The sequence below is a fragment of the Moschus berezovskii genome, chromosome 6 (genome assembly GCF_049115385.1).
Source record: "Moschus berezovskii isolate FMDL1 chromosome 6, NW_MosBer_1.0, whole genome shotgun sequence".
NCBI classification, from domain to species: domain Eukaryota; kingdom Metazoa; phylum Chordata; class Mammalia; order Artiodactyla; family Moschidae; genus Moschus; species Moschus berezovskii.
The window spans coordinates 64,143,570-64,215,658 of record NC_142465.1 but is presented as its reverse complement, the minus strand read 5'-3'; the positions used below and the strand labels follow the sequence as shown (position 1 = coordinate 64,215,658).

The 72,089-nt window shown below is 37.3% G+C and overlaps 4 protein-coding genes across 4 annotated transcripts; 2 read left to right on the top strand and 2 right to left on the bottom strand.

Annotated features, from left to right (window-relative positions):
- The first annotated feature begins 6,001 nt into the window (after positions 1–6,001).
- On the top strand, positions 6,002–6,976 carry LOC129536754 (olfactory receptor 9K2-like). Its single transcript, XM_055395840.2, has one exon. The coding sequence runs from the start codon at positions 6,035–6,037 to the stop codon at positions 6,974–6,976; it is 942 nt and encodes a 313-aa protein (XP_055251815.1). The 5' UTR covers positions 6,002–6,034.
- A 14,322-nt stretch (positions 6,977–21,298) lies between these two features.
- Positions 21,299–22,234, top strand: LOC129536504 (olfactory receptor 9S13-like). The gene has a single exon (XM_055395467.2). The coding sequence runs from the start codon at positions 21,299–21,301 to the stop codon at positions 22,232–22,234; it is 936 nt and encodes a 311-aa protein (XP_055251442.2).
- Positions 22,235–38,637: 16,403 nt separating this feature from the next.
- On the bottom strand, positions 38,638–39,594 carry LOC129536696 (olfactory receptor 9K2-like). Its single transcript, XM_055395748.2, has one exon. It carries the CDS (start codon positions 39,592–39,594, stop codon positions 38,638–38,640), a length of 957 nt encoding a protein of 318 aa, XP_055251723.1.
- A 28,516-nt stretch (positions 39,595–68,110) lies between these two features.
- On the bottom strand, positions 68,111–69,082 carry LOC129536077 (olfactory receptor 9K2-like). Its single transcript, XM_055394827.2, has one exon. It carries the CDS (start codon positions 69,080–69,082, stop codon positions 68,111–68,113), a length of 972 nt encoding a protein of 323 aa, XP_055250802.2.
- Between the last annotated feature and the right edge of the window lie 3,007 nt (positions 69,083–72,089).

The following is a 72,089-nucleotide window of genomic DNA, read 5'->3' as shown; positions in this document are numbered from 1 at the left end:
GCTGGAAACAGCTGTATAGCATAGGGAACCCAACTGGGTGCTGAGAAGGCTGGAATGGGGAGTTGGGAGGGAGGTTCCAGAAGGAGGGGATACACATATACTTATAGCTGATTCATGTTGTTGTACAGCAGAAACCAACACAACATTGTGAAGTAATCATCCTCCAATGAAAACTAAATTTTTTAAAAATGTAAGCTCTTTAAAGGCTTACATTTTCTCTGCTTCCATCACTGATTTCTTTGCATTTACAAACAACAGTGTGTGTTTCAAAAATAAATAAGTGAAATAAAATCATGAGTAAAGGATTTTAATATACATTTTTCCATAGAAGTCATACAGACGGCCAATCGGCACAAGAAAGCATGTTAAACATCACAAATTAGGGAAATGCAAATCAAAGCCACAATGAGATGCCACCTCAAGCCTGTTAGAACAGCTATTACCAAAAAGACAAAAAATAAGAAGTGATGGTGAGATGTGGAGAAAAGGAAACTCTTATACGTTCTTCATGAGAATATAAGTTGGCTCAGCCACGACAGAAAAAAGTATGGAGATTTCTCAAAATATTAAGAATAGAGCTACCATATGATTTAGCTATTCTGCTTCTGGGTATTTATCCAAAGGATATGAAAATACTAATTTGAAAAGATATATGCACCCCTGTGTTCATCACAGCATTATTTACACTAACCAAGACAGAGAAACAACTTAAGTGTCCACTGATGGATGGATAAAGAAGAAATGGCGTATATATAGAATAGAACCATTCTCAACTTAAAAAAAAGATGAAACCTTGCCATTAGTGATAACATAGGAGGACTTCAAGGGTATTATTCCAAGTGAAATAAGTTAAATAGAGAAAGACAAATACCATATGACTTACTCATATGTGGAATACGGAAAACAAACAAATGAAAGCCAAAATAAGTAAGCAGACCAAACCAATCAAAAGCAAACATGTAGATACAGAGAACAGAATAGTCACTATCAGAGAGAAAGAGGTGGGGGAGTGGAGGGTGAAATGGGTAAAGGAGATCAACTATATGGTGATGGAAACTAAATTTTCAGCGGTGATCACTGTGCAGCATATACAGAAGTAGAAATATAATGTACTCTTGAAACCTGTATAATATAAGCCAGTGTTACCTAAATAAACAGTATATTAACAAAATAATAAATCTTGAAATATCAGCTTTCACAAAAATAAAGCTTTTTGGTCCCCTTTGCAAGGATAGTCTTTAAGGCTATCCTTTGCAAGGATAGTTTTTTATGTTTGTTCCAACTCAAAGAGTGCGTTTCTTATTTGTCTCCTCAAGTTCTCTCTGGTGTACTTGTAGTTGGTCTACAGTTAACTTTTTGCTCTCATGGAGCTAATGGTCTCTTCTTCATTGGCTATCACCAAATTATTACTATGTTTCAGAGTTCACTTGTGTTTAGACTTTCCCACACTTTGTTCTAAATAGAGTCTGTTCACTTGGATCTCTCTGTTAAGGGTACACATTTCATTCTAGGCAAAGCCTGTTTGTGGTTCAGTACTCTCAGAGTGACCCCTGTGCTTTAGAAGCGGGTTTCTGGGTGAGGTCAGTAACCTAATGGTATTATCTCTCTTGGCATAGAACCTCCATCCTTTGAAGAGGGGCCACTGAAACTAGTTTCTTATGCCAGAGGTCAAGCTTCTACCCTATGAATGAAGGCTGGTAAAGAAAGATGTCTCCAAAATATTTTAGCCATTCTTGCTTTGAATAGAGCTTCTGCATCATTTATATCCCAGGGAAGAAGATATGTTTGCAACATACTACTCTCAAGGTGATGGGCTTCCTAGGTGGCACTAGTGGTTAAAAACCCACCAGTCAATGTAGCAGATTTTAATAAGAGATATGAGGTTCAATTCCTGGCTTGGAAAATCCCCTGGAGGAGGGCATAGCAACCCACTCCAATATCCTTGCCTGGAGAATCCCATGGACAGAGAAACCTGGCAGGTTACAGTCCATTGGGTTGCATAGTCGGATGTGATTGAAGCAACTTAGCATGCATGCATGCAGTCTCAAGTTGATATGGTAGCATTTGTTTGGTACTGAGGGGAAGAGGAATCTGTATATTTTTTCTTACACTTGTCTATAAGAAAGTCATGCTGTGCTGAGAGAGGAGAGGAAGGAAGTGGGCCCTGGATCAAATAAGTATGTGTGACTATTTATATTGGCTTTATTCACAATATCTGATAACTGAAAACACCTCAACTGCCCAACAATTTAAGAGTACCAAAATTTGGTACATATGTAAATGGAATACTCATCAATTAAAAGAATGAGTTACTTATAGATATTACAACATGAATAAACCTCAAAATAATTTTATTCAGTAAAAAAAAGCCTGAGATAAAAGGGTAAATACTGTATGCAAACATATTTATATCCAAAAGAAAATCACATCACTGGTTATTTGAAAATGGATTTGGAAGGAAACATGGTTAATAAAGGGTAAGATACATCTTTTGGAGGTGATGAAAATGATCTGTATCTTGATACAGTGATGGTTTCACTGATGTATAAAACTGGCTAAACTCACAGAAATGTATACTCAATGAATACAGTTCATTTCACACTAATTATTTCTCAATAAAGTATGTGAGAAAAAATCATAAGTAGAGCTTCATTTTTAGATGCAAGGAGTTGTGTTTTAGAGCACTGACTCACATATATCTTATTTTGGATTGAAGATTTTAAAAAGATCTTTTTGGTCCCTCCCAAAGGATTCTCACAAGATAACAGCTCTTGTATGTATGTTGACTCCTGTTAGACTCAGGTTGATTCCACCCCCCACCCCCATTTTCTTTCTTTTCCTTTTTAAGTCTGAAGTCCCTGTTCCTCAGGGACCTTGGTTCTGGAGTCTAGATATCTTAATAGCTAATTAATACTTCTTTCTTTCCCAGGAGGACTGTTTCCCAGAAGGTAAAGGAAGCCTCAATGCTGCAATTATTAGAAAAATTTATATTGTTATGCCAACAGCATAGCTGTTATGAATAATTGCTGCTGTTATTTTGGCAGGTTATCAGAGATTCCAGATGACTCAAGGCCTCTACTTGGATATCTTAGACAATCTATTTTCCTTCTTAAAAGCATTCAAGCACTAGAGAATGCAGGAGAGAGACTATCCTACTGATTGATTTCTCAGGTTTACTTTGCATAACTATAGATTATAGTTACTGGAAGTATATCAGAGTTATCCAAGCATCACTGGAAAATTCAATTCTTTCTCTTCTACAAAGGATATAACATTTTTTCAGTGTCAAATACTAAAGGAAATTTCCTCATAAAGGAAATTTATAAGCCAATAAATATCCTTATTACATAGTGTAATAAGGAAAATAAGCCTATTTTCTCTATAGGAAGAATATGAAACTGAGATATTGAACATGTATTTGGAAATTCTGAGAGGAAGAGAGTTCATTTTATTTTGGTCTAATGATTTTTTCAGTATTTGTCGTTGTAACATAGACATTAAATTTGTTTACTCTTTTTAGAATGAAAACAATAAAACGGCAAAAACATCAGAATTCTGAGGCTTCTTTTTACAGAATACGCAAATTATAAAACAATATAAGGTAAGAGTAAATTTTATTTTATTTAATTTTTTTATAAATTTTAATTAACTGAAATATACAATGTGTTTATATCACTCACTGAGTACATGGCATTTAAAAACAACATCATTACAGAAAAATAACAAAAATACAAAGACTTTGTATTTTAAGACTTTGTAGTTTTGTTATTTTTCTGTAAGATAACAAAAATACAAAGTAAATTTTAAAACATGTGAGTTTTGACAATAAATCACCAACTATTTGTCTATTTACTGCTCTTGGAAAAACACTCTCCTTTTGTCAGATATAAATGTCTTTAGCTGTAAACATTAATATTAGAATGAGTTTGTTAAGAATAATTTCAGTTCAGTTTAGCTGCTCAGTCCTGTCCAACTCTTTGTGACCCCACGGACTGCAGTATGCCAGGGCTGTCCGGTCCATCACCAACTCCTGGACCTTGCTCAAAAATTAAAATGATCTGGTCCTTTGCTCCCAGGCAGATTTAAAGAAATATGAATAAGATACATTCTTTTTAAAAAAACATTTCACAACTATTACTGTGTTTCCTTTCACTGTCTAAATAGTTTATAATTCCTCAGATCCTAAGAATGATCTATTTAAATCTTGCCCATTTATGATATAATTATATGCATATTTAATTTTTGATGGAGCTGGTGTATAACAAAAATATATCAAAATGACATCATACCATTTTACTGAAAGCCATATTTTTCTCATGCAAAATATTATACTTCTCTCAGATTTCTTTATTAAAGAAACAGGTTACAGATTAAGAGCATGGACTCAAGAGCCAGATTTCTGGGCTTCAGACTTCAATTCTGACCCTAGTATGTGGCTTTCAACATATTTTATTTTTTGGTACTTCATTTTCCTTACTGTAAACCAGAGAATACAATAACACTCACCTCATATTATTGTTGTATATATTAAATGAGCTACTATGAAAGCATTTAGAAAAGTGGTCTATAAAAGATTCCACATAATGTTTGCCATTATTATTGTCGTCTAGGCACAGTCATGCACATAAAGGCCTGAGGACAAGGAGTGATCTTATTTGAACTGTCTATAAATGAACTAATGATGACTGTGAAATTTATATTCAGGGTAAATAAGAATGCAATCAACAATTTCTTCATATGTATCTTTTGTTCAGTATCCATTTCTAAAGTAATTCTATGTAGACAGTATAAATCTCTTTCTTAAACACTATGAGCTGTTAGCTGAGGAAATGTGAGGAAATTTTATTTATGAAAAAGAATTTGAGGCTTATTTGAAATTTGAAGAATTTGAGACTCATGCATGAAATTCTAGTATGCAAGTGATAATAATTTTTGTGTTTGGTTGTTCACAACTTATTCTTTGTGAGTATATAACTTACATCAGAATCCAAAGTTTCCATTACCCACAAAAAGTAATTGCAACCTTTAAGTAGTCTTAAAATTCAGTCATTTTCTTTGTATCTGCTGGTAATCTAAGTTTGCCAAGCAAGTTTTACTAAACGAGACTACTGAAGCCCTTAATATCACCAAATTAAGATACCAGAATTGCTTCCAAAATGTCATTTATTGAAATGTCATTTATTGAAATGTTCACAATCAGTCTCATGACATTGCATTTATTGTATAAATCATGGAAGCAACCTAGATGTCCATCTGCAGATGAATGGATAAGAAAACTGTGGTACATATACACAATGGAGTATTACTCAGCAATTTAAAAGAATACATTTGAATCAGTTCTAATGAGGTGGATGAAACTGGAGCCTATTATACAGAGTGAAGTAAGCCAGAAAGAAAAACACCAATACAGTATATTAATGCATATATATGGAATTTAGAAAGACAATAATGATAACCCTCTATAGGAGACAGCAAAAGAGACACAGATGTATAGAACAGTCTTTTGGACTCTGTGGGAGAGGGCAAGGGTGGGATGATTTGGGAGAATGGCATTGAAACATGTATATTATCATATGTGAAACAAATCGCCAGTCCAGGTTCGATGCATGATAGAGGATGCTCGGGGCTGGTGTACTGGGATGACCAGAGAGGTGGGGTGGGGATGGAGGTGGGAGGGGGTTCAAGATGGGGAACACATGTACACCCGGGGCAGATTCATGTCAATGTATGGCAAAACCAATATAATAATGTAAAGTAATTAGCCTCCAAATAAAATAAATAATGAGTGGGAAATATATATAGAAGTGATACTTGCAAACATGAAAGGCATTTGTGTTTGAAGGCACTGTATAAGTTTCATAAGGAAAAGATCTAATTCCAGCAATTGTATGAATTAGTAATTTTTAAGGTTAAAATAAATAATGATTATAGAATAGCTTTGTGACTCCTATACTGAAAGAGATTATTTGTAGCTAGGATGACAGCCAAGAGTTCATTTGTTTATTTTGCTTGTACCTCTCAGCAGGTTTCTGCCATGAGTGACAAGGAAACATGCAACCACTCAGAAGTGACTGACTTCATTCTTGTAGGCTTCAGGGTCTGCCCAGAGCTCCACATTCTCCTTTTCCTCCTATTTCTGCTTGTCTATGCCATGATCCTTCTCGGGAACATTGGCATGATGGTCATTATAATGTTTGATTCCCGGCTGAACACACCAATGTATTTCTTCTTAGGCAACCTCTCCTTCATTGATCTCTTCTATTCTTCTGTTATTGCACCCAAGGCTATGATCAACTTCTGGTCTGAGAGCAAGTCCATCTCCTATGCAGGCTGTGTAACTCAGTTCTTTCTCTTTGCCCTCTTCATTGTGACTGAGGGGTTTCTCCTGGCAGTCATGGCTTATGACCGCTTTATTGCCATCTGCAACCCACTACTCTACACTGTCCAGATGTCAACACGTCTCTGTGTTCAGTTGGTGGCTGGTTCCTATTTTTGTGGCTGCATCACCTCAGTTCTTCATACCAGCATGACATTTGCTTTATCCTTTTGTGCTTCTCGGACCATTGACCATTTTTACTGTGATATTCGTCCCCTTCAGAGACTATCTTGTTCTGATCTCTTCACCCTTAAAATGGTTTCTTTCACCTTCTCTGGCCTCATTGTCTTCCCTACAATCATAGTTATTATTGTTTCTTATTTGTATATTGTGTCCACAGTTCTAAAGATACCCTCCACTGAGGGACGTAAGAAGGCCTTCTCCACTTGCAGCTCCCACCTGGGAGTCGTAAGTGTACTGTATGGTGCTGTCTTTTTTATGTATCTCACTCCTGACACATATCCTGAGCTCAGTAAGGTGGCCTCCTTGTGTTACACTCTAGTCACTCCCATGTTGAATCCTCTGATTTACTCTCTGAGAAACAAAGATGTCAATGAAGCACTATACAAACTTTTGGAGAAGAAAAGTACTATTCTGTGATTATTATTTCTCTTCCATTAATGATGTAGTGTCTGTTTATTTCGTACTCTCTGGTCATTAAAGAGTTATTCTCTTGAGTACCATAAAAATATTATCAAAAGCTTGTTAAAGGTAATGTATCCTTTCTAAATATTACTTTTTTTTTTTATGTGAGCATTGTCAAACCTAAATGTCCTGGATATTGGAGATTATCTGGACACTGCAGAAGCATTTTTCATGGTGAATCTTCAGACTAATCTCAAATAATATTTTATTTCACAAAATTGATTTCTATTTTTATGGCATAGTGCTGGACAATATTTTAATATATTATTACAGTGGTTAAGCAATTATTTTGCATGGTGTTAGTCTTTGGAATTGGTCCTTCCCTTACACACAGCCCCTGGTGACTCAGACCATAAAGAATCTGCCTACAATGCAAGAGATCCAGGTTTGATCTCTGGGTCGTGAAGATGTCAAGAGAATGAGTGAGTACCCACTCTAGTATTTTTGCCTGGAGAATTCCATGGACAGAGGAACCTGGCAGGCTATAGTCCATGGGGTTACAAAGAATCAGAGACAACTGAGTGACCAACAGATTTTACACACAATCAATCACTGAACATTGACAAGAATGTCCATCTTAGTTTTAAAGTAAATTATTTCTCAATTTAATCACTAGTTTCTCTGGCACATTAAATGGTGTTGAAACAAGCAGTCTGTCAATAATTTCTCTAGCAAAGATGGGTTTATTTGGGATCAGCAGAGAATTGCAATTTGTGGTATGTAATCATGGTGAGCCACATGCAACTCTCTGCATGCCAAGGGAAGAAGAACAGTTTTATAGAAGGAAGAGGAATTTGGGAACATTCCAGTGAACAGTCTATGACTTTTTAATGGCTCAGTCTTTGCCAGGTAAGGAGAGTAATCTTCTTGTAGCCCTTCCAAAGGAATAGATCGAAGCCTGAAAATCCCAGCATCATCTCAGAAAAAAAGCCCTGTTCCTGAAGGAACGGGTTGAAGGTTAGCCACTTAGGAGAAGCTGCCCCAGTTCTGCAGGGAACAGGCTGAAGGCTAGTCAGTTTCCATGAAACAGTCTGATCTCAAATCACACCAAAATGTCAAATGAGTACTAGCTTAAAGAACAACACCTTAACCAGAATGTCAGAAACTTTAAACAGACCTCAAATAAAGCCAGGAGTGTTTCAAAGGCAAAGAAGGTGCAAGCTCAGTTCCAGGAGAAAACATCTTGCAATATCCAGGGTTGGTGAGAAAAACCCTATGCAACAATGGGCTCAAATGAGGGTACCACACTTGTTTGTTCAACTGCCCTAGAGCTGTTGGGAGTCTTCTCTGGTCCCTGTGGGAACCACTGAAATGTTGACCTGAAACAAATAGACTGCCAGATATTTCCCCAGCAAACACGGAAGAGAAGCACAGAGTTGCAATTCAAGGTCTGCAGCCAAGGCCAGACACATGCAAGTTCCTGAATGACATGGGAAGGAAAACTCTTAAAGATGAGGAAAGAAAGACTGACCGTGTCAACTACAAATTGCCATCTACCTCTATAAGGATTAAATCATGCTGGTACAGCTGCTGATTCTCAACAACCTCTGAAAGGAGTTAGGGTAGAGTGCAGAAATGAGGCATTTTGTGCTCTGGGAAAAACTGGCAGGACAGATCTTCAGACTGACATTTTCAGGAGCCAATTTGATGAGCCCAATTTTTATATCTCTTAATATCTAGAAAAGCACTAAAATCCTTCATTATGATCAATGTTCCTTGTGACTAGCAGAAACCTTCTGCAAAAACTCTGTGCTTGATTGCATGTACTCCCCCTTCAACAAAATCACATACATATACTGACCATCTTTGGAGCAGTTACTCAGAGCTACCTGAGGTGCTGTTCTCCCAGACGATAATCTTCATTTTGTTCCAAATAATATTTGACTAATGAGTCTCATGTTGTGTACTTTTTTTTAAGTTTTGATAGGTGCTGTAGTGAAAAGAGTCCTTGGCTTTTCACTGGCTGAATCCTTGACAGGAAAGAAGCGGACTGTTTGTCCTTCTTATAGGGCTCTGCTCTGTTGTAGGTGTGAAAGCCTCCCACTTTGGCTTTCAGCTATTTAATTCAGGTTTCTGTTTACTAATTTTTTTACAATCATTGTTGAATTTTCACTTGAATCAACTATTTTATACCTGTTTTATCAAGAGGAAGTAATAACAAGAAGAAACCAACAATAAGTAATTTTCATCATATGCATGAACTTGAGAAATTGTATATTGAGTGTGTCAGGCATAGGGGAGTGCTCTAAGGACCGTCTTGCCCATGGATCCTAATATAAAAAAACAAAGTGGGAGATAGAGATATACAAATCTTTTTGAGCAATCATTTCCTTAAATGAACCTTCATAATTTTTCCTGTATTAATTATTTAAGGAATATTTAATAAAAGAATAGAAGTTAGGCAGTTGTCAAAATAGAGTATGATCCAAAATTTACTTACTATGGCTCTGTATCTTCATTTGAAACATTAATTTTATTTAATCTCTGCTTAACATGTTTGATCTTATAGTAGGCTTAGGTATGAATAAACTTATTATTTAGGGAATTCACAGTTTAATGTTGGAATCAGATCACTGGACAGGTAATTAAAATCTAGAGATTTTATTTTATTGTTTAATGTATGTAAACAGTAAACATGAAGGTTGTAAAGTGGGGTGCCTGAGAGTGAGTTTTGGTCATCAAGGAAAGTCTTCCTATGGTTGCGTGGAAAATATATTTGAAGGACGTAAGATTGGAGTTAGCAAAACTGCATTATCAGTTTATGTTTTTTATGGGGCTTTAAGTATGACAATGTATTTTTAAAAGGCTTATTTTAAAATTGTAAGTAAAATACGCAGAACATAGAAACTGATTAGTATGAGAGGGATGCAGCAAAGAAGGTGTGTCTCATCATTTTGAACCTGAATGATATGTGTGGTGATGGTACAAACACATAAGGCTAGGAATAGAGGAGAATTTCCTTAACTTGAAAAGTAACATCTACCAAAAATTTAGACCTATGATCATATTTATGGGGAGAGAGCGGAAGCTTTCTTGATAAAATTAGGAACAAGGCTAGGAAGTCCCCATTACAAAAACCTTTCAACATCCAACTGTAAGTGTTAGCTAATGCAATAGACAAGAAACAGAAAAGTGTTATGGGTTGAATTATGTTTTTCAAAACTCATAAGTTCAAGCCCTAACCCCATTATTATAGTGTATGACTATAGCGTGGACCCTTGAACACACTGGTTTGAAATATACAGGTTGTCTTATACACAAATTGTTTTCAATAAATGTATTAGAAGTTTTTGAATATTTGCAGCAATTTGAAAAAACTTGCAGATGAACCATGTAGCCTAGAAATATTTAAAATAATTATGAAAAAGTTACATGTGTCATGAATGCATAAACTGTATGTAAGTACTACTTTGTCATTTATTGTCATGAAACACACACAAATTTATTATAAAAAGTTAAAATTTACCAAAACAAAGGCACACAAATACTTACAGACCATACCTGGAATCATTTCCAACTGAGAGAAATGTAAAAACACAAGAATGCAATATTAAATAATAATTATAGGAAATTGACTGTAGTACATACTGTGCTACTGTCGTAATTTTGTAGCTACCTCCCTGTTGCTGTTGTCATGAGCTCAAGTCCTATGAGTATACACATAAGGCTCCACATGACACTCCATGTGAGCTGCTAGTCTCTCCAATAAACTGGATACCACAATAAAAAGTGATCTCTCCAACTTGTACATTTCTCATCCTGGTTAGTGCAATACCTTAAATAAACACTATAGGACTCCTATGAAATGCCACTAGTGATGCTGGAAGTTCTCCTAAGAAGCAGAGAATAGGCATGACCTTGAAAGGAAAAGTTGAACTGCTTGGTACATTCAACTGATTGATGTCTGTAGCTATGGTTGCCCATCAATTTAAGATGAATGAATCCGGTATAAGGACTTTTAATTAAAAAAAAATTTGAGAAGATGTAGCTTGCTGTAGTTATTCCAGCAGGCATGAAAACTTTGAACTTTTGTGAAATACTTTTACCTTGCATTAAAAATGCAGCTTTTATTGTGTGCAGGATTGCTATAAGACATATCTATAGATTCTAACACAATTTGAGAGAAAGTAAAGTTATTACATGACAATGTAAAGCAAAAGGACGGTGAAGGATCTAAAACTGGAAAATCTGATGACAGAAAAGGATGATTTCATAATTTTAGTTTTGGCTTTAAAAGTGTCAGTATAACACAGGAAGCACCTTCTGCTGATCAAGAGGTGGCAGATAAGTTCCCAAATGCCATTTAGAAAATCATTGAGGAGAGAGGATATCTGTCTGAACCAGGTTTTAATGCAATTAGAAGTGCCATTTTCTGGGGAAAAAACTGTCACAAAGGATATTTATTAGTGAGGAAAGGAAGTAAGCACCAGGATTTAAGCCAGGAATGGATAGGCTAACCCTATTGTTTTGTGCAAATGTGTTCAAAACTGTCCTTACCTATAAAACTACTAACCTCCAAGATTTAAAGGGAAACAATAAACAGCCGCTGCCAATCTTTTGGTTGTATAGCAAGAAGGACTAGACAAGTACTCTTTTCTTTTCTGGATTGGTTCCACTAAGGCTTTAACCCTAAATTAGGAAGTACCTTGCTGGAGCGGTATGTCTTAAATTTATTTATTTATTTTGATATTGAATAGTGTCCTTGGCCACCCCAATCTCCATGAGTTAAAAAACAAAGGTGTCTACTTTCCCCTTGAACACAACATTTCTAATTCAGCCTCTACATCAGGGGGCATATGGATCTTTAAATCTCATTACACATGATACTCTGGAAAATATTGTCAATGATATGGAAGAAAACCCCTGATAGAGAGAGAACAACCTGAAAGTCTGAAAGGATTATAGCATTGAAGATGCCATCATTGTTATAGAAAAAGCTGTGAAAGCTATTAAGTCTGAAACAGTAAATTCCTGCTGGAGAGACTGTATCCAGATGTTGTATGACTTCACATGATTTAGAATAAAGCCAATCAATAAAATCATGAAAGGCATTGAAGACAGGGCAAAAAAGCTGGTGAGGTGAGTAAGGTGTTTCAACATATGGATGTTGGAAAAATTCAAGAGCTGATTAAAACAAGTGAGTTAAAAAAAAGTTGATTTATTTTTACTTTTGTTACCCTTGTAAGAGGAGATTGATCCAAAAAAATACTGCTAAGAGTAATATCGAGTGTATTATTTATGCTTTCTTCTAAGAGTTTTATGATTTCAGATCTTACATTTGAGTTTTGAATCCATCTTGAGTTTATTTTTGTATATGGTATGAGAAAGTAAACCCTTTTGTATGATTTTTTTTGCATATGGTGGAAACAGTGGAAACAGTGTCAGACTCTATTTTTTGGGGCTCCAAAATCACTGCGGATGCTGATTGCAGCCATGAAATTAAAAGACGCTTACTCCTTGGGAGGAAGGTTATGACCAACCTGAATAGTGTGTTAAAAAGCAGAGACATTACTTTGCCAACAAAAGTCCGTCTAGTCAAGGGTATGGTTTTTCCCGTGGTCATGTATGGATGTGAGAGTTGGACTGTGAAGAAAGCTGAGCGCCGAAGAATTGATGCTTTTGAACTGTGGTGCTGGAGAAGACTCTTGAGAGTCCCTTGGACTGCAAGGAGATCCAACCAGTCCATTCTAAAGGAGATCAGTCCTAGGTGTTCATTGGAAGGACTGATGCTAAAGCTGAAACTCCAATACTTTGGCCACCTCATGCGACGAGTTGACTCACTGGAAAAGACTCTGATGCTGGGAGGGATTGGGGGCAGGAGGAGAAGGGGACGACAGAGGATGAGATGGCTGGATGGCATCACCAACTCGATGGACATGAGCTTGAGTGAACTCCGGGAGTTGGTGATAGACGGGGAGGCCTGGTGTGCTGTGATTCATGGGGTTGCAAAAAGTCGGACACGACTGAGTGACTGAACTGAAGTGATCCAGATTTATCAACCACATTTATTAAAGAGTCTGTTTTCTCTCTATTGTGTAATTTTTTCTCCGTTATTGTAGATTAATTGATGCGTAAACCTGGACTTACTTCTGGGCTTCCTATTCTGTTCCATTGATCTATATATTTGTTTTTGTGCCAGTACCATACTATTTTGATTACTTTGCTTTGTAGTATAGTATGAAATAAAGGATCATGATATTTCCAGTTTTGTCCTTCTTTCTCAAGATTGCTTCAGCTATCTGGGAGTTTTTGTTCCCACAAAAATTTTAGAATTACTTGCTGTCATTTTGTTTAAATATGTCATTGGTAATTTGATAGGGATCACACTAAATCTGTAGATTGCCTTGGGTAGTATGGCTATTTCTACAATATTAATTCTTACAATTCAGAAGCATGACAGATATTTGTTTGTTTTGTTGTCTTCAATTTCTTTCATCAGTGTCTTATAGTTTTCCAAGTCCAGATCTTTTATCTCATTAGTTAGATTAAAATTTAGGTACTTAGTTCTTTTTGAACCAATTATAAATTGAATTTTTCTTAGTTTCTCTTTCTGATAGTTTGTTAGTGTACAGAAGCACTATACATTTATGGATGTTAATTTTTATTCTGTAACTTTAATGAATTCACTTATTAGTTCTAATAGTATTTTTGGTGGCATCTTCTAGGATTTTCTTTAAATAGTATCATAACATTTAAAAATACTGATAGTTTTATTTTATTCTTTCTAATTTGAATTCTTTTTCTTGTCTGGTCATCCTTATTTTATTCCTAATTTAGAGGAAATGTTTTCAGCTTTTCACTCATTGTTGATTATTTAAATCATAAATGGATGTTGAATCCTGTTCAAAGTTTCTTGTGGATCTACTGAGATGATCATATAACTTTTATTTTCAATTAGTTAATGAGGTGAATACATGGACAGAATTGTTGATTTTGACCCACTCCTTCATCCCAGGGATAAATCTCATTTGAAGATGGTATATGATCCTATTCATGTATTGTTGATGTTTTTTTTTTCGCTAATAAGTTGTTGAAGATTTTTGCATCTATATTTAACAGTGATGTTGGCTTGTACTTTTCTTTTCTTTGTCTTACGTCTGGTTTTGTCATCAGGGTGTTGGCCTCCTAGAATGACTTTGGAAGTCATTCCTTCTTCTTCAGTTTTTTGTAATAGTTTCAGAAGGATAGGTGTTAAGTCTTCTTTAAATGTTTGGCAGTATTCTTGTGAAGCTGTCTGGTCTGGCTGTTTATTGGGTAGCTATTACTGATTCAATTTCATTACTGTTAATCAATCTGTTTATATTTTCTATTTCTTCTTAATTCTGTCTTGGGAGATTATACATTTTTAGTAATTTCTCCTTTTCTTTTACTTTTTGCATTTTATTAGCCTTTACTTTCTCTTAGTAATGTTTTATAATTATTTGTGTTTTGGTGGCATTGTTTGTAATTTCTCTTTCATTTCTGATTATACATACTTGGGTTCTCTCTCTCTTTTTTTCCTGACAATTCTGGCTAAACATTGATCAATTTTCTTTATCTTCTCAAAGAAACAGAACTTTGTTTCACTGATCTTTTCTATTGTTTGTTAATTGCTATTTTACTTATTTCTGCTCTGATCTTTATTATATCTTTCCTGCTACTCACATGTAGTAGTTGGTTTTTCTTTTCATTTAATCTTTCTTACCCCTAAATTTCCTTTAGAAATAAGATTAGAGTGTTTATTTGGGATTTTCTTCTTTCCTAAGGTAGGATTGTACCAGTATATACTTCCTTCTTGCGATCTCTTCTGTTGCTTCCCACAATTTGGATCATTGCTTTTCACTTTCATTAGTCTCCATTTAATTATGACTTCCTTGTTGATTTCTGCACTGACCCATTGGTTATTTAATAGTGTACTGTTTCATCTTCGCATGCTTATGTTTTTGTAGCTTTTTCTTATAATTGATTTCTAGTCATATACTATTGAAGTCAATAAAAATGCTTGATATGATTTCATTATTTTAAAATTTACTGAGACTTGCTTTGTAGCCTAGCATGTGATCTATCCTGAAGAATATTCTGTGTACACTTGAAAAAATGTGTTCTGCTGTTTGAGGATATATATATATATATATATCTCCTATATATATATATTCCATATATATACTTATGCATGTATAGAAACAGAGGAAAACAACAGAATGGGAATGAATAGAGATCTCAGAAAATTGGAGATATTAAGAAAAGAGTTCATGCAAGATGAGCACAATAAAGGATGCATAAGTATCTTTTTCAGCTAAAGGGAAATACTATTAGAAGAAACAAGAATCTTGAGGAACATTTTGAAATGCACAGAACATAACTGTGAAGTCTTAAAAATATTTTATGTAAGATTTCATCTTTCCCAACCTATTCATTGAGCAATCTTTATATATTATAGAGTCATTCAACTACAGCTTCTAGGCCAAATGTTTGCACTTGTTCATTTACCTACTGTCCAGGGCTGTTTTCACACTATAAGGCAGAACTGAGGATACAGGAATACAAGACATATGTTTCTCTTTCTATTGGATTGTTTCTCTTTTCCGGTTCTGTCACCTAGTGTTCAAACTCCACCATGGTTCTCAGTCTTGAAGAGATTTCCAGGTTTCTGAGATCCTTTAACACCTCCTCTTCTAGTGCCTTGAAATCATCAGTTCAGTTCAGTCGCTCAGTCGTGTCCGACTCTCCGCGACCCCATGAATCACAGCACGCCAGGCCTCCCTGTCCATCACCAACTCCCGGAGTACACTCAAACTCATGTCCACAGAGTCGGTGATGCCATCCAGCCATCTCATTCTCCGTCGTCCCCTTCTCCTCCCGCCCCCAGCCTTTCCCAGCATCAGAGTCTTTTCCAGTGAGTCAACTCGTCGCATGAGGTGGCCAAAGTATTGCAGTTTCAGCTTTAGCATCAGTCCCTCCAATGAACATCCAGGATTGATCTCCTCTAGAATGGACTGGTTGGATCTCCTTGCAGTATAAGGGACTCTCAAGAGTCTTCTACAACACCACAGTTCAAAAGCATCAATTCTTCGGCGGTCAGCCTTCTTCACAGTCCAACTCTCACATCCATACATGACCACGGGAAAAACCATTGCCTTGACTAGACGGACCTTGGTTGGCAAAGTAATGTCTCTGCTTTTTAATATACTATCAAGGTTGGTCATAACTTTCCTTCCAAGGAGCAAGCGTCTTTTAATTTCATGGCTGCAATCAGCATCTGCAGTGATTTTGGAGCCCCAAAAAAAGAAAGTCTGACACTGTTTCCACTGTTTCCCCATCTATTTCCCATGAAGTAATGGGACCAGAAATCATAGGTGGAGCTATAATCTCCTGATCTTGCTAATATAGAGTGCCTGATGAACTATGGATGGAGGTTCATGACATTGCACAGGAGACAGGGACCAAGACCATCCCCATGGAAACAAAATGCAAAAAAGCAAAATGGCTGTCTGAGGAGGCCTTACAAATAGCTGTGAAAAGAAGAGAAGCAAAAAGCAAAGGAGAAAAGGAAAGATATAAGCATCTGAATGCAGAGTTCCAAAGAATAGCAAGGAGAGATAAGAAAGCCTTCCTCAGCGATCAATGCAAAGAAATAGAGGAAAACAACAGATTAGGAAAAACAAGAGATCTCTTCAAGAAAATTAGAGGTTCCAAGGGAACATTTCATGCAAAGACTGGCTCGATAAAGGACAGAAATGGTATGGACCTAACAGAAGCAGAAGATATTAAGAAGAGGTGGCAGGAATACACAGAAGAACTGTACAAAAAAGATCTTCACGACCAAGATAGTCACGATAACGTGATCACTGACCTAGAGCCAGACATCTTGGAATGTGAAGTCAAGAGGGCCTTAGAAAGCATCACTATGAACAAAGCTAGTGGAGGTGATGGAATTCCAGTTGAGCTATTTCAAATCCTGAAAGATGATGCTGTGAAAGTGCTACACTCAATATGACAGCAAATTTGGAAAAATCAACAGTGGCCACAGGACTGGAAAAGGTCAGTCTTCATTCCAATCCCAAAGAAAAGCAATGCCAAAGAATGCGCAAACTACCGTACAATTGCACTCAACTCACAAGCTAGTAAAGTCATGCTCAAAATTCTCCAAGTCAGGCTTCAGCAATATGTGAACTGTGAACTTCCAGATGTTCAAGCAGGTTTTAGAAAAGTCAGAAGAACCAGAGATCAAATTGCCAACATCCGCTGGATCATGGAGAAAGCAAGAGGGTTCCAGAAAAACATTTATTTCTGCTTCATTGACTATGCCAAAGCCTTTGACTGTGTGGATCACAATAAACTGTGGAAAATTCTGAAAGAGATGGGAATACCAGACCACCTGACCTGCTTCTTGAGAAACCTGTATGCATGTCAGGAAACAACAGTTAGAACTGTACATGGAACAACAGGCTGGTTCCAAATAGGAAAAGGAGTTTATGTCAAGGTTGTATATTGTCACCCTGCTTATTTAACTTACATGCAGAGTACAACATGAGGAACACTGGGCTGGAAGAAGCACAGCTGGAATCAAGATTGCCAGGAGAAATATCAGTAGCCTCAGATATGCGGATGACATCACCCTTATGTCAGAAAGTGAAGAGGAACTCAAAGGCCTCTTGATGAAAGTGAAAGAGGAGAGTGAAAATGTTGGCTTGAAGCTCAACATTCAGGAAACAAAAGATCATGGCATCTGGTCCCATCACTTCATGGGAAATAGATGGGGAAACAGTGGAAACAGTGTCAGATTTTATTTTTTTGGACTCCAAAATCACTGCAGATGCTGATTGCAGCCATGAAATTAAAAGACGCTTACTCCTTGGAAAGAAGGTTATGACCAACCTGGATAGTGTATTAGAAAGTAGACATTACTTTGCCAACAAAGGTCCGTCTAGTCAAGGCTATGGTTTTTCCCGTGGTCATGTATGGATGTGAGAGTTGGGCTGTGAAGAAAGCTGAGCGCCGAAGAATTGATGCTTTTGAACTGTGGTGCTGGAGAAGACTCTTGAGAGTCCCTTGGACTGCAAGGAGATCCAGCCAGTCCATTCTAAAGGAGATCAACCCTGGGTGTTCATTGGAAGGACTGATGCCAAAGCTGAAACTGCAATACTTTGGCCACCTCATGCGACGAGTTGACTCACTGGAAAAGACTCTGATGCTGGGAGAGATTGGGGGTGGGAGGAGAAGGGGACGACAGAGAATGAGCTGGCTGGATGGTATAACCGACTCAATGGACATGAGTTTGAGTGAACTCCGGGAGTTGGTGGTGGACATGGAGGCCTGGCATGCTGTGATTCATGGGGTCGCAAAGAGTCGGACATGACTGAGTAACTGAACTGAACTGAACTGATGTTACTTCAAAATCATCCCCACCTTTTACCCCAGTTCTTCCATGGACTGTTCAGATTATTCTGTGTATTAATACAAGCATGATGTATTTAGAGTGGAGATAAATTAATTTCTAAAATGGTTGTAAACCATTCAAATGAAAAATTATGACTACTCCCTGTGTAAATCATGAAATAAACGAAGAATGAAATATTTCTCATGCAAATGTGTTTTTTAAAATTATTAAGTTTTGTAAGTATAACTCTCATCCTTTTGTCCTCTAGAGAGAGTATCTAACTCTCTAATTAATAATTAACTCTAACTTATTAATTAATAATTTTTTCTCTTATTTTTCTTTTTTCATTATGATATCATTAGAAAATACATCATAGGTGAGAAAGGCCTTAATCCCCGAAGAATGCCTTGCAGAGGGAATGCTCACCATCAAGATTTCCCTTCCCATGAAAGAATTTCTCTCAGGACCCATTTCTAGTATATTTGTTGGTTTAATCAATGAAAAGTATAGTAAATGAGAGAGAGAGATAAACCATAATTTGTGTTAGCACCTGTCCACTTTAGCAATTTAAGACATGATCTCAACAGTGATGAAATGCAATCTATGTTGCAGAAAAACTTCCTGTTAAACAAAGGTTTGTTTCTTTTTATACTTTTGTTTCTTCATGAATGTACAATACAATACTTTTATCATAGAGGATATACTAAGATGAGAAGTAGTATCCATTCTTGTGAATATATTTTATATGTAAGTTGTTCTCAACACTTTTCCCAATTAGATGACTTTTTTTCTGTTGAAATCAGAAACTTTATATAATATACGAATTTTAAGGAAAGTAAGAATTTTGTAGTCGACAGTCTTGACAGAGGTTTTTTGTTTAAACCATTCCTCTGCCTTCTAAAATCAATCAGTCAACACTTCTAATAACTTTTAAATTTTTCAAAAAAGTAGATACTGTAACTGTACCAAATTGATTTTAATATACTTTCACAATTCTAACTAGTCTGAGGAATAAAATCATAGTACTGGCAACAAAAAATATAAAAAATTTTAGGAGATGTTTCCTAATTTAGATCATATGTGATTTTATTTATTTACTGTAATTATATAGTTTATATATATAATTATAAATTTTTTATTAAAAAGATATTTCTATAGTACATGAGTTTTTATGTATCATTTTTATAGTGATACAGTGAGTTTTTAAATTTATTGTCAGTTTTCTTTAATATTTTATAGTGATACAGTGAGTTTTTTAATTTATTGTCAGTTTTCTTTAATATTTTATGATTATTGAATTACAAGTCACTATGCTACTCAACCTCATGACTCTAAATAAATCTCTTGATTTTTTGTCTCAATATCCCCATTCATAAAATTAGAAGAAAAGCTTCTTTCTTTACCTCTCAGAGTAATTATCTGAGGACATTTTATAGTCAAAATAGTATAAATCTAAGTAAATATAGTACAAGCTTGTTTAAATACATAGTTTTTCTTTTGTGATTTTCTCTAAATTGTTCCACATGCCTTCCATGCTGCATATGAACAGATCTTTGTATTTGTTAATTAAATTTTTTCTGCTTCTGAAAAGACAGAAAAATGTGTCAAAGATCTTAGAATTCTCCACTTACATTCTAATCTGCAAAATCCAAAGTAAGAAAAAGAGAGAAGAAACGAAGAAAATTAGGAAAGAAAGAAGGGTGGAAGGAAAACAATAAAGTTTGATTTCATTGTGTTTAGGAAATATAAGCAAGAATCATTCTGTTTTTAGCAAACTGTGCCATTAAGAGTGTATGTCACCATTCAGTTCAGTTCAGTTCAGTTGCTCAGTCATATCTGGTATGTCACCATAGGGACAAAAATAATGGAAGAAACAAGGACAGATGTAAATGTGTAAAAATGCAATTGAGTCAGTTCTAATGAGGTGGATGAAACTGGAGCTTATTATACAGTGTGAAGTAAGTCAGAAAGAAAAACACCAATACAATACATTAACACATATATATGGAATTTAGAAAGATGGTAATGATGACCCTATATGTGAGACAGCAAAAGAGACACAGATATAGAGAACAGACTTTTGGACTCTGTGGGAGAGGCAAGGGTGGGATGATTTGAGAGAATGGCATTGAAACCATGTGAATTACCATATGTGAAATAGATGACCAGTCCAAGTTCGATGTGTGAAACAGGGCACTCAAAGCCGGCGCACTGGGACAACCCAGAGGGATGGAATGAGGAGGGAGGTGGGAGTGGAGTTTGGGACAGAGGAACACATGTACACTGATGGCTGATTCACGTCAATGTATGGCAAAAACCACCACAATATTGTAAAGTAATTAGTCTCCAATTATAATAAATGAATTAATTTTAAAAATTTAGAAAAAGGATAATGTTTTTGTCAGGATCTGAAGTGTTTCTTCTAAAGATAGAAAGATAGGTACAATATTTACATATTATTTTTCTAAAGTAGATAAACTAATCATTAACAATAAAATGAGATTATAAATTAAACAGATTTTACTCCAGGTAAAATCTTAAGTGGGAAACATCATCCATTAAAGGAGGCAGCTTTCAACACCAGCAGACTGATAATAAATCCAGGGGAAAAAGGTTCTTATTTCCAAACATTTTCTTAGAATCGTCACTCTACCAAAGCACATTTGGAGAGCGAATGCATAATATTTGCAAATAAGCGTATCTGAAAAAAGATAACCAGTCAGATTTAACTCTTCACTAGGAAGACTTTTTAAAAATAGTTTTTTTTTTTTCATTGATGATTTGTAAAATATTGGGAACAATATAGTATGAAATGATTTTCTCCTATGCTGGTTCCTTCTTATTTTTACTACAACATGTATTCTGATTGTTCATTTCTTTCATGTTACTATCTCTCCAGCCCTACCTTTATCTCAGCTATGAAGAGTGAGTTTAATAGGAACTTCTCAGAAGTGACTGAGTTTATTTTGCTGGGATTTAGAACCCCTCCAAAGCTACAGATCTTCCTGTTTCTAGCATTCCTGCTGGTCTATGTGGTCACTCTCGTGGGAAATATCAGCATGATAGTTGTCATTAAGATGAACTCCAGACTTCAAATGCCTATGTATTTCTTCCTTAGAAACTTGTCCTATTTAGATCTCTGCTACTCTACAGTCATTGCTCCCAAAACTTTAGCTAACTTCTTGTCTAATGAAAAGAAAATTTCTTACAAAGGCTGTGCAGTCCAATTTTTCTTCTTTGCTCTGTTTGTCACCACTGAGGGCTTTCTTCTGGCTGTCATGGCATTTGATAGATTCTCAGCCATTTGCTCCCCACTCCTGTATCCTGTGCACATGTCCCAAAAACTCTGTGTTCAATTGGTAACTGGCTCCTATGTCTGTGGCTGCATCAACGCTGTAGTCCAAACAAGTTTCACCTTTAGTTTGCGTTTCTGTGGAGAAAACAGATTGGACCACTTTTTCTGTGATGTCCCAGCCCTGATCAAGATCTCCTGTGTGGACACCTTTGTGAACGAGGTTGTACTGTTTATTCTCTCTGCTCTCATCATCATCACCACCACAACTGTCATTCTGGTCTCCTATGCATATATCCTCTCTACTGTCCTAAAGATCCCTTCAACCCATGGCAGGAGTAGGACTTTCTCCACCTGTGGCTCCCACATAGCAGTGGTGAGCTTATTCTACGGGACTGTGTTCTTCATGTATGCCCAACCTGGAGCCATCTCCTCACCAGAGAAGAACAAGGTTGTAGCTGTGCTCTACACCCTTATAATACCAATGTTAAATCCTCTAATATACAGTCTGAGAAATAGAGATGTGAAAGATGCTGTGAAAAGAATATTACACAGTAAATGATTCTCTCACTGATATTTGTAATGCCATTATGAAATATAATGTGTTTTCCAAGGGTCTTAGTTATTCTTATTTTTATAAAATTACTATACCAAAGATAGATTTATATATATGACAACAAATATTTTTCTAAGTTTTATAATATGATATGTCTAACAGATACAGGTATATAGATCATTATTTCCTTAAAATGTATGAAAACATTGTATGTTCTCAGCTTGTGATGTGACAATATTTTCATTTCAATGTTACTTTGATTAGGAATTAAATATTAAGAGCTTCTCTTACTCTTTAAAATAATATCAGTGTGCATAATATTATATCATAGTCTCCATAGATAAAATAACTATTCTTTAACTCAAAGCAAGTGAACTGATATTTGGACAAGACAACAGCCCCACTGTGTATTAGTAATGGGATAGTAATGGTTAGTTACATAGAATACTTTTGATATGAGGTCTATCTTTCTCTAAATTTCCAGATTTGTATTCTGAGGAGTATCATCCATAGAGTTACTATTCCTATAAAACAGAGGCCCATAATATATTTGAGGACAATTCTTCAGATGGAAAATATGTCAACATTCTACTAATTTTTGCCCCATTTCCTTCTTAATATAAAATGATATATCTTATAATAATAAAAGCTGATACATAAAGAACAGATACTATATGCCATAATCATTTTTATTCACTATTTTCAAATGAGAAAATTGATATTAAGCAACTTGGTGTACCTAAAACTCTATACCAATATGGCTCCAAAATTTTAATTATGCAAATATATCTTTCAAAGCATGTGGCTTTTTAAAAAAAATGTAATCTCACAACCTAAAAACAACCATTTCTGAATGGAGGTATCGATATGGAGCCAGTCTGGGAACTAGAATAAATTTGATGGTTCTCCTTTTATTATGTGTGTAAATAATATTCTGGGTTTCTATTTCAACATTTTAATCAATTTTTTGGTGTAGAGCAGTACAATTCTTTTTATTAGTCTTTTCTCTTTTAAATTCTAAAGGAGATCAATCCTGGATGTTCATTGGAGGGACTGATGCTAAAGCTGAAACTCCAATACTTTGGCCACCTCATGAGACGAGTTGACTCACTGGAAAAGACTCTGATGCTGGGAAAGGTTGGGGGCGGGAGGAGAAGGGGACGACGGAGAATGAGATGGCTGGATGGCATCACCGATTCTGTGGACATGAGTTTGAGTGAACTCCGGGAGTTGGTGATGGACAGGGAGGCCTGGCGTGCTGTGATTCATGGGGTCGCGGAGAGTCGGACACGACTGAGCGACTGAACTGAACTGAACTGAACTGATACACTGAAAATCAAATATTTTCTAATGTCAGTTTTTAAATTTATTATCAATATTTTATTTTAATTTTGGCCATGGTGCGAGGCTTGTGGGATCATCATTCCCAGTCTGTGGTCGAACCCACACCCCCTGTATTTGAAGCACAGAATCTTAACTGTGACTGCCAGGGAATTCCCTTATATATTATTTTAAAATATTGGTTAATATAAAATACTTTTTATTTATGATGTAAACTAAGGTTTTTACTCAAGTTTTTTTCTGTCAACTAACCATTTTTTTTCTAACACTTATAAAATACAGAGAGGAAAGGAAAGTTTTTGCCCTACTTTTTCTTGTTTTATTTCTTTTCTTTAAAGATATGTGAATACTAAATTAGAATTAGGAATCTATCAAGTAAAAAGTATTAATGGGTGTGAATCACTTGTTTTAAAACTGTATATGTGTGGTTTGTCACTGTTCTGATACTTACCCACATTGGGTCAGACCAGAAGGTTAGTTCTTTAATTTCTCTTCCTCTCACACATGAGTTATATTCAATTTCATAGTGGCAAGTTTGTTTTTTCCCCCCTACCTAGTATCAAGAATGTAAGTATCATAGTATCAATAATGGAACTTAGGCAGAAAGGGAATGTTTTCCAAGATCTCACGCCTTCCCCAAATACTTTAGTTCAACCTGATAATCAGTTCCCACCAAATAAGTAATTTGCTTCTAACTTACTACTGTACTTCCAGCAAATAAGCTTTACAGATAAATCATGATAGGATGCACAGCCAAGCAGGATCAAGAAATTACTGGTATTTTGGTAAAAATTAGCCAATAGGGCCCAAAATATATATAAAATTCCTAGTAAATTCTAATTTCTTTTAGTTTATGGAATTTATTATATGACCATGTATTAATAGTTCATTTTATACATAGTAAATATATTTCAAGCTTTTTGTTTCTGTCATTGATTTGCTGCCACTTTATGCTGGTATCACATGCTTATTGAAAAATAAGATTTAACCCCTGAAACAACTACATCTCTTTCAAAAATTTCTCAGCTAGTATTACTATTTTAGTGAACTTCAGAATTGTTTCACATTAAAAATAATTCTTATTTGCACTTTAGCAGAGTTGCATTTAGGAAATCACTGATTCGTTTACAACCCTCATTTGTAACAACACGGTAAGAGTACTGCTTTGATATCAGGCAACCTAGCTTTGAGTCCCTGCACTACTACTAAGCATAGGTTTTGAGAGGTTCTTGAATGGTTTAAGGTTGAATGAACTCTATCAGTTTACCTACTTCATTCGATAGATGTAAGAAAAGTGAAAGAGTTAGTCGCTTAGTCCTGTCTGACACTTGCCACCCCATGGACTGTAGCCAGCCAGGCTCCTCTGTCCAAAAAGTTCTCCAGACAAGAATACTGGAGTGGGCAGCCATTCCCTTCTCTAGGAGATTTTCTGAATTAGGGATCAAAACCATGTCTCTTAGGTCTCCTGCCTTGCAGGCAGATTCTTTACCATTTGAACCACCAGGGAAGCTCATAATATACTATAATCAAGCTTTTGGCAAAAGAAAGTTTTCAATTAATAGTAGCTTTAATTATTATTATTACCATTATCATCATCATCTATTTTAAATTTGCTTTTTATTGTGGCAACATTGGTTTGTAACATATATATAGGTTTCATAAATACAGCATTACATTTCCGCTTCTATATACTACAGAATGTGTGTGTGTATATGTGTGTGTGTGTGTATGCATGCGAGTGTGCTCAGTCATGTCCAGCTCTTTGTGACCCTTTGGATTGTAGCCTGCCAAGCTCCCCTGTGCATGGAATGTTTCAGGCAAGAATACTGGAGTGAGTTGCCATTTCCTCCTCCAGGGGATCTTCCTGACTCAGGGATCTAACCCCCATCTCATGTGTCTCCCGCACTGGCAGGTGGATTCTTTACCACTGTGCCACCTGGGAAGCCAGACTACAGCATGCTCACACCAAAAGTTTAGTTTCCATCCATAACCATACAGTTGACCCACTTTACTCATTTCATCTTCTCTGTCAACCGTTCCCCTCAGATAACCACTAATCAGTTCTCTGTATCTATACGCTTGTGTTTTTGATTTGTGGCATCATCTTTTCTATAAGTTTTAGTAGTATTGTGAAATTTCTATATTTGAGAGCCACAGGTTTTTCAGTAAACATATTACTATATATTTCATATATTAGGTGTTATTGTGACAAGAATCTTCATCATCTTGTGTGCCTAATGGATAATTCAAGGATTCAAAGAACTTTTAAAATTATTAACTTCCCTGATAGTTCAGTTGGTAAAGAATCCACCTGCAGTGCAGCAGAACCCGGTGATCCACTGGAGAAGGGATAGGCTACCCACTCCAATATTCTTGTGCTTCCCTTATGGCTCAGCTGGTACAGAATCTGCCCACAATGCAGGAGACCTGGGTTTGATCCTTGGGTTGGGAAGATCCCTTGGAGAAGGGAAAGGCTACCCACTCCAGTATTCTGACTTGGAGAATTCCATGGACTGTATAGTCAAAGGGATTGCAAAGAGTCAGACATGACAGAGCAACCTTCACTTTAAAATTATTATCTATTTATTTTTATATGAGCTCAACTTGCTAAACTTTCACTCAATACTTAGATTTTTAAAATTATGTATTAGATTTGAGGCCTGCCTGGAAAAAAGTCACGTTTTGGAAAGCTTCCATAAGCATTTTCTCAGAATTGATATTAATGAAAAATACTTTCTATGTATTGCAGTTACTATATAAAGTACACATATACTTTCTTAACTACTCAGTCAGACTTATGGTGAAGGTAACATTATATATATATATATATAATATATAATTTATTAATATAAATTAATATGTGTATAGAGATTGTATCTTAGAAGAGTTATGTAATGTGTTTAATTTCACATTGCCAGAAACAATGGAGAAGGAAATGGCAACCCACTCCAGTACTCTTGCCTGGAAAATCCCATGGATGGAGGAGTCTGGTAGGCTACAGTCCATAGGATCTCAGAGTTGAAAACAAGGCCAGGGCAGGATCCTGAACTTTCTGATCCTACAGCCCATAGAGGTAAATATTATGTGGCAGTGGCTCAGAGAAAGTTTTGTCCTCTATAAGTTTTCAAGTTGTGAAGATATTTGTTAACTAAAATATATTAATTTTATTCATATGTCATTAACACTTGCTTTCTTGATATGTCATAAACTGTGTTAAAATATTGCATGAGCTTTTCTTTGGTCATTTTATCCATTGCAATGATTTTTGCTTTATTGTATTATATATGCCATTTAGTTACATATTTTATTAATATAGATGCATTTTTTGCATATATAGATGCATATTTATAATCTCATTAGACTGCAATCTACTTTATTTAATACTGATATGGCACTTGATTTATTTAAAAGTTTTATCTGGTATGGGAGGAACTAAAGAGCCTCTTGATGAGGGTGAAGGAGGAGAGTGAAAGAGCTGACTTAAAACTAAATATTAAAAAACTAAGATCATGGCATCTGGCCCCATTACCTCATGACAAATAGAGGGAGAAAAGGTGGACGTAGTGACAGATTTCCTCTTCTTGAGCTCTAAAATCACTGTGGATGGTTACTGCAGCCATTTAATCAGAAGATGCTTGCTTCTTGGCAGTAAAGCTATGAGAAACCTAGACAGTGTGTTGAAAAGCACAGACATTACTCTGCCAACAAAGGTCCATATAGTCAAGGCTATGGTCTTCCCAGTGGTCGCGTATGGTTGTTAGAGTGGGACCATAAAGAAGGCAGAGCACTGAAGAATTGATGCCTTTGAACTGTAGTGCTGGAGAAGACTCCTGAGAGTCCCTTGGACAGCAAGGAGATTGAATCAGTCAATCTTAAGGGAAATCAACTCTGAAAACTCATTGGAAGGACTGATGCTGAAGCTGAAACTCCAGTATTTTGGTAATCTGATGCAAACAGCTGACTCACTGGAAAAGTGCCTGAGGCTGGGAAAGATTGAGGGCAGAAGGAGAACAGGGTGTCAGGATAAGATGGCTGGATGACATCATTGATGCAATATACATGAACTTAGGCAAGATTCGGTAGATGGTGAGGGACAAGGTGGCCTGGTGTGCTGCAGTCCATGGGGTTGCAAAGAGTCAGACATGACTGGACAACTGAACAACAACAAAATCTGGTATGTAAAATGTTAATCAAAAAATTTTTAATTAGCCTTTTACAACTGTGACTTTTTAAAATTTATGAATGGAGATTAAAAAATATGCAAATCAGTAAGGATAATTACCATATATTAAAATATGAATGCAAGAGGAAATATTTTCTTAAAAATATAGTAAGCGTTTGATGAAACTACTTGCCATGAAAGAATATACTCAATCATAGAATATTTCTCATCTTCAGAAGATAACAAACCATATCCTAATAGGTTTAGCCAATTTATATTCCCACATCAGCATATGAAATGCCACATTGATTCTCATCATTTCACATCTCGACCAGAAGGTATATTAACAAAATGAGAAGGTATAAGAAGGCCTCTGAGACTCCTCTTTTTCTTCCTGGAAGCAGGAGATAAACCCTCATGACATTCTTATGATCAAGGATGGAGAATTGAGACTGAGAGAATTCTGTGCAACACAGACTTTGTTACAATAATTTTTAACTTCCTTTATTCTCCCCACATAGATTACTACTTCTTCACAATTGACATTTTTGTTCAGCTTAGTATAAAGCATTTAGGTTTTGTCACTTTGGGTCTTCATGCTTTTATAAGTTCTCCTGTGTCATGTTAAATATACTAAATAAATTTGTATGCTTTCTCCTATTTTTGTGTCTCATGTAAATATACTTACCAGGCCCAGCCAAGACCCTAGAGGACAGAAGTAAAATTTTGCCTCTTATCAGGTTCAGCCAAGACCCTAGACGACAGAGAAAAAGTTTGCCTCTTCTGCATTATCAGAACTTCCCTGGTAGTTCAGCTGGTAAAGAATCCGCCTGCAAGGCAGGAGATCCTGGTTTGATTCATGGGTCGGGAAGAACCCCTGGAGAAGGACACAGCAACTCACTCCAGTATTCCTGCCTGGAGAATCCCCCATGGACAGAGGAGCCTGTCAGGCTACAGTCCATGAAGTCGTAAAAAGTCAGACATGACTGAGTAACTAACACACAACATGACATTATCAAGTGTTTTTTATAACTCTATTGAGATAATGATTTCCTCCATGCTTTCTACGAGTGTGGTGAGCTACATTATTTGATTTTCTAATATGAAATCAACTCTGTATTCCTGGGATATAATCAACTTTGTTATAATATTTTATGCTCGTTTTATACTGCAGAATCACTTTTCTAATGGTTTAAGATTCTGCTTTAACTTGAAAGAAATAATTCCAAAATATTTTTTCTCTAAAAGTAAATGTCTAATTATTGTGAAGTCAATGATGTGATTCAGGCAAGGATGCGCAGAACTGCTTAGGATTCCTGGAGGGTCCTGGCTCAAAAAGCAAAACACTTGATGCAACTGCAGTTGCTGCCATCTGGTGGCTGTTATCAAGTCTGACTAAATCAAAGATTCTGCTGCTGCTGCTGCTGCTGTCACTTCAGTCGTGTCTGACTCTGTGCAACCCCATAGACGGCAGACCACCAGGCTCCCCCGTCCCTGGGATTCTCCAGGCAAGAAGGTTGCCATTTCCTTCTCCAATGCTTGAAAGTGAAAAGTGAAAGTGAAGTCGCTCAGTCTTGTCCGACTGTTAGCGACCCCATGGACTGCAGCCTACCAGGCTCCTCTGTCCATGGGATTTTCCAGGCAAGAGTACTGGAGTGGCTTGCCATTGCCTTCTCCAAATCAAAGATTCTAGGTACTATGATAGAATGGCGGAGAAGGCAATGGCAAGCCACTCCAGTACTCTTGCCTAGAAAATCCCGTGGATGGAGCAGCCTGGTAGGCTGCAGTCCATGGGGTCGCTAAGGGTCGGACACGACTGAGCAACTTTACTTTCACTTTTCACTTTCACACATTGGAGAAGGAAATGGCAACCCACTCCAGTGTTCTTGCCTGGAGAATCCCAGGGACGGGGGAGCCTGGTGGGCTTCCGTCTATGGGATCACACAGAGTCGGACACGACTGAAGTGACTTAGCAGTAGCAGCAGCATGATAGAATGGAACTTTCAGAATAATGGTTAATAAATCAGAGTATTTTTGAATTACTTGGTTTCCATCCCTATCATACTGAGCAGGGGAGGCTGACTAGAAATAACCAGCAATGTGCAAAGTCCCTAACACCTCCCTATCTCCTGAGATGAAGTTGTTTCTAGCATCGTCAGTCCTGTTTATCCTCCCTTCCTTTTGTTCTTTCCCTCATCAAAAATGAGTCCTGTAAGATTTCATTTGCTGTTTCAAAAATATATGAACGTTAATGGAAAATATTTTCCAATTATATCTGAATTTGTCTAATCTTGAGATATATTTTCATGCATCTTCCTTATTCAGTTATATTTAGAATTGTGTATATATTCAGGGGACTTTCCTGGTGGCTCAGAAGTAAAGACTGCCTGCAATGCAGGAGTCCCAGGAGACACAGGTTTGATCCCTGGGTCAGGAAGATTCCCTGGAGGAGGACATGGCAACACATTCCAGTATTTTTGCCTGGAGAATCCCACAACAGAGAAGCCTGGCAAGCTACAGTCCATAGGGTCACAAAGAGTTGGACACCTCTGAGGGGATTTTTAGCACACATGCACACATATGTATTCAACATCAAGGCAAAGTTTTGTTTGATTAGTATCATACTAATTATGGCACATTTTGTACTCAAGCTTGTCTTTTCTTGTAATTTGAACAACATCTGGACTTTAGTTAATAAGATTGTATCACATGTTAATTTCCTGTTTGTTTGATTTTTTTTTGACAACATAGTATTTCATTATATTGTCAGAATTGGATTAGAAGTTTCAAGCCTCATTCAAATATTAAAAAAAAAAATCACTAAGATAACAAACTCTAATTCTTCAGCAATAATACTAGATAACAAAATACATGAAACTACATTGAAGTTTTGAGTAAATATGAAATGCATTCTATTCATATTGTCAAACAAGTGGAATTAAAATGTCATAAAATTTTTAGCTAGGCAAAAATTCAAAAGTTTTCTAAAATATATGTATGTATGTATATATATATATATATATATATATACACAAAAGCTTTTCTACTACACTTGATAAAGACTTGAGAAAGAACATCAGAAAAAATTAGAGATGGGAAAATTGGAAAACATAAACTAAATGAAATGGGAATATTGAATATGAAATAGAAAACGTGAAACAAACTAGATAAAAGTAATATATCATCATATAGTCTAGTTGTTTTAAAATATGGCTGCTCATTAGAACTGCATCTGGAACTTTGGAGGAAAAAAGTAACATCTGGGCATTTGAATTTTTCAAAAAAATTGCAAGATAATTTTGATATGCATCTGGATTTAAAAAGTGACACACATTTTCATACATCCAGTCAGTCTCTGTCTTTTGGTTTGTTCATTTAATCCATTTACATTTAGGACAATTGTTATAATGTATAATTCTATTACCATTTTCTTAATTGTTTTGGGTTTATTTCTGAAGATAGGTCTTTTCCTTCTCTTGTGTTTCCTGCCTAGAAAAGTTCCTTTAGCATTTGTTGTAAAGCTGGTTTGGTGGTGCTGAGTTCTCTTAACTTTTGCTTATCTGGAAAATTTTTGATTTCTTCATCAAATCTAAATGACAGGCTTGCTGGGTAGAGTATACTTGGTTTTAGGTTTTTCCCTTTTATCACTTTAAATATATCATGCCATTCTTTTCTGGCTTGTAGAGTTTCTGCTGAGAAATTAGAAGTTCTCAATAAACTTATGGCAGTTCCCTTGTATGTAATTTGTCTTTTTTCCCCTGTTGCTTTTAATACCTTACTTTTATCTTTGATTTTTGTTAGTTTGATTACTATGTGTCTCAGTGTGTTCCTCCTTGGGTTTACCCTGCCTGGGAATCTCTACACTTCCTGGACTTGGTTGACTATTTCCTTTTCCATGTTAGGGAAGTTTTCAGCTATTACCACTTCAAATATTTTCTTAGGTCCTTTTTCTCTCTCTTCTCCTTCTGGGACCCCTATAATGGAAATATTGGTGATTTTAATGTTTTACCAGATGTCTCATAGGCTGTCTTCATTTTTTTTTTTTTTCATTCGTTTTTCTATAGTCTGTTCTGCAGCAGTGATTTCCACCATTCTGTACTCCAGGTCACTTATCCATTCTTATGCATCAGTTATTCTGCTATTTATTTCTTTTAGTGTATTTTTCATCTCTGTTTGCTTGTTTTTTAGTTCTTCTAAGTCTTTGATAAACATTTCTTACAACTTCTCCATTTGTTTCTAAGATTCTGGATCATCTTCACTATCATTATTCTGAATTCTTTTTCTGGAAGGTTGCTTATCTCCACTTCATTTAGTTGTTTTTCTTGGCTTTTATCTTGTCCCTTCATCTGGGACATAACTCTCTGCTTTTTCATCCTGATTAATTTTTTGTAGTGTGGTTTTCACTCTAGCCACTGTGGTTCTTCTTGCTTCTTCTGTCTGCCTTCTGGTGGATGAGGCTAAGTGGTTTGTGTAAGCTTCCTGATGGGAGGGACTGGACGGGAAAAACTGAGTCTCACTCTGATGGGCAGGGCCTTGCTTAATAAAGTTTTAATCCAATTATCTGCTGCTGGTGGGGTTGCCTCCCTCCCTGCTAGTTGTTTGGCATGGGGTCTATGGGATCTATAGTTGGTTAATGGTGATCTCCAGGAGGACTTAAGCCAAGGGGCAGCTTCCAGGACTACTGCTTCCAGTGCCCCCATCCCTGCCGTGAGCCACTGCTGACACATGCCTCCACAGAAGACCCTCCAACATTAGCAGGTAGGTCTGTTTCAGTCTCCCGTGGGGGTCACTGCTCCTTCCCCTTGGGTCTTGGTGCACACAAGATTTTGTGCCCTCCAAGAGTGGAGTCTCTATTTCCTCCAGTCCTGTGAAAGTCCTGTAATCAAATTCCACTGGCCTTCAAGGTCAGATTACCTGAGGATTCCAAGTCCATTTGCTGGATCCCCAGTCTGGGAAGTCTGATGTGGGGCTCAGAACCTTCACAACACTGGGAGAACTTCTTTGGCATTATTGGTCTCCAATTTGTGGGTCACCTACCTGGTGGGTATGGTATTTGACTTTATCATGATTGTGCCACTCTACCATCTTGATGTGGCTTCTTCTTTGTCTTTGGACTTAGGGTATCCTTTTCTGAGGGTTTCACTGTCCTCCTATTGATGGTTGTTCAACAGCTAGCTGTGATTTTCGTGCTCTTGCAGGAGGAGATGAGAACACATCATTGTACTCCACCATCTTGAATTGGGAAAGCTTATTTTAACATCATTAAAAGATGGATTTTTTTCTCCTTTTTTATTATTTCACTGTTTATGCTGAGTAATATTCTTAATATTGCATTGTATATGTGTACCACATCATCCATTCATCTGTCGATGGATGTTTAGATTGCTTCCACCTCTTGGATTTTGTAAATAGTGCTGCTATGAACATAGTGTGCGTGTATCTTCTAAAGTAAGAGTTTTCTGCAGATATATGCTCAGGAGAGAGATTGTTGGATCATACGGTAGCTCTATTTTTAGTTTCTTGTGGAACCTCAGTACTGTTTTGCACAAAGACTGCACCAATTTACATGCCCACCCACATTGTAGGAGGGTTCCCTTTTCTCCAAACCATTTTCAGCATTTGTTATTTGTAGACTTTTTAATGATGGCCATTCTGCTCATTATGAAGTGGTACCTCATTATAGTTTTGATTAGCATTTTTCTAATAATTAGGAGTGATGAGTATCTTTTCATGTGCCTATTGGCCAACTGTGTCTTCTTTGGAGAAATGTCTATTTAGGTCATTTGACCATTTTTTGATTTTTTTTTTTTTTTTCTGTTGCTGTTATTGAGTTGTATGAGCTGTTTGTATATTTTGGAAATCAAACTGAAAGAGTCACTTCAACAGTTTTTGTAGGTTCAATTTAGTGGTGATGAATGTCTTTAACTTTTACTGGTCTATAAATTTCTTAATCTCTCCTTCAATTCTGTAAAATAACCTTGCCAGGCAGACTATTCTTCTTGGAATTCTTTTTCTTTTTTTCAGGCCTCTGAATATATCATTCCCTTCTGTCCTGCAAAGTTTCTCTGAAAAAAATCTTGGTAATCTTATGAGGGCACCCTTGTATGTAACAAGTTGCCTGTTTCTTGCTCCTTTTAAGATCCTATCTTTATCTTTCGTTTTTGACATTTTAACTATAATGTGTTTGGTGTGAATTTCTTTGCACTTAACTTTCTTGGAACTCTGTGCTTCCAGCACCTGGATGTGTGTTTCCTGTTCCTGATTCAAGACATTTTCAGCCATTATTTCTTTAAAGAGTTTTATTTCCCATCCTCTCAAACTTTTCCATCTGGGACCTCTAGTATGTGTGTTATTCTGCTTGATGTTCTTCCATAGGTCCCTAAAATTATCTTCACTTAAAAAAAAATCATTATTTCCTTTTTAGTTGTTATGTAATTTTTAAATTTAAAGTTATTTTTAATTGGAGGATAATTGCTTTATAATATTGTGTTGGTTTCTGCCATATAACAACATGAATAAGTCATAGGTATATGTATGTCCTCTCCCTCTTGTGCCTCCTTCCCACCTCCCACTTCCCACCTTCCATCCCAACACACCTTTTTAGGTTGTCACAGAGCACCAGATTTGAGCTCCCTGCATCATACAGCAAATTTCCACTGGTTATCTAATTTTACATATGGTAACATATATGTTTCAGTGCTACTCTCTCAACTCATCCCACCCTCTCCTCCCACCACTGTTTCCACAAGTCTGTTCTTTATGTCTGCATCTTCATTGCTACCCTGAAAATAGGTATCTTCACTTTTCAAAATTAAAATTCTTTTTGTTTTATGATTTTTGTTTGTCTTTTCCTGCTCCTTTGGATGATATTATTCTGCCCTTGCATTCCAGGTGATGAAATAAAATTTATATTTAAAGGCAGGACAAGGAAAATTAAACATAAAATTCTCTGTGTCTATTTGGCCTTCTTCCTCCCTCACTAATATGTGGTGTGCATCTGTATTGCACACTAACCAGAGTTTCTCAAAGTTGGGAATGCCTGATTCACCATAAATATCACTCTTCTGATGCCAGTAATATAAGTCCTTAAAAGAACAGTGTTCCTTCCCAACGCTGTAGGGATTATAGTGACTTGACGTTTGCCTTGCACGTTCTTACCTGGACTATGTAGCTTTATGCAAATATCAGTATTTCATTTGTTATACAGTCCTTTGTCTTGAAAATGTACATGACTGCTTTCAACTTCTAATAGGTGGAACAGTTGTCAGATTCCTAAGCATCTATTTCTCAGATTATAATCTTTAGTTTGGCTCAAATAAGACTCCCTTTTTTCTTCTTGACTGTTTTTGAATTTTCATCTACACAAGTCACTGATCTGATTTTTTTCCTATCCAGGGTGTCACTGAATCACTTCAGTGTGTTTCCTAGTTAAGCTACTGTATTCTTCAGTTCTGTGACTACGATTTTGTACTTACAGTTTTTGTCTCTTTGCTGAAGTTCTCACTGTGTTCATCCTATCTTTTCCTGAGTTCTGTTAGTTCCTTTATGACCATTATTTTGAAATCTTTATCAGATAGATTACTTATTTCTGTTCATTAAGGTCTTGTTTCTGAGGTTTTATCTTGTTCTTTAATTTGGAACATATTCTTCTATTTCCTTGTTTTGATTGACTCTCTGTGTTTGTTTCTATGTATTGGTGAAGCATCTACCTCTAGTCTTAACAGCATTGCCTTGTGTAGGAGATGACGTGTGGGGTTTAGAAGTGCCATCCCCCCCCAGGCCAAAAGAGACAAAGGGTGTCACTTGCATGGACTGTGTGTCATAACCATCTGTGGTGGGTCTCTGAAACTATAATGTAGGAGTTGGGGTGGCAGGGAGCTTGCCTGACTGGCTGTGGCAGCGCCATGACTGCAAAAGACAGTGTTTGAGGTTTGTTACAACCCCTGAAGTGCCTTTCTTACTGTTTCCTTCCTCGGTTATTTTTAATAACCTTCTAGTTGGTGTGCTGTGATTCATGGGGTCGCAAAGAGTTGGACATGACTGAGTGGCTGAACTGAACTCTAGTTGGTCTACAGATAGATTTTTCTCTCATGGAACCATCAGTCTCCTATTAATTGCTTATCATCATGTATTTATTAAGCTTTAGAGCTCACTTCAGTTGAAATTTCCCACACATTTTTTCCACATACAGTCAGTTCACTTGAAGAGAACTGTGGAGCCCTCTGTTATCATGGTACACCTTTCATTCTAGGTTAAACCTGTTTCATCTGTTCTGGAACAGGAGCAGGAACAGTGGCTCAGTTTGCTCGGAATTATACTCTTGCTTGGAGAAGGAAATGGCAACCCACTCCAGTATTCTTGCCTGGAGAATCCCATGGACAGAGGAACCTTGTGGGCTACAGTCTATGGGGTAGCAAGAATTGGACACAACTGACTGAGTTTCACTACTACTACTATACTCTTGCTTGAGCAGCAGATGAGTGAAGATTCAATACTATCAGCATTACTATTTAAATTAAGAAAATCTTACTAGTTATGACACTGCAATCAACTATAATTATAAATGTAATGGGACATCACAATATGATTTTAAAGAAGTAAGAATGTTTAGACAAGTGTAGCCTTTAAGTTACTTAGTTCAGTTCAGTTCATTTCAGTCACTCAGTCATGTCTGACTCTGCAACCCCACAAACAGCAGCACACCAGGCCTCCCTGTCCAACACCAACTCCTGGAGCCTACCCAAACTCATGTCCATTGAGTCAGTGATGCCATCCAGCCATCTCATCCTCTGTCATCCCCTTCTCCTCCTGCCCTCAATCTTTCCCAGCATCAGGGTCTTTTCAAATGAGTCAGCTCTTCTCATCAGGTAACCAAAGTATTGCAGTTTCAGCTTCAACATCAGTCCTTCCAATGATCACCCAAGACTGATCTCCTTTAGGATGGACTGGTTGGATCTCCTTGCAGTCCAAGGGACTCTTCAAGAGTCTTCTCCAATACCACAGTTCAAAAGCATCAATTCTTTGGCGTTCAGCTTTCTTTCTAGTCCAACTCTCACATCCATATATGACTACTGGAAAAACCATAGCCTTGACTAGATGGACCTTTGTTGGCAAAGTAATGTCTCTGCTTTTTAATATGCTGTCTAGGTTGGTCATAACTTGCCTTCCAAGGAGTAAGCGTCTTTTAATTTCATGGCTGCAATCACCATCTGCAGTGATTTTGGAACCCAAAAAAATAAAGTCTCTCACTGTTTCCACTATCTCCCCATCTATTTGCCATGAAGTGATGGGACCAGATGCTATGATCTTAGTTTTCTGAATCTTAAGTTACTTAGGCATATATTAAATAGCATTCTTTCATGTGTAAAATAAAAAATCTTTCATGCAACACTTTGAGTCCTATGATGGAACAAACCTGCAATGAAAGAAATTCCTAATTCTTTTCAGTTCCTTCTCACCTAAATCCCAGGCACAGGGTCTTTGCCCATTAGACATTAGTAATTTTATACTAAACTGAGAAACAAGAGTTTCTGCAAAGTCAAGACAGTTGACCTTGGAAGACATAGGCAAAAGCAGAATTTGAAAGTTCAGTCTGAGTTCTGAGATTATTTTCTTAACTCTTAATGATTAAATATTATTAATTGTATTTTCTTCTTTATTTTATGAGGCAGCATTTTCCCAGTGAGAGATTCTTAAACAATGAAATAATTATTCACTTCCACCCAGATCTCATTTTATTAACCATCCCATTATTCAGCTTAGTTTATCCATGGTTTTAAAGATATTCCCTCTCTTCACTGTCTCATGTAAGACTGCTATCATTAAAACAATCATAACTTCTCATTTGGATAATCAGAGGCTTTCTGTGATTATCTTCTTCCATGAATATCTATCTACCCAAAGTTAAAATGCAATTTTTCTAAAATACCAATTTGAACACAATATATCCTTTTAAAAAATCCACAGTGTTTCCCTGCTGCCTGCAGAATAAAAGAAATCTTCCTTGTCTAGTTATGAGTTCCATGAATTTCCTTGTCTGTATGAGTTCCATGAATTTCCTTTTAAGTTTCTCTTACTCCCTCTCTTGTGCATTAAAATCAAGAACTAGATTTCAGGAAGTTTTGAAATTTTCCTTGATCATTTACATCACTCATCTTTAAAGACTGCACTCTATACGTATTTCTATATTTGCTTTTACTCACTGGGTTTAACATATAGCATGTTAGCTCTCTAGTCAGCTATTTTCCCCTCAATTACTGTGACCTCAAGTAGAGAAATTATTTATACCTAGGAAATTTTACAGGGCAAAGAGTACATCAAAATTCAATAAATATTGAATTGATAAAAGAATTCTCACTAAGGCACATATAACAAAATATTAAATTTACTCATGTTTATTTTATTACAGTTTTCTTGTAAAAATGAAGGATATACAAAAATAATTTATCAGATTAGTAAATATTCAAATGTTGGGGAGATATAATTATTCAAGTCAGAGAAACCATGAAATAAATTCATTTAGCCTCTGGGCAATTAAGAGTTACTTACATGTTACCCTTCAGAATGTGCACTGCAATGTGATTCTCTCACTAAGAGTTCACAAAGATTTCTTCGGTAAATAGGATATTTCGTTTGCTTATTACATTAGATTGTGCTACCTCTACCAAGTACATTTATATCCACATAATGCATGTTACTAATGCAAGCAAAATGAAAATGAAGCACAGAGAAAGTCATCCCATTCTTGAATCAAAACAGGCAAACCATAGTCCAAATGTACTTTCCAGCTGTAAGTGCATGGAATTCTAATAAATGAAAACTTTATGATTAAATATTTCTAAGATGAATGGGTACATCTTTTTAGTCAGTTGCTTCCCCAAGTTGTTATAATTCCCAGGACTTTCAGTTACATCACTGTAAAAACAGAATTAAAGTATCTTTTCTCTAGGCTCTTTCTCAGAGCTTCTTTGACATCTTTGTTCCTCAGAGAGTAAATCAAAGGATTCAACATAGGAGTGACTAGGGTGTAACATAAGGAAGCTACTTTACTCAGCTCAGGAAATGTATCAGGAGTGAGATACATAAAAAATACAGCACCATACAGTACACTCACGACTCCTAGGTGAGAGCTGCAAGTGGAGAAGGCTTTCTTTCGCCCCTCAGTGGAGTGTATTTTAAGAACTGTGGATACAATATATATATATGACACAATAATGACAATTATGGTAGGCAAAATGATAATGCTGCATAAGAAAAAAGAAACCAACTTATGAATATACAGATCAGAACAAGAAATCTTCTGAAGTGGACGGTCATCACAGTAAAAATGGTCAATGGTCCGAGAAGCACAAAAGGATAACGTAAATGTCATGCTGGTCTGAAGAACTGAGCTGATGCAGCCAAAAAAATAGGAACCAGCCACCAACTGAACACAGAGATGTGTTGACATCTGAACGGAGTAGAGGAGTGGGTTGCAGATGGCAATGAAGCGGTCATAAGCCATGACTGCCAGGAGAAATCCTTCAGTCACAATGAAGAGAGCAAAGAGAAAGAACTGGCTAATACAACCTGCAAATGAGATGGACTTGCTCTCAGACCAGAAGTTGATCATAGCCTTGGGTGCAATAACAGAAGAATAGAAGAGATCAATGAAGGAGAGGTTGCCTAGGAAAAAATACATTGGTGTGTTCAGCCGGGGGTCAGTCATAATAATGACCATCATGCCAATATTGCCTAGAAGGATCATGGTGTAGATAAGCAGAAATAGCAGGAAGAGGAGAATGTGAAGTTCTGGGCGGACCCTGAAGCCTACGAGAAAGAAGTCAGTCACTTCTGAGTAGTTGCTTGTTCCCCTTTCACCCATGGCAGACAATTGCTGAGCGGCAGAAGGCAAAAGAAATGAAATTGCGACTTTGAGTCATCAATTCGTCAATACTCTCTTAAATGTAGCTATACATTATTTACTTCTTAATGAGAAAAGGTATACAAAACAATTTTAATGTCAATAAGATGCCTGAATTTGGATTTAGATATTACTAAACTTCAGGAATTGTTATTCTATTAAGCAATGAAATAAGTTATTTGGTTATTTTGTTTAAATCATACATTGGCAAGGATTTCTGCAAGAAATTAGCGTATTCTATTGTCTAAGATTACTCACATTCTGAATTTCTATTCTTACTATATTTATTGTTAAAAATTATCTTATCCAAATTAGGAGTATTATATCTTATCTAAAATCAGCATATTGCATGTAATCTCTGTGGTAGTGTTTATAGCCATTATGATAGCTAAGTCAGTATTTGTGTCATTCCGTTCCGTTCCGTTCCGTTCCGTCGCTCAGTCGTGTCCGACTCTATGCGATCCCGTGGACTGTAGCCTACCAGGCTTCTCTGTCCATGGGATTCTCCAGGGAAGAATACTGGAGTGGGTTACCGTTTCCTTCTCCAGGGGATCTTCCCGACCCAGGGATCGAACCCGGGTCATTACATGCCAGTATTAAAAACATTTGAAATATTTTTATTTTATTTTATAATTAGTTTCCATTGTTATTGGAGCTATCTTTGAAAACAATGTAATTAGATAATATTGGTATGTTAAGTAAAATAAAAAATCACTGAGAGTAAAGTTCTCTAACTCTACTTCTAAACATATGTTCTTTTTCTCATATCAAAGTCATTCCCCCAAATACATGAATTTTAATTGCTTCATTACAAATGTTGAACTTCCATTAATAGTCATTTAATTTTAAAAAATGTCGTAATTACTTGGCCCTCTCTTTAAAACCAGAGAGAAGCTGGTGAATATTCCAATCCTTATACTGCAATGAACAACTTTCTACCAAGGCTGCATCAATTCAAGAGATCTCACCCTTTTGAAAGAGAAAGTAAACTTCAGTGATATACATAAAGAAAATCCCTTTCCTGAATTCTAGTATACCTGATATATCTTAAAGTAAGGATAACTGGATAACTATGGATATTTAAAGATCATAGAAACCTTGTGTCACCCAGAGTCTGTGATCATGAGCTAGTGAATCAAAAGTGGTGTTTTTAATGGCCTCAGTTATTTTTAAATCTCTGATACTTTTTTCAAGGGTATTTTAGCATTGAGCTTTTACTCATCCTCTATGATGGATTCCACTGGGAGAGGAGTAATCGTGAAGTCAATTATAGGGACATAAGTGTAGACTCCAGGGCTGTTGTCCATGAGGACTGAAATAACTTCAGGTACAAACAGTTTAATAATAGTCCAAATACAAGGAACTTTTCCTTCTATAGTTGTGTATATCTTTTGGGAAATATTTCTGGACTTTATTTTCTTTCTTTACTGACAAAGAAAAACTTTATGGTATTGTCTCAACATACATATTGGCAAGCATAGAAAAGAGATTTAAAAGTTTGCATATGAGAAAAGTTTTAGATAAGTAAATATTTTAAGTTATGTAGTAAATTATACTTATGATTTTAAAAAGAAAAAAATCCCACTTCAATTTGTAATTATCTGTGCTTCTTAATATAGGTGTATTTCATGATATGACAAATGCCACTAAATCACAAATTCAAAATGAGATAATGGTTGATAATTCTATGTATTCCTACATTTAAATACAAAACAGTTAGAGAATATATTGGAAGGTATGATAGTATTCAATACATTTTTAAAAAATCCTTTGTAAAAATAGTTTAAGATCAGAATCTATATTTGAACATTCTTTCAAAACTACAGGGTGACTGAAAGACTACATTAAAGTCACAGTCATAATATGCTACTTAACAAGCCTAATTTTCTAAGAATGCCATTTTACCTAAATATATTTATAATTTAATTTAATTTTTAGAAAATAATTGTCTCAATTAAAAGCATTTTTAGATTTTATCTGGGTTTTATAAGTGTATAGACAGCAAAATGATGTGGGACTAGGTCTTCTTTTTATTATAATACAGTATTAGTAAAAGTTTAACCAGTAGAGGAAGAGAAAGCAGTTTAGATATTTTAAAAAGGAAAATACTAATTAAGGTTAGTTAAGGCCTGTTGACAATCATACGTATTTGTGAAAAATGGATATTCAGATCCTCTGCTTGCTTTTAATCAGATTGCTTTTTGCTTCCTTTTTGTTTGTTTGTTTAATTTTGTTTTTTAAGTTAAGTTGTATGTGTTGTTTTTTTTTTTGGCATATTTTGAATATTAACCTCTTAATATGCAGATGACACCACCCTTATGGCAGAAAGTGAAGAGGAACTAAAAAGCCTCTTAATGAAAGTGAAAGAGGAGAGTGAAAAAGTTGACTTAAAGTTCAACATTCAGAAAACTAAGATCATGGCATCTGGTTCCATCACTTCATGGGAAATAGATGGGGAAACAGTGGAAACTGTGTCAGACTTTATTTTTGGGGGGCTCCAAAATCACTGCAGATGGTGACTGCAACCGTGAAATTAAAAGACGCTTACTCCTTGGAAAGAAAGTTATGACCAACCTAGATAGCATATTAAAAAGCAGAGATATTACTTTGCCAACAAAGGTCCATCTAGTCAAGGCTATGGTTTATCCAGTAGTCATGTATGGATGTGAGAGTTGGACTGTGAAGAAAGCCGGTCGCTGAAGAATTGATACTTTTGAGCTGCGATGTTGGAGAAGACTCTTGAGAGTCCCTTGGACTGCAAGGAGATCCAACCAGTCCATTCTAAAAATCAGTCCTGGGTGTTCGTTGAAAGGACTGATGCTAAAGCTGAAACTCCAATACTTTGGCCACCTCATGTGAAGAGTTGACTCATTGGAAAAGACTGATGCTGGGAGGGATTGGGGGCAGGAGGAGAAGGGGACGACAGAGAATGAGATGGCTGGATGGCATCACCGACTCGATGGACATGAGTCTGAGTGAACTCCGGGAGTTGGTGATGGACAGGGAGGCCTGGTGTGCTGTGATTCATGGGGTCACAAAGAGTCAGATACGACTGAGTGACTGAACTAAACTGAACTGAAGATATATTGTTTGCAAATATTTTCTCCTATGCAGTCGGCTGCCTTTTCATTTTGTTCAAAGATTCCTTCACTCTGCAAAAGCTTTTCAGTTGATGTAGTCCCATTTGTTTATTTTTGCTTCTGTTTCCCTTGCCAGAAGAGACAGATCCTGCCTCCTCAAAATATATACATTGCTGAGACTGATGTCAAAGAGTTTACTGCCTATGTTTTCCTCTAAGAGTTTTGTGGTTTCAGAGTTTGCATTTATGTTTTTATTCATTTTGAGTTTACTTTTGTACATGGTATGAGAAAGTACATCAGTTTGATTCTTTTGCATGTAGCTATCTAGGTTTCTCAACACCATATATTGAAGAGCCTGTCTTTTCCCATTGTGTATTCTTCCTCCTTTATTGTAGATTAATTGATGTATAAACCTTGACTTACTTCTGAACTTTCTATTCTGTTCCACTGATCTATGTGTATATTTTTGTGCCAGTACCATACTGTTTTGATTACTTAGCATTGTAGTATAATTTGAAATAAAGGATCACAATACTTTCAGTTTTGCCCTTCTTTCACAAGAATGTTTTGGCTATTTGGGATCTTTTGTGTTTCCATACAAATTTTAGAATTACTTGCTGCAGTTCTGTTCCAATATGCCATTGGTATTTTAATAGAGATTGGGGATTGAATCTGTAGATTGCCTTGCATATTATTGACATTTTAATAATATTAATTCTTCCAATCCATGAGCATAGCATATCTATCCATTTGTTTGCATTGTCTTCAATTTCTTTCATCAGCATCTTCTAGTTTTCCAAGTTCAGATCTTTTATCTCTTTAATGAGATTTAAGTGTAGGTACTTTATTTTTGTGGCTCAGAGGTTAAAGCGTCTGCCTCCAATGCGGGAGACCCGGGTTCGATCCCTGGGTCGGGAAGATCCCCTGGAGAAGGAAATGGTAACCCACTCCAGTATTCTTGCCTGGAGAATCCCATGGACGGAGAAGCCTGGTAGGCTACAGTCCACGGGGTTGCAAAGAGTCGGACACGACTGAGCGAAGGAACGGAACGGAACTTTATTTTTTGATGAAACTGTAAATTGAATTTTTATTACTTTCTCTTTCTGATAGTTTACTGTTAGTATATAGAAACACTATGCTACACAGATTTCTGCATATAATTTTTTTTCCTGCAATTTATTGATTCATATATTATTTCTAATAGATTTTTGATGGCATCTTTATGATTTTATCTATATAGTATCAAATTTTTTGTAAACATTGACAGTTTTCTTTCTTTCTTTCCAATTCAGAAATTCTTTTTCTTTTATTTTGTTGTATCATCCTTGTCTCAATTTTAATTTTATTTTTTTATTTTTATTTTTTAAATTTTTACTGGCGGCTAATTATTTTACAATATTATATTGGTTGATTTTGCCATACATTGACATGAATCCGCCCCGGGTGTACATGAGTTCCGCCTCCCTAACCCCCCTCCCACATCCTTCCTTCCCTTATCCTCCCTCTGGGTCATCCCCGCATACCAGCCCCGAGCATCATGTAACATGCACTGACCCTGAACTGGCGATTCGTTTCAAATATGATAATATACATGTTTCAATGCCATTTTCCAAAACCATCCCACCCTCACCCTCTCCCACAGAGTCCCAAAGACTGTTTTATACATCTGTGTCTCTTTTGCTGTCTCGTATACAGGGTTATCATTTGCATTTTTCTAAATTCCATATATATGCGTTAGTAGATTGTATTGGTGTTTTTCTTTCTGGCTTACTTCACTCTGTATAATAGGCTCTGGTTTCATCCACCTCATTAGAACTGGTTCAAATGCATTCTTTTTAATGGCTGAGTAATACTCCATTGTGTATATGTACCTAAGCTTTCTTATCCATTCGTCTGCAGATGGACATCTAGGTTGCTTCCATGTCCTGGCTATTATAAACAGTGCTGCAATGAACATTGGAGTACATGTGTCTCTTTCAATTCTGGTTTCCTCGGTGTGTGTGCCCAGGAGTGCGATTGCTGGATCATATAGCAGTTCTATTTCCAGTTTTTTGAGGAATCTCCACACTGTTCTCCATAGTGGCTGTACTAGTTTGCATTCCCACCAACAGTGTAAGAGGGTTCCCTTCTCTCCACACCCTCTCCAGCATTTATTGCAGGTGGACTTTTGGATAGCAGCCATTCTGACTGGTGTGAAATGGTATCTCATTGTGGTTTTGATTTGCATGTCTCTGATTATGAGGGATGTTGAGCATTTTTTCATGTGCTTCTTAGCCATCTTTATGTCTTCTTTGGAGAAATGTCTGTTTAGTTCTTTGGCCCATTTTTTGATTGGGTCATTTATTTTTCTGGAATTGAGCTGCAGGAGTTGCTTGTATATTTTGGAGATTAATCCTTCATCAGTTGCTTCATTTGCTATTATTTTCTCCCATTCTGAAGGCTGTCTTTTCACCTTGCTTATAGTTTCCTTTGTTGTGCAGAAGCTTTTGATTTTAATTAGGTCCCATTTGTTTATTGTTGCTTTCATTTCCAATATTCTGGGAGGTGGGTCTTGGAGGATCCTGCTGTGATTTATGTCAGAGAGTGTTTTGCCTACATTCTCCTCTAGGAGTTTTATAGTTTCTGGTCTTACATTTAGCTCTTTAATCCATTTTGAGTTTATTTTGGTGTATGGAGTTAGGAAGTGTTCTAGTTTCATTCTTTTACAAGTGGCTGACCAGTTTTCCCAGCACCACTTGTTAAAGAGACTGTCTTTTCTCCATTTTATATTCTTACCTCCTTTATCAAAGATAAGGTGTCCATAGGTGCATGGATTTATCTCTGGGCTTCCTATTTTGTTCCATTGATCTATATTTCTGTCTTTATGCCAGTACCATACTGTCTTGATGACTGTGGCTTTGTAGTAGAGCCTGAAGTCTGGCAGGTTGATTCCCCCAGTTCCATTTTTCTTCCTCAAGATTGCTTTGGCTATTCGAGGTTTTTAGTATTTCCATACAAATTGTGAGATTATTTGTTCTAGTTCTGTGAAAAATATCATTAGTAGCTTGATAGGGATTGCACTGAATGTATAAATTAGTTTGGGTAGTATACTCATTTTACAATATTTATTCTTCCAATCCACGAACATGGTATATTTCTCCATCTATTAGTGTCCTCTTTGATTACTTTCACTAGTGTTTTATAGTTTTCTATGTACAGGTGTTTTGTTTCCTTAGGTAGATATTTTCCTAAATATTTAATTCTTTTCATTGCAACAGTGAATGGAATCGTTTCCTTAATTTCTCTTTCTATTTTCTCATTATTAGTGTATAGGAATGCAAGGGATTTCTGTGTGTTGATTTTATATCCTGCAACTTTACTGTATTCATTGATTAGCTCTAGTAGTTTTCTGGTAGATTCTTTAGGGTTTTTTGTGTAGAGGATCATGTCATCTGCAAACAGTGAGCGTTTTACTTCTTCTTTTCTTTTATGTCTTTTTCTGCTCTGATTGCTGTAGCCAAAACTTCCAGAACTATGTTGAATAGTAGTGGTGAGAGTGGGCACCCTTGTCTTATTCCTGACTTTAGGGGAAATGCTTTCAGTTTTTCACCGCTGAGGATAATGTTTGCTGTGGGTTTGTCATATATAGCTTTTATTATGTTGAGATATGTCCCTTCTATCCCACTTTCTGGAGGGTTTTTATCATAAATGGATGTTGAATTTTGTCAAAGGCTTTCTCTGCATCTATTGAGATAATCATATGATTTTTATTTTTCAGTTTGTTACTGTGGTGTATTACGTTGATTGATTTGCGTATATTGAAGAATCCTTGCATTCCTGGGATAAAGCCCACTTGGTCATGATGTATGATCGTCTTATGTATTGTTGGATTCTGGCTGCTAGAATTTTGTTAAGGATTTTTGCATCTATGTTCATCAGTGATATTGGCCTGTAGTTTTCTTTTTTTGTGGGATCTTTACCAGGTTTTGGGATTAGGGTGATGGTGGCCTCATAGAATGAGTTTGGAAGTTTCCCTTCCTCAGCAATTTTCTGGAAGAGTTTGAGTAGAGAGTTTTGCCAAGAGAACGCACTGATCATAGCAAACACCCTCTTCCAACAACACAAGAGAAGACTCTACACATGGACATCACCAGATGGTCAACACCGAAATCAGATTGATTATATTCTTTGCAGCCAAAGATGGAGAAGCTGTATACAGTTAGCGAAAACAAGACCAGGAGCTGACTGTGGCTCAGATCATGAACTCCTTATTGCCAAATTCAGACTTAAATTGAAGAAAGTAGGGAAAACCACTAAACCATTCAGATATGACCTAAACCAAATCCCTTATGATTATACAGTGGAAGTGAGAAATAGATTTAAGGGTCTAGATCTGATATATAGAGTGCTTGATGAACTCTGGACGGAGGTTCGTGACATTGTACAGGAGACAGGGACCAAGACCATCTCCATGGAAAAGAAATTCAGAAAAGCAAAATGGCTGTCTGAGGAGGCCTTACAAATAGCTGTGAAAAGAAGAGAAGCAAAAAGTAAAGGAGGAAAGGAAAGATATAAGCATCTGAATGCAGAGTTCCAAAGAATAGCAAGGAGAGATAAGAAAGCCTTCCTCAGCGATCAGTGCAAAGAAATAGTGGAAAACAACAGAATAGGAAAAACAAGAGACCTCTTCAAGAAAATTAGAGATATCAAGGGAACATTTCATGCAAACATGGGCTCGATAAAGGACAGAAATAGTATGGACCAAACAGAAGCAGATGATATTAAGAAGAGGTGGCAAGAATACACAGAAGAACTGTACAAAAAGATCTTCATGACAAAGATAATCACGATAGCGTGATCACTCACCTGGAGCCAGACATCTTGGAATGTGAAGTCAAGTGGGCCTTAGAGAGCATCACGATGAACAAAGCTAGTGGAGGTGATGGAATTCCAATTGAGCTATTTCAAATCCTGAAAGATGATGCTGTGAAAGTGCTTCACTCAATATGTCAGCAATTTGGAAAACTCAGCAATGGCCACAGGACTGGAAAAGGTCAGTCTTCATTCCAATCCCAAAGAAAGGGAATGCCAAAGTATGCTCAAACTACCGCACAATTGCACTCATCTCACAGGCTAGTAAAGTCATGCTCAAAATTCTCCAAGCTAGGCTTCAGCAATATGTGAATCGTGAAATTCCAGATGTTCAAGCAGGTTTTAGAAAAGGCAGAGGCACCAGAGATCAAATTGCCAACATCTGCTGGATTATGGAGAAAGCAAGAGAGTTCCAGAAAAACATCTACTTCTGCTTCATTGACTATGCCAAGGCCTTTGACTGTGTGGATCACAATAAACTGTGAAACATTCTGAAAGAGATGGGAATCCCAGACCACCTGACCTGCCTCTTGAGAAACCTGTATTCAGGTCAGGAAGCAACTGTTAGAACTGGACATGGAACAACAGACTGGTTCCAAATAGGAAAAGGAGTACGTCAAGGTTGTATATTGTCACCCTGCTTATTTAACTTATATGCAGAGTACATCATGAGGAACGCTGGGCTAGAAGAAGCACAAGCTGGAATCAAGATTGCCAGGAGAAATATCAATAACCTCAGATATGCAGATGACAGCACCCTTATGGCAGAAAGTGAAGAGGAACTCAAAGGCCTCTTGATGAAAGTGAAAGAGGAGAGTGAAAAGGTTGGCTTGAAGCTCAACATTCAGAAAACAAAGATCATGGCATCTGGTCCCATCATCTCTTGGGAAATAGAAGGTGAAACAATGGAAACCGTGTCAGACTTTATATTTTGGGCTCCAAAATCATTGCAGATGCTGATTGCAGCCATGAAATTAAAAGACGCTTACTCTTTGGAAGGAAAATTATGACCAGCCTAGATAGCATATCAAAAAGTAGAGACATTCTTTTGCCAATCAAGGTCTGTCTAGTCAAGGCTATGGCTTTTCCCGTGGTCATGTATGGGTGTGAGAGTTGGACTGTGAAGAAAGCTGATCGCTGAAAAATTGATGCTTTTGAACTGTGGTGCTGGAGAAGACTCTTGAGAGTCCCTTGGACTGCAAGGAGATCCAACCAGTCCATTCTAAAGGAGATCAATCCTGGGTGTTCATTGGAAGGACTGATGCTAAAGCTGAAACTCCAATACTTTGGCCACCTCATGCGACGAGTTTACTCACTGGAAAAGACTCTGATGCTGGGAACAAGTGGGGGTAGGAGGAGACGGGGACGACAGAAAATGAGGTGGCTGGATGGCATCACCGAGTCAATGGACATGAGTTTGAATGAACTTTGGTAGTTGGTGATGGACAGGGAGGCCTGGCGTGCTGTGGTTCATGGGGTCGCTAAGAGTCGGACATGACTGAGCGACTGAACTGAACTGAACTGACTGAGGTGTTAGCTCTTCTCTAAATTTTTGGTAGAATTCAGCTGTGAAGCCATCTGGACCTGGGTTTTTGTTTGCTGGAAGATTTCCGATTACTTCCTCTAGTTTCGTGCTTGTGATGGGTCTGTTCAGATTTTCTATTTCTTCCTGGTTCAGTTTTGGTAAGGTGTACTTTTCTAGGAATATGTCCATTTCTTCCAAGTTATTCATTTTATTGCCATATAATTGCTGATAGTATTCTCGAATAATCCTTTGTATTTCTGTGTTGTCGGTTGTGTTCTCTCCATTTTCATTTCTAATTTTATTGATTTGGTTCTTCTCCCTTTGTTTCTTCATGAGTCTGGCTAGTGGTTTGTCAATTTTATTTACCTTCTCAAAGAACCAGCTTTTGGCTTTGTTGATTTTTTCTATGGTCTGTTTTGTTTCTTTTGCATTTATCTCTGCCCTAATTTTTACTATTTCTTTCCTTCTACTAACCCTGGGGTGCTTCATTTCTTCCTTTTCTAGTTTCTTTAGATGTAGGGTTAGGTTATTTAGTTGACTTTTTTCTTGTTTCTTGAGGTGTGCCTGTATTGCTATGAACTTCCCCCTTAGCACTGCTTTTACAGTGTCCCAGAGGTTTTGGGTTGTTGTGTTTTCATTTTCAGTCATTTCTATGCATATTTTGATTTCTCTTTTGATTTCTTCTATGATTTGTTCATTATTTAGCAGCGTGTTGTTCAGCCTCCATATGTTGGATTTTTAATGGTTTTTCTCCCATAATTGAGATCTAATCTTACTGCATTGTGGTCAGAAAAGATGCTTGGAATGATTTCAATTTTTTTGAATTTACCAAGGCTAGATTTATGGCCCAGGATGTGATCTATCCTGGAAAAGGTTCCGTGTGCACTTGAGAAAAAGGTGAAATTCATTGTTTTGGGGTGAAATATCTTATAGATTATCTATTAGGTCTAACTGGTCTAGTGTATCATTTGAAGTTTGTGTTTCCTTGTTAATTTTCTGTTTAGTTGATCTATCCATAGATGTAAGTGGCTTATTAAAATCTCCCACTATTATTGCATTGTTGTTTATTTTCCCTTTCATACTTGTTAGTAATTGTCTTACATATTGTGGTGCTCCTATGTTGGGTGCATAAATATTTATAATTGTTATATCTTCTTCTTGGATTGATCCTTTGATCATTATGTAGTTTCCTTTTTTGTCTCTTTTCACAGCCTTTGTTTTAAAGTCTATTTTATCTGATATGAGTATTGCTACCCCTGCTTTCTTTTGGTCTCTATTTGCATGGATTATCTTTTTCCAGCCCTTCACTTTCAGTCTGTATGTGTCCCTCGTTTTGAGGTGGGTCTCTTAAGACAGCATATATTGGGTTCTTGTTTTTGTATCCATTCAGCCAGCCTTTGTCTTTTGGGTGGGGCATTCAACCCATTTATGTTTAAGGTAATTATTGATAAGTATGATCCCGTTGCCATTTTCTTTATTGCTTTGGGTTTGAGTTAATACACCCTTTCTGTGTTTCCTGTCTAGAGAAGATCCTTTAGCATTTGTCGGAGAGCTGGTTTGGTGATGCTGAATTCTCTCAGCTTTTGCTTGTCTGTAAAGCTTTTGATTTCTCCTTCATATTTGAATGAGATCCTTGCTGGGTACAGTAATCTGGGGTGTAGGTTATTTTCTTTCATCACTTTAAGTATGTCTTGCCATTCCCTCCTGGCCTGAAGAGTTTCTGTTGAAAGATCAGCTGTTATCCCTGTGGGAATCCCCTTGTGTGTTATTTGCTGCTTTTCCCTCGCTACTTTTAATATTTGTTCTTTGTGTTTGATCTTTGTTAATTTGATTAATATGTGTCTTGGAGTGTTTCACCTTGGGTTTATCCTGTTGGGGACTCTCTGGGTTTCTTGGACGTGGGTGATTATTTCTTTCCCCATTTTAGGGAAGTTTTCAACTATTATCTCCTCAAGTATTCTCTCATGGTCTCTCTTCTTGTCTTCTTCTTCTGGGACTCCTATGATTCGAATGTTGGAGCATTTAACACTATCCCAGAGGTCTCTAATATTGTCCTCATTTCTTTTAATTCTTTTTTCTTTTTTCCTTTCTGTTTCATTTATTTCTACAATTCTATCTTCTAGCTCGCTTATCCTGTCTTTTGCCTCTGTTATTCTACTGTTTGTTCCCTCCAGAGTGTTTCTGATCTCATCTATTGCATTATTCATTGTATATTGACTCTTTTTTATTTCCTCTAAGTCCTTATTAAACCTTTCTTCCATCTTCTCACTCCTTTTCTCCAGGTTATTTATCTGTAACTCCATTTTGCTTTCAAGATTTTGAATCATTTTCACCATCAAAATTCGAAATTCTTTATCAGGTAGATTCCCTATATCTTCCTCTTTTGTTTGTGTTGGTGGGCATTTATCTTGTTCCTTTACTTGCTGGGTATTTCTCTGCCTCTTCATCTTGGTTATATTGCTTTGCTTGGGGTGGCCTTTCCCTCTTCTGGCAGTTTGTGGAGTTCTCTTTATTATGTAGTTTCCTTGCTGTGTGTGGAGTTGGACGGGTGACATGTCAAGGTTCCCTGGTTAGGGAAGCTTGTGTCGGTGTTCTGGTGGGTGGAGCTGGATTTCTTCTCTCTGGAGTGCAATGTAGTGTCCAATAATAAGTTATGAGATGTCAGTGGGTTTGGAGTGACTTTGGGCAGCCTGTATATTGAAGCTCAGGGCTATGTTCCTGTGTTGCTGTAGAATTTGAGGTATGTCTTGCTCTGGAACTTGTTGATCCTTGGGTGGTGCTTGGTTTTAGTGTAGGTATTGGAAGGACTTATGCTAAAGCTGAAATTCCAATACTTTGGCCACCTCATGCGACGAGTTGACTCACTGGAAAAGACTCTGATGCTGGGAGCGATTGGGGGTAGGAGGAGACTGGGAAGAGAGAGAATGAGGTGGCTGGATGGCATCACAGACTCGATGGACATGAGTTTGAGTGAACTCCAGGAGTTGGTGATGGATAGGGAGGCCTGGCATGCTGTGGTTCATGGGGTCGCTAAGAGTCGGACATGATTGAGCGACTGAACTGAACTGAATGGAGGCATTTGATGCGCTCCTATCAATTAATGTTCCCTGGAGTCAGGAGTTCTCTGGTGTTCTCAGGATTCGGGCATAAGCCTCTTGCCTGTGGTTTTTGGTCTTACTCTTGGAGTAGTCTCTAGACTTCTCTATCTGTAATTTCCAAGGTGGTTCCCTCTGTTTTAGCTTCTGTTTGCTGGTCTCTTCAGTGTCTAATTTCCGCCCTGATACTAGGGGGCGGGTGGACACTTTTTAAGGCTCAGTTGTTCAGTCCTGTTCTGGGAAGGGAGGAACGCTGCAGACAAATATCTCTGGCATCTGTGGGGAGTGCTCGTAGCGTCTCAGCCACACTGGGTTTGCCCCCGCTCACAGCGCATGTGTTGTCCCAGTCTACACTGCACAGGCTCTAGGTTGCTCTGCTGGGATCTGTCCGAGGCCAGCGCTGGGTTTTATGCACTTCCCAGGTCTGAGCGTCTCAAGTTCAGTTTCTCGGGTACTCCACAAAGGCACAGTCTTGGCTGGGTCTGTGTTTTGTGCCTTCCCCGGTCCGATCAGCTCAGATGACCGGGTTTTTGGCCTGCGCGGTTGCTGTGACTTATCGCCTCCCCAGTCCCTGCCACTCCGTTTTCTGGGTGTACAACCGGCACACCTTCTCAGGCAGATATCGATTGGCCCAAGCCCAATAAGTCTTGATTAGCAACGAAGCCTGCCTGCGGTTTGTATCGGATGCCTTTCTGGGACTGCGGTTGCCCCCTCCGGCTCTAGCTAACCTCCCTGCCTGTCTCGGCGGGGGATGGGGGATGGGCCGACCGCAGCCGGCTAGCTCTGCTCAGCCCTTTGTTCTGTGAGCGGGGCTGGCGGAGTCTTAGGTTAGAGCTTTCCGCCTTTTCATGGGGAAGCTATCCCAGTCTGTTTTTCTATCCCCTGTTAGATCTCTCAGATTGTTCTCGCGGCATTCAAGCCCAGTCCTCTCTCTAAGCAGTTCAGCTGGCTCCTCCCTGCCCAGCCTCCAATTGCTAATGGCATATGCAGGTGACTGCGCTGCTTCTCCGCTGGGAGTTACCGTTTGGTGGGTAATCTGTGGGTTTTAATTATTTTTTTCTTTTTTCCTCCCGGTTATGTGGCCCTCTGAGGTTCCAAGGCTCACCACAGACTTGCCAGTGAGAGTGTTTCCTGGTGTTTGGAAACTTCTCTCTTTTTAAAGCCTCCCTTCCTGGGACAGAGTTCCATCCATACCTCTTTTGCCTCTCTTTTTATCTTTTATGTTTTTTCCTACCTCCTTTCGAAGACAATGGCCTGCTTTTCTAGGTGCCTGATGTCCTCTGCCAGCATTCAGAAGTTGTTTTGTTGACTTTACTCCACGTTCAAATGTTCTTTTGATGAATTTGTGGGGGAAAGAGTGGTCTCGCCATCCTACTCCTCCGCCCTCTTGTTCCTTCTCCTCATTTCTAATTTTTGAGGAAGCATTTTCAGCTTTTCAATGTTAGGTATGAGGTTGGCTGGTGGCTTGTAATATACAACCTTTATTATGTTGAGATATAGTCCTTCTAGACCTTCATTGTTGATCATTTTAGTCATAATTGATGTTAATTCTTGTTAAAAGCTTTTGTGCATCTAGTGAGATGATCATATAGCTTTTATTTTTAATTAGCTAGGAGGTGATGACATTGACTGAATTGTTGGTACTGACACATACTTGCATGCTGGGGATAAATCCCACTTGCAGATGGTGTATGATACTTTTAATATATTGTTCAAAATTTTTTTGTTAATATCTTGTTGAGGATTTTGCATCTATGTTAAACATGATGCTGACTTTTTCTTTGGTTGTGGTGTCATGTCTGGTTTTGTCATCAGTGTGATGTTGGCCTTATAGAATGAGTTTGAAAGCTGTTCCTTCCTCTTCAATTTTTTTAAAATATAAATTTATTTATTTTAATTGGAGGCGATCCTGGGTGTTCATTGGAAGGACTGATGCTAAAGCTGAAACTCCAATACTTTGGCCACCTCATGCGACGAGTTGACTCACTGGAAAAGAGTCTGATGCTAGGAGGGATTGGGGGTGGGAGGAGATGGGGATGACAGAGAATGAGATGGCTGGATGGTATCACTGACTCGATGGACATGAGTTTGAGTGAACTCCGGGAGTTGGTGATGGACAGGGAGGCCTGGCGTGCTGTGATTCATGGGGTCGCAAAGAGTTGGACACGACTGAGTGACTGAACTGAACTGAACTGAATTAAGATTCAATATTGTAGTGTTTTTGCCATACACTGACATGAATCCGCCACGGGTGTACATGTGTTCCCCATCCTGAATTCCCTTCCCACCTCCCTCCCCATACCATCCATCTGGGTCATCCCAGTGCACCAGTCCTGAGCACCCTGTCTCATGCATCAAACCTGGACAGGTGATTCGTTTCATATATGATAATACACATGTTTCAGTGCTATTCTCCTAAATCATCCCACCCTCGTCCTCTCCCACAGAATCCAAAAGACTGTTCTTACATCTGTGTCTCTTTTTCTGTCTCGCATATAGGGTTATCATTATCATCTTTCTAAATTCCATATATATGCGTTAATATACTGTATTGGTGTTTTACTTTCTGGCTTACTTCACTCTGTATAATAGGCTCCGGTTTCACCCACCTCATTAGAATGGATTCAAATGTATTGTTTTTAATGGCTGAGTAATATTCCCTTGTGTATATGTACCACAGCTTTCTTATCCATTCGTCTGCTGATGGACATCTAGGTTGCTTCCATGTCCTGGCTATTATAAACAGTGCTGTGATGAACATTGGGGTACAAGTATCCCTTTCAACTCTGGTTTCCTCTGTGTGTATGCCCAGGAGTGCGATTGCTGGGTCATCAGTTCAGTTCAGTTCAGTTCAGTCGCTCAGTCGTGTCCGACTCTCCGCGACCCCATGAATCACAGCACGCCAGGCCTCCCTGTCCATCACCAACTCCCGGAGTTCACTCAAACTCATGTCCACAGAGTCGGTGATGCCATCCAGCCATCTCATTCTCCGTCGTCCCCTTCTCCTCCCGCCCCCAACCTTTCCCAGCATCAGAGTCTTTTCCAGTGAGTCAGCTCGTCGCATGAGGTGGCCAAAGTATTGCAGTTTCAGCTTTAGCATCAGTCCCTCCAATGAACATCCAGGATTGATCTCCTCTAGAATGGACTGGTTGGATCTCCTTGCAGTATAAGGGACTCTCAAGAGTCTTCTCCAACACCACAGTTCAAAAGCTATGGCAGTTCTATTTCCAGTTTTTTAAGGACTCTCCACACTGTTAATTTTTGAAATAGTTTGAGAATGATCGGTGTTAAGTCTCCTTGAAATGTTTGGTAGCATTCACCTGTGAAGCTGTTTGTTTGTTGGAATTCTGTTTGTTGGGAGACTACTATTACTGATTAAATTTATTTACTGGCAATCAGTCTATTCACATTTTCTATTTCTTCTTGATTCAGTCTTAGGAGATTATACATTTCTAGGAATTTGTCCTTTTCTTTTAAGTTGTCCATTTTATTGGCATACAGTTTTTCTTAGTAATGTTTTATAATTTGTGTTTCCGTGGTGTTGGTTGTAACTTCACTTTTATTTATGATTATATAGATTTGGGTTCTGTCTCTATTTTCTGATGAGTCTAGCTAAAAGCTTATCAATTTTGTTATCTTTTTAAATATCAGATATTTGGTTCATTAGTCTTTTTCATTTTTTAAATCTCTATTTTATTTCTTCTATGATCATTGTTCTTTCTTACTACCCACTTTGTATTCTGATTGTCTTTTAATTTATTCTTTCTTCAAGTTCTTTTATGTATAAGATTGCTTATTTGAGATTTTCCTTCTTTCTAGAAGTAGACTTATACCAGTATAATCTTCTCTCTTAGAACTTCTTTTGCTGCTTCCCACAATTTGGATAATTGTTTTTTGTTTTCAATTGTCTTCAGTTATTTTGATTTCTTCATGGATTTCTGAAATGACCCACAGTTTATTTTATAGCAAATTATTTCATCTCCACATGATTTTGTCTCTGAAGTTTTTCTGCAGCTATTTTCTTATACTTTATTTCTAGTCTCATATCTCTGTGGTCAGAAAAGATGTTTATTATTATTTCAGTCTTCCTAAACTTCCTGAGTTCGTCAGGCACTCTATCAATCAGATCTAGTCCCTTAAATCTGTTTCTCACTTCCACTGCATAATCATAAGGGATTTGATTGAGGTCATATCTGAAAGGTCTAGTGGTTTTCCCTACTTTCTTCAATTTAAGTCTGAATTTGGCAATAAGGAGTTCATGATCTGAGCCATAGTCAGCTCCTGGTCTTGTTTTCGCTAACTGTATACAGCTTCTCCATCTTTGGTTGCAAAGAATATAATCAATCTGATTTCGGTGTTGACCATCTGGTGATGTCCATGTGTAGAGTCTTCTCTTGTGTTGTTGGAAGAGGGTGTTTGCTATGATTAGTGCATTCTCTTGACAAAACTCTATTAGCCTTTGCCCTGCTTCATTCTGTGCTCCAAGGCCAAATTTGCCTGTTACTCCAGGTGTTTCTTGACTTCCTACTTTTGCATTCCAGTCCCCTATAATGAAAAGGACATCTTTTTTGGGTGTTAGTTCTAAAAGGTCTTTAGGTCTTCATAGAACCGGTTAACTTCGGCTTCTTCAGCATTACTGGTTGGGGCATAGGCCTGGATTACTGTAATATTGAATGGTTTGCCTTGGAAACGAACAGAAATCATTCTGTCATTTTTAAGATTGCATCCAAGTACTGCATTTCGGACTCTTTTGTTGACCATGATGGCTACTCCATTTCTTCTAAGGGATTCCTGCCCACAGTAGTAGATATAATGGTCATCCGAGTTAAATTCACCCATTCCAGTCCATTTTAGTTCACTGATTCCTAGAATGTCTATGTTCACTCTTGCCATCTCCTGTTTGACCACTTCCAATTTGCCTTGATTCATGGACCTAACATTCCAGGTTCCTATGCAATATTGCTCTTTACAGCACCGGACCTTGCTTCTATCACTGGTCACATCCTCCAACCAGTCCATTCTAGAGGAGATCAATCCTGGATGTTCATTGGAGGGACTGATGCTAAAGCTGAAGCTGCAATACTTTGGCCACCTCATGCAACGAGTTGACTCACTGGAAAAGACTCTGATGCTGGGAAAGGTTGGGGGCGGGAGGAGAAGGGGACGACAGAGAATGAGATGGCTGGATGGCATCACCGACTCTGTGGACATGAGTTTGAGTGTACTCCGGGAGTTGGTGATGGACAGGGAGGCCTGGCATGCTGTGATTCATGGGGTCGTGGAGAGTCGGACACAACTGAGCCACTGAACTGAACTGAACTGAACTGAAACTTCCTGAGACTTGCTTTGTGGCCTAGCATGTGATTTATCCTGAAGAATTTTCTGTGTACACTTGAAAAGAGTGTATATTCTGCAGTTTTTGGATGAAAATTTTGCATATTTAATATGTTGAGATATAGTCCCCCTAGACTCTCATTGTTCAGCATTTTTATCATTAATGGATGTTTAATCTTGCAAGTTTTTGTGCATCTATTGAGATGATCAGATAACATTTATTTTCAATTAGTTAAGAGGTGACCACATTGACTGAATTGTTGATATTTATATGTCCTTGAATGCTGGGGATAAAGACTACTTGAAGATGGCATATATAGGTTACTATATATAGGAAGATGATAACAACATCTATCTGTCTGACTTTCCAGATGGCTCAAGGTAAAGAATCTGCCTGCTAATGCAGGAGACACAGGAGACATGGGTTCAATCTTTGAGCCAGGAAGATCCCCTGGAGAAGGAAATGGCAACTCACTCCAGTATTCCTGACTGGAAAATCCCGTGGACAGAGGAGCCTGGTAGGCTATAGTCCATGGGGTTGCAAGGAGTCAGACAAAATTTAGCAACTGAGCATTATCTATCTATCCATCATTCTTTCTTTCTGTACATATGATTAAATTGATGATCTCTTAAGTTTGAATGTGCATGTATGTGTGCTCAGCGCTCAGTTGTGTTCAACTCTTTGCCACCCAAGGGCTGTAGTTCACAAGGCTCCTTCAGCCTTACATTTTAAATCCTTGTACTACTTTTATTGGTTTTGACACCATATTTTAAATCTTTTTGCTTTGGGTATCCTTATCACATATTGTGAGTATAAAATATTTTACTACTTTTGTCTTTTAACCTTCTTATAACTTTATAAATGGTTGATCCACTATCTTATATGTATTTTTTACCAATGAGATTTCTCATTCATAATTTTCCCATTTTTGTTGTGGCCTTTTTTTTTCTCTGCTTAAAGTTCCTTTACCATTGCTTATAAAGCCAATATACTGGTTCTAAACCATTTTAGCTTTTATTTGTCTGGAAAAATCTTTATCTCTTCTTCAAATCTGAATAATTGCATTGCTGGGTAGAGTATTCTTAGTTGTAGGTTTTTCCTTTCATCACTTTGAATGCATCATGCCCATGCTACTCATTTCTGGCCTGCCTATTTTCTACTAAAAACTTATCTGACAGTCTTATACAAGTTTCTTTGAATGTAACTATTTGTTGTTGTCTTGCTGTTTTTAAGATTCTCTCATTATCTTTAATAGTTGATAATTTAATGTTAATGTGTCTTGATGTGGATCTATGAGTTAATCTAACTTGAATTTCTATACTTCCTGGACGTAGGGGTCTGTTTCCTTCCTGAAGTAGGGACGTTTTCAGCCATTATTTCTTCATATAAGTTTTCTGTTCATTTCTCGCTTTTCCTTCTGCTATCTCTATAGTGTGAACAGTGGCATATTTGATATCATCCCAAAAGTCTCTTAGATTATTTTAATTAAAAAATTCTTTTCTTCTTTTTTATGTTCCTCATGTGTAATTACCAATGACCTGTCTTTCAGAGCACTGATTCATTCCTCTGATCTAATCTACTGCTAATGCCTTCTGGTGTGGATTTTATTTCAGTTATTGCATTCTTCAGCTCTCTTTGATTTTCATTTATAGTTTCTAACTTTGCTGAAATCCTTATTGTATTCATTCATTCTCTTTCTGAGTTCCATGAGCAGTTTTAGATCATTACCTTCAACTTTCTATCAACTAGATTGATTATCTCCTCTCCGTTTAGTTCTTTTTCTGAGGTTTTGTCTTATTTCATCATCTGGAATGTACTTCTCTGTCTCCTTATTTTGTCCAGTTCTCTATGTATTTTCCTATGTACATCAGTTACAGTTTTCATTCTTGGAGAAGTGACTTTGTGTAGGAAACATCCAATGAGGTCCAGAAGCATTCTCTCATTTGGTCATCAGAGGTATAGGTCCTAGTGTTGCCCTGATATGGGATGCATGTACCCTTCTGTAATGGTAGGACTTAGAATATTAGGCATGCTGGCAGGTGGGGGTTGGACCCCAGCTCAGTTGGCTATGTGGCTATGCCTTGTACATTTGCTTTGAACCCACTGGAGGGTAAGGGATCCCATCCTCATGATTGGTTGAGTATCCAGGGGTGGTGGGTAGTGCTGCTCCTGGACCACTGGAGAGTAGGGCCAGGTCCTCATGCAGCTGTCTGCTTAGCCAAGGGATAATCAGGCTGGTGCTGGCCTCCTGAGGGTGGTGAAGGGTCCCTGATTTGCTGTCTGCACAGCTCAATGGAGTTTGGGCTGGAACTGACCTGCTGGAGCTGAGCGTGGGTGGGTATGTCCTCCAGTACTGATAGGTTTAAGTTTCCAAAATGACACTTGGTAGGCTGATGTCATCACAGTGGAAAGAGCTCCTCAAAATGGCTACTTCCAAATGGCTATTTTCAGTGTTCCCTTTCCAAGGGGGGAGTCTCAGTTGCCTTCAGCCTATCCAGGAGGCTCTCCAAGATCAGCAGGTGGGTCTGACCCATGCTTCTTTCAAATTACTGCTTGTGTACTGGGACTCAGAGTGTGTGACATTTTGTATGCACAGTTAAAGAGTGAAGTTTCTGTTCCCTACAGTCTTCCAGTTTTTCCAAATAGAAAGCTTTCAGGCTGTCAAAGCTAAATTTTCTGAGGGCTTATCTTCCCTGTGCAGGCCCTCCTGGGCTCGGAAGCCTAATGTGGGGATGTTGAATAGCTATGCTGTTCATTGGCAAGGACATCTACTTATGATACTCCTTCCATTTGTGGGTTGCTAACCTAGAGGTGTCTGTCCTGACTATAATGTGTCTCTACCTCTCCTATCCACCTCCCTGTTGTTCCTGCTTCAGGTCTTTAGATGTGGAAAGTTTTTCTGACAGTCCTTAGGTTATTTATATAGATAGCTACTTTGTAAGTGGTTGCAATTTTGGTGTGTCTGTGGGAGGAGGTAAACTCAAGGTCTTCCTAGTCTGCCATTTTTGCCACAACCCCCATCAATAATTTAGCTTCAAAAGATATAACCACAATATTAACAACTAATGCACTCCAATATACAAAGAATAATACATTCTCACTGAAATGTGTGCTTATACTACAAATATAAAATTCAGATAACATTGAAAAATATAGAACTTAAGATGCTTCCACATCTACTCGTGAGAAAGTAATTACTATAAGAACTTCCATGACAAAATCTAAAGTTTGTAGAAATTATATGAGCCATATTTAGATACTGTACAATAAGCAGCAAATGACTGTAATTCCTGAGAAAAAGGAAACAATTCAAGAAAATTTTAAACATGAATACAAAGCAATTTAAACAAATAAAAAACATTCATAGAGTTAAAAATGAAAAAAAAAACAAAACCCTAACAGACATTCAGTGATAACTGAGAACATATTACAAATATAATTAGAAAGGAGGTGATTAGAAAAATATTAGAAACTATAATGGTCAAATTTTCTTTTGAAAGTGGATAGAAACTCTAAACACACAGATATAAGAAAATTCACAAAAACTCAAGTAAAAGGAACAGAAAGAAAATGGAATGAAGGCACAGGAGGATAAAATTTCTGAAAATGAATGAAAAATACTGTCAAAGCAACAAGAAGGAAAAAAAATTGTATATTATCAAACAAAATGTAAAGCATAGATTTTTTGTCAGAAAAATTCAAACCAGAAGACAATAGAATACTATCCTTAAAGTGCTAAAAGACAGGACAACAAAAGACCAAATGAAAACACTATATCCAGGAAAAACATGTTAGAACTGAAGGCAAAATAATAAACCCATTGAATAAAGAAACTAATAGAATGCATTATGCCAAATTTGCACTAAAAGAAGTGGTTTCTTATTTTCCAACATACTTGTTGTGGAATCTTTGTATATTTTAGAGTAGTGATCACACAACTATAGCCAAATCTTGCACTCATTCATTTACCTTTTGTCTATGGTTGCTTTAACAGTACAAAGGCAGAACTGAGGACATAAGAAGAGAAGGTATTTCTTTCTGTTTCAGTATGCTTCTTGGATTGTTTCTTATTTTGGTTCTAGCATCTAGTGGGCAAACCTCACCATGGTTGTCAGTCTTGAAGAGATTTCCAGGCTTCTGTGATACTTTAATACCACCTCTCTTCATGCCTTGCAATCACAGATGCAGCTATGACTGTCTGATCTTGCTAATACCTATGTTACTTCAAAGTCATCCCACAGAAAACCATAATTCAAAAAGATATAGGCAGCTTCCAGTTCAAGATGGCAGAGCAGAAGGATGTGCACTCATCTCCTCCTGTGAGAACACTAAAATCACAACAAGTTGCTCAATAACCATTGACAGGAGGACACCAGAACCTACTAAAAAAAGATACTCCACACCCAAAGACAAAGAAGAAGCCACAGTGAGACAGTAGGAGGGGCACAATCATGATAAAATCAATTTCCAAACCCACTGGGTCAGTGACCCACAAACTGGAGAACAATAACACCAAAGAAGTTCTCCTTCTGTTGTGTAGGTTCAGAACCCCACATCAGGCTTCCCAACCTGGGGACCTGACAAAGGGACTAGGAATCCCCAGGGAATCTGACCTTGAAGGCCTTCAAGATTTGATTACACGACTTCCACAGGAGTAGGGTAAACAGAGACTCCAGTTTAAAGGAACAAACAAACCCTTGTGCACCAAGACTCAGAAGAAATGAGCAGTGACTCCACAGGAAACTGAACCGAACTACTTGCTACTGCTGGAGGGTGTCCTGAGGAGGTGTGGGTCAGCAGGGACTCACCACAGGGACAGCGGGACTGGCAGCAGATGTCTGGAAAGGTCCCTTTTGGTGTTGGGGGTCCTTAAATGGACTGGAACCTGGTGGTGCGGAGTTAATGATAAGAAAGTGAAAGAGAGGAAGAGGCTGATAGTCCCTGGTTTACACAGAAAACCAATAAAGCTCTTGGTACAGAGCTTGCATCGCTCACGAAGGCACCAGGCGCCCTCTCGAGGGGGATGAAGGCACTCGAGAGAGTGTTAGAAGCCCAGGCAGGAAAGTGAGCACGACAGGTCTCTACACCCCAGAGAATTAGCTAGAGAGAGAGAGAGAGAAAGAGAGAGAGAAACAAAAATGACACGGGGACCTAAGCTATGATGGAGCAAATGTACTTTAATGATTTTCCTGTGAGTATATATAGGCTGTAGTACAAGAAATTTCTTTCATCAATGATAAAGATCAGAAAACCAAATGACCAGTAACCATTACCAGGGAAACAAGGGATAATGATGGTCACAAGGCCAGGAGACAATCCATATCTCAAGAAAAGGGGGGCAAGACTAAGCAGTTTTGTCATAAAGAGAATGTTTACTAAAGGAGACCCAAGCCTGTCTCACACAATGACCTCAGTCCTGAGAGCTGCCTGCAGTTCTACTCGCTTCTGGCAGAAGCTGATAAGGATCAGAGAATTTATGAGCAACAGCACATAGGAATCCTCCCGTTAAACATTCCCTGACAAAACCCTGTTAGAGTTTGCCATTAATCTGATCATAGATCCTGTAGACCTGAGGGCTGGATCACCTCAGGCCAGAAAACTACCAGCTTGGGAGTGCAACTGCAACCATCAGCACATAATTAGATCAAGAGAGTTCCAGAAAACCATCCATTTCTGCTTTATTGACTATGCCAAAGCCTTTGACTGTGGGGATCACAGTAAACTGTGGAAAATTCTGAAAGAGATGGGAATACCAGACCACCTGACCTGCATCTTGAGAAACCTGTATGCAGGTTAGGAAGCAACACTTAGAACTGGACATGGAACAGACTGGTTCCAAATAGGAAAAGGAGTACGTCAAGGCTGTATATTGTCACCCTGCTTATTTAACTTATATGTAGAGTACATCATGAGACACACTGGGCTGAAGGAAGCACCAGCTGGAATCAAGATTGCCGGGAGAAATTTCAATAACCTCAGATGACATCACCCATATGACATAAAGTGAAGAAGAACTAAAGAGCCTCTTGATGAAAGTGAAAGAGGAGAGTGAAAAAGTTGGCTTAAAGCTCAACATTCAGAAAACTAAGATCATGGCATCCGGTCCTGCCACTTCATGACAAATAGATGGAAACAGTGGCTGACTTTATGTTTTTGGTCTCCAAAATCACTGCAGATGGTGACTGCAGCCATGAAATTAAAACACGCTTACTCCTTGGAAGGAAAGTTATGACCAACCTAGACGGCATATTAAAAAGCAGAGACATTACTTTGTCAACAAAGGTCCGTCTAGTCAAGGCTATGGTTTTTCCAATGGTCATGTATGGATGTGAGAGTTGGTCTAGAAAGAAAGCTGAGCGCCGAAGAATTGATGCTTTTGAACTGTGGTGTTGGAGAAGAGTCTTGAGAGTCTCTTGGACTGCAAGGAGATCCAAGCAGTCTGTCCTAAAGGAGATCAGTCCTGAATGTTCACTGGAAGGACTGATGTTGAAGCTGAAACTCCAACACTTCGGCCACCTGATGCGAAGAGCTGACTCGTTTGAAAAGACTGATGCTGGGAAATATTGAAGGCAGGAGGAGAAGGGGACAACAGAGGATGAGATGGTTGGATGGCATCACCGACTCGATGGACATGGGTTTTGGTGGACTCTGGGAGTTGGTGATGGACAGGGAGGCCTGGTGTGCTTCAGTTCATGGGGTTGCAAAGAGTTGGACACGAATGAGTGACTGAATTGAACTGAACTTACTGAGCATTGCCCTGTGCACCAGATAGCCTAATAGTTGGTTTACATTTAGCTTTTCGCTCTCATGGGACCACCAGTCTCCTCTTAATTGCTTATACCAAATATTTATTAAGTTTTAGAGTTCACTTAAGCTTGAATTGACTACATGTTTTTCCAAATAGAGTCAGTTCAAGTGGAGAGAGCTGTGGAGCCCTCTGTTATCATGGTACAACTTTCTATGTAAAACCTGTGTTCATCTCTTCTGAAACAAGCAGGCACAGTGGTTCAGTTTGGTTAGAATGACACTCCTGCTTTAGGAGAAGGTTTTTGAGGGAGGTCACTAGCCTATGGTGTTCTGAGCATAAAACTTCTGTCCTTAAAGAGAATGGGAGCAGCTGGAATTGAGGCACAGTACTTGGCCTGGCATTCTTAGGGTAGAGCTTTTGAATGGGGGTTGGGTAGAGATCATCATATGTTTTAGCTACCCTTGCATTGAATAGACCTTCTTCATTGTGGAGCTGGAGGGCACAAGTAATGTTTGCAGCAACAACAATCAAGGGGACATGGTACCCTTTGACTGTTTCCCAGCAGCAGTGGGATCTCTATGTTCCTGCCTGTACTTGCCTAAGTGCACTTTCAGCTCTGCTGGGATGAGAGAGGGCAGGGAGGGAGTGGGTCCTGGCTCAAATGTCATAGATTCTCACTCTTCCTGAGACTTAGTAGATTTTGTTCGGTAAATATTTTTTTCTTTGTTCTTTATTTCCAGATATTTCCCTGGTAGTCTCTTCAAATCAAACATATTTATTATGAGATCTCAGAATCTCAAGCTTCAAAAGTCAGCAAAGATAAGGAAAACAAACTAGGCAAACACATATGAACATATATCAGCTGTATTCACAATATCTAAAAGCTGATCAAACATCAATTGCCCATTTATTTAAGAGTACATAAACAAAATTTGGTGTATATGTACAATGGAAAATGGAATATTACCCAGCAATAAAGAGAATGGGTTACTTATACATGACAAAATGAATAAATCTCAAAATCATTTTACACAGTGAAGAAGCCTGAGAGAAAAGATGACATGCTGTATGATTCTATTACATACCATCCAGATCACTGGTTATCTGGAGATGGGTTTGGAGGGAAGCATGGCCTGAAAAGAGGCACAGTCAACCATTTGGAAATGAAGGAAACATTCTGTATCTTGATGTGGTGGTGTTTTTATTGGCCGCAAAATTCACAGAGTTGTTAACTTTAAATACATACTGTTTATTTCAAACCAATTATTCCTCAATAAAGTGTTTAAAAAAATAACGTGCAGGTCTTCTTTAAATCCAAGAATTTATATTTTTGATCAATGACTCACAAAGTCTTTTTTTTTTTTAAAGGTTTCGTCTTCACCTGAAGAATAGGAAAATGAACAAGAAAATAGAAAATTTAGTTTTGCTTATTTATAATAATTATATATTTATTATTTATAATAATAAATAACATATACTATTATTAACTAACAATTTACTTAGATATTTCTTATATTAAAAACCGAATGTTAAAAGGAGGTTAAATTTTTATTTTTTTAAAATTTATTTATTTTAATTGGAGGCTAATTACTTTACAATATTGTATTGGTTTTGCCATACATTGACATGAATCTGCCCCGGGGGTACATGTGTTCCCCATCTTGAACCCCCCTCCCACCTCCCTCCCTATACCATCCCTCTGGGTCACCCCAGTGCACCAGCCCCTAGCAACCTGTATCATGCATCGAACCTGGACTGGCCATTCGTTTCACATATGATAATATACATGTTTCAATGCCATTCTCCCAAATCATCCCACCCTCACCCTCTCCCACAGAGTCCAAAAGACTATTCTATACATCTGTGTCTCTTTTGCTGTCTCGTATACAGGGTTATCGTTACCATCTTTCTAAATTCCATATAAATGCGTTAGTATGCTGTATTGATGTTTTTCTTTCTGGCTTAGTTCACTCTGTATGATAGGCTCCAGTTTCATCCACCTCATTAGAACTGATTCAAATGTATTCTTTTAAATTGCTGAGTAATACTCCATTGTGTATATGTACCACGGCTTTCTTATCCATTCGTCTGCAGATGGACATCTAGGTTGCTTCCATGTCCTGGCTATTATAAACAGTGCTGCAATGAACATTGGAGTACATGTGTCTCTTTCAATTCTGGTTTCCTCAGTGTGTATGCCCTGGAGTGCAACTGTTGGGTCGTATGGCAGTTCTGTTTCCAGTTTTTTAAGGAATCTCCACACTGTTCTCCATAGTGGTTGTACTAGTTTGCATTCCCACCAACAGTGTAAGAGGGTTCCCTTTTCTCCACACCCACTCCAGCATTTATTGATTGTAGACTTTTGGATAGCAGCCATTCTGACTGGCGTGAAATGGTACCTCATTGTGGTTTTGATTTGCATTTCTCTGATTATGAGTGATGTTTAGCATTTTTTCATGTGTTTATTAGCCATCTGTATGTCTTCTTTGGAGAAATGTCTGTTTAATTCTATGGCCCATTTTTTTGATTGGGTCATTTATTTTTCTGGAATTAAGCTGCAGGAGTTGCTTGTATATTTTTGGGATTAATTCTTTGTCAGTTGCTTCATTTGCTATTATTTCCTCCCATTCTGAAGGCTTTCTTTCCACCTTGCTTAGAGTTTCCTTTGCTGTGCAGGAGCTTTTAATTTTAATTAGGTCCCATTCATTTATTTTTCTTTTATTTCCAGTATTCTGGGAGGTGGGTCATGGAGGATCCTGCTGTGACTTATGTCGGAGAGTGTTTTGCCTATGTTCTCCTCTAGGAGTTTTATAGTTTCTGGTCTTACCTTTAATCCATTTTGAGTTTATTTTTGTGTATGGTGTTAGGGAGTGTTCTACTTTCATTCTGTTAGTGTAGCAGCAGCCGAGTAAGGATTAAATACCTTGAACACTACCATTTAGTAAAATTAGCTAGTTATGACTCTACAATCAACTATAATTATAAATGTAATGGGATACCACAAGATGAGATTAAATTAGTAATAATATTTTAGATAAATGTGGTCTTCAATTTATTTAGGCATGTTTTACTAGCACTCTTTTGCTTGTAAAATACAGAATCTTTCATGGAACACACTGAGTCCTATAACAGAAAAAGCCTCAAGAAATTCGTAATTCTTTTCAGTTTCACCTCACCTAAATCCCAGGCGCAAGGTTCTTTGCTCACTGGAGATTAGTGTTCTTTTATTAAACTGAGAAATAAGAGTTTCTGCAAAGTCAAGACAGTTGACTATCAAGCCCATAGGCAAAGTAGGATGAGAAAGACCAGTCTGATCTGACTTTATTTTGTTAACTCTTAATGATTAACTATTATTACTCATACTTTCCTTCTCATTTTGTTAGGTGGTATTTCCCCAGTTAGAGATACTCAAACATTACAAGTCATTACTCACTTTTACCTTGTTTTAACTTTATCAACCATTAATTTTGTTTAGTTTATCTGTAATTTTAAAGGTATTCCCTTTCTCCACTGTCATAAGACAGTGATTATCTTCTTGTATGAATATTTATCTACCACAAGTTACCAATGTGATTTTTCTAAAATGCCGATTTGAACACAATATATTCTGGTAATCATTATCATTATCCAAAAGGAAGTACAGAGAAAGTCATCCCATTCCAAAATCAACAGCCAGAGAAAATATAGTCTATCTTCCTGATGGATGTATTCCAATTAAGTCCAAATACATCTTCCAAAGTATGTATTCTTCATATACGGGATTCAAACAAATAAAGCCTCTTAAGATTTGAATCAGTGCTTCTCTAAGTTATTATAAAGCTCAGCACTTTCAGAATATTATATTTACTTAACTCTATTTTCAGTCATTATAGAATTAAATAAAAATAGTTTTTTCCCCAGGATCTTCCTCAGAGCTTCTTTGACATCTTTGTTTCTCAGAGAGTAAATCAAAGGATTCAACATGGGAGTGACTAGGGTGTAACACAAGGAGGCCACTTTACTTAGCTCAGGATATCTGTCAGGGATAAAATACATAAAAATGATGGCACCATACAGTACACTCACGACTCCTAGGTGAGAGCTGCAAGTGGAGAAGACTTTCTTTCGCCCCTCAGTGGAGCGTATTTTTAGAACTGTGGATACAATATATATATAAGACACAATAATGACAATTATGGTAGGCAAAATGATAATGCTGCATAAGAAAAAGGATACCATCTTATGAATGTAGAGATCAGAACAAGAAATCCTCTGAAGTGGACGGTCATCACAGTAAAAATGGTCAATGGTCCGAGAAGCACAAAAGGATAATGTAAATGTCATGCTGGTCTGAAGGACTGAGCTGATACAGCCAAAAAAATAGGAACCAGCCACCAACTGAACACAGAGATGTGTTGACATCTGAACGGAGTAGAGTAGTGGGTTGCAGATGGCAATGAAGCGGTCATAAGCCATGGCTGCCAGGAGAAATCCCTCAGTCACAATGAAGAGGGCAAAGAGAAAGAGCTGGGTCACACAGCCTGCATAGGAGATGGACTTGCTCTCAGACCAGAAGTTGATCATAGCCTTGGGTGCAATAACAGATGAATAGAAGAGATCAACGAAGGACATGTTGCCTAGGAAGAAATACATTGGTGTGTTCAGCCGGGGATCAGTCATAATAATGACCATCATGCCAAGATTTCCTAGAAGGATCATGGCATAGACAAGCAGAAAAAGCAGGAAGAGGAGAATGTGGAGCTCTGGGCAGACCCTGAAGCCGACAAGAATGAAGTCAGTCACTTCTGAGTGGTTGCTTGTTTCCCTGTCACCCATGGCAGAAATCTGCTGAGAGGCACAGGGCAAAATAAATGAAACTGTGGCTTTGATTCTAGTGCTATTAATACTTTCTTAAATGTAGAATTAAATTATTTATAACTTAATAAGATATTGCATGTAAAACAATTTTAATGTCAGGAAGATGCAAGAATTTGAAGTAGATGTCATTAGGCTTCTTAACTGTTATTCTATTAAGCAGTGAAAGATGTTCTTTGGTTATTTTATTTAAATCATAATTGGCAGGGATTTCTGCAAGAAATTAGCCTATTTTATTGCCTAAAATCACTCACATTCTAAATTTCTATTCTTAAAATATTTATGGCTAGAAGTTTTCTTCATCTAAAATTGTAGTATGTACATTATCTAAAATAGAAGTATCTCATGTAATCTCTATGATAGTGTTTATAGCCCTTATGAGAACGAAGTTAGTGTTTGATTCATTATATGACAGTAGTAAATAAATTGAAAATATTTTTACCTTATTTTAGCTCAATATATTTCATTTTTCTTATTTATGTAGGCGATCTTTGAAAATAGAATAAAAATAGACATTATTGGCATAATTAATAAAATCCAAAAATCACTAAGTGAAGATAAAGTTCTCTAATGGAATTTTCAAATATTTTCCTTTTCTCAGGTCAAAGCCATTCTCCAAATATATACATTTTTATTACCTCATTATAAATATTTCATTTCCATTAACAGTCATTTAAAAAATATCACCGTCATTTAGACTTCTTTTTGAGGCAGAGAAAGAAGATAGTGAATATTCTAATCATTACACTGCAGTGAATGACTTTCTACCAAGGCTCCATCAAGTCAAGAGATCTCACCTCACTGTTTAGATAATGCAAGTAAACTTCACTGATATATATACAAAGGGAAATTCCTTTCCTGAATTCTGTTAAACCTTAGGTGTCTTAAGATAAATATAATTGGGTAACCATGGATATTTAAAGACCATAGCAATTTGTATCGTCCAGAGTCCATGATCATGAGCTAGAGTATGGGTAGTGGTGTTTATGATGGTGTTAGTTATTTAAAGCCTGTGAAACCTTCCTCAGGATATTTCAGCATTGAATTTTTGCTCATTCTCTGTGATGGATTCCACTGGGAGAGGAGTAATCGTAAAGTCAATTGTGGTGCCAAGAGTGAAGACTCTTGGGCTGTTGTCCATGAGGACTTAAGTAACCTTAGGTACAAACAAATAGTCTAATAATAGTCAAAAACAAGGGAAAAAGATAAAAATTCACTTGAAATTATTACCTGTATATCTTGATATAGCTATGTTTCATGATATGACAAATGCCCTCTAAATCACAAATTCAAAGACAGATTATGGTTGCTAATTCTGTTCTCCTATATTTAAATACCAAACAGTTAGAAAATATACTATAGGGAAAGATAGCATTCATACAATTAACTTTATATCTTTAGTAAAAATATTTATGAGATTAGGATCTCTGTTTAAAAATTCCTTTAAAACTGCAGTGTGACTAAAAGACTACCTTAAAATCAGAGACATACTACTCTATTTAGTAAGCCCAACCTGATGAGAATATCATTTTTCTAAAATATTTTTATAAGTTAATTTAAATATGTTTAAAAAATAGTTTTTAAATTAAAAATTATGTTTAGAATTTATCTGAGTTTTTTTAAGTGTATAGATAGCAAAAATGTGGGACCAGAGTTTCTTTTTTATTATAATTCAGTATTAGTAAAAGCTTAATCAGTTTAGGAAGAGAAGGTAGATTGGATATTTTAGACAGGAAAATATTAAATAAGGTTAGTTAAGGCCTGTTCGTCATTTGTATATTTTTTGGAAAAATGGCTATTCAGATCCTCTGCCTGTTTTCTAATCAGGTTGTAGTTTTATGTTTGTTTTGTTTTTTGGAAGTTGAGTGGCAACAGTTTTTTATATATTTTGGATATCATCATTTTATCAGATATATTGTTTGCAAATATTTTCTCCTATTCAGTAGGCTGCCTTTTGATCATGTTGACAGTCTCCTTCACCCTGCAAAATATTTTTGGCTTGATGTAGTCCCGTTTTTTTTTTTTTTTACTTCTGTTACCCTTGCCAGAGGAAACAGATTGAAAAAACTACTGCTAAGACTGATGTTAAAGAACATACTGCTTCTTCTCAGAGTTGTATGGTTTCAGATCGTATTTTAAGTTTTAAATCCTTTTGAGCTTATTTTTGTGTATGGTATGAGAAAATAAACCAATTTGATTCTTTTGCATGTAGCTATGCAGGTTTCTGAACACCATGTACTGAAGAACGTGCCTTTTCCCCATTGTGTTTTCTTACCTACTTTATTGTAGATTAATTGACAGGAAACCTGGATTTACTTATGGGCTCTCTGTTCTGTTCCATTGATCTATGTGTCTGTTGTTGTGCCAGTACTACACTGTCTTTGATTAATTAGCTTTGTAGTATAGTTTGAAATAAAGGCTCATGATATTTCCAGTTTCATCCTTCTTGCAAGATAGTTTTGGCTATTTGAGAACTTTTATTTACGTGTTTCCATAAAAACTTTAGAACTATAGTTCTGCTGAAGTTCTGTAGTTCTCTTTAAATATACAATTAGCATTTTATTAGGAATTGCATTGGATCTGTAGGTTGCCATGTGTAGTATGGTCATTTTAACAATACTAATTCTTCCAATCCATGAGTATGGTGTATCTTTCTGTTTGTGTTATCTTCAAATTTTTCCATTTTTCCAAGTTCAGATCTCTTATCTCCTTAAATTTAAACCTAGATACTTTATTATTTTTGATGCAATTATGAATTGTATTGTTCTTAAATTCTCTTTCTTGTTCATGGTTAGTTATAGAAACACTACAGAATTCTGTATAAACTTTTTATCTGATAACTTTACTGAATTCATTTATTAAGTCTAATAGTTTTTTTTTTTTTGCAACTTTAGGATTGACTGGGTATAGTAACATACCATTTGCAAACACTGACAGTTTCTTTCTTTCTTTCCAATTTGGATTATTT

Bases quoted from the DNA above. Each gene is read 5' to 3' on its own strand.
- LOC129536077 (XM_055394827.2), bottom strand. From the start codon at position 69,082: ATGGGTGACAGGGAAACAAGCAACCACTCAGAAGTGACTGACTTCATT.
- LOC129536504 (XM_055395467.2), top strand. From the start codon at position 21,299: ATGAAGAGTGAGTTTAATAGGAACTTCTCAGAAGTGACTGAGTTTATT.
- LOC129536696 (XM_055395748.2), bottom strand. From the start codon at position 39,594: ATGGGTGAAAGGGGAACAAGCAACTACTCAGAAGTGACTGACTTCTTT.
- LOC129536754 (XM_055395840.2), top strand. From the start codon at position 6,035: ATGAGTGACAAGGAAACATGCAACCACTCAGAAGTGACTGACTTCATT.